The sequence below is a fragment of the Oryzias latipes genome, chromosome 18 (assembly GCF_053564925.1).
Source record: "Oryzias latipes strain Hd-rR chromosome 18, Olatipes_Hd-rR_3.1".
NCBI lineage: Eukaryota > Metazoa > Chordata > Actinopteri > Beloniformes > Adrianichthyidae > Oryzias > Oryzias latipes.
The window spans coordinates 30,254,984-30,326,164 of record NC_136254.1 but is presented as its reverse complement, the minus strand read 5'-3'; the positions used below and the strand labels follow the sequence as shown (position 1 = coordinate 30,326,164).

Sequence of the window (71,181 nt, the reverse complement as noted above, 5' to 3'; positions counted from 1 at the left end):
CATTGATACGGTAATTGCCCCAGTACCATTGTTCATTGCTCTCTGGGAATCAAACCCTGGTTTCCTGCGTGGTAGTCTCTCACCTTACCAACCGAGCTACCCAGCCACTTCTGCCTCTCAAAGTCGGTTCAACATCAATGAGCAAAACCAGAAATAATCCGTATATAAGACCACAGGTGGAGCTTGCCCCCCCCCCCCCCCCCCCATTTTTGAGTTAATATTTGTATCATAATTGTCAAAGATCAAAAAATCCTCAATACAAGCATTTTTTAGCATTAGTTATTGCATCGCAGCTCACAGAACTAGTGTTTTAATACTAAGAGCAATATTAATAATACAATTCTTAGAGAGATGTATTGGAGTTTGCATGTTCTCCTCATGAATCTGTGGGTTTTGTTCTAACTCATGTTTACTCCCACAGTCCAAAAACATGCTTCACTGGTGACTGTAAAATGCCCCTAGGTATGAGTATGTGTGTGGGTGTGTGTGTGTGTGTGTGGCACTGCAACAGACTGACAACCTGTTCAGGGTGAGCCCCTGCCGTCACCCAAAAGTAGCTGTGATAGGCTCCAGCAATCCCACCACCCAAAAAGGGAAAAGGCAATTTCAGAAAACAAATCAATGTCATAAATGTCATAAATTACAAATACTGACTGAATCTGACTGTTCATCTCATTGTTTTTGGGCCACAACCTACTAACATTTTGTGAACACAAGTGCATTTTTTCCTCAAAATAGCAAAGACTAAAACTTAAAATTTGACTGATATTGCTTCCTTCTTTCTTTTTGAAAAATGTCAACACTCCTATTTTTCTAAATGCAACTTCTGTAAAAAAACAGCAGTAAATTTTAGGAGAACCACAGTGGAAATGATGGAAACACAAACACAACGTAAACTATTCTAATTCTATACAAAGTGATTACTTTTGTGACTTGCAATCTGAAACAGGAAAAGCAATCTACACAAGGTGATTATTGCATGGAGTTTATTTTTGATAAAAATAATAAAATATTCTGAATTTTATGGATTTTTTTGCATCTTTTTATCAATTTCTTTTTAGTTTTTAATAGGTAAATCTGAAAAATCCCCTTATATTAACCACTCATGTGATAAAGAAGAGTGAGTTCAAAGTAAAAAATAACATTTTATTTACTTAAAAATGTTTATTTACAGTGATAAAAATGTCAAACATCCATCAACTATCATAAAAAAGGGTTGTTTTTTTTTTTTTTAGAAAAAAACACTTAGACTTGAGCGCATAAAAAAACTTGTATCAAAGTGAGAGGTTAAGGAACATTCAGAGCCTTTATTTAACATGTCTTTTTGTCATTAAATGACTATGATCGTTGAATTGTAAAACTCTTGTTCAGGTTGTAGGACTTTGCAGCAGGTCCACTTCTTCTGTGACTTACAGAGGAACTTGAGCTGGAGGAGGTCTCTGGGGACAGAATTTCTCTACTTTTGGACGCCCTGGTAAATGACAGATTAAAAGAGCAGAGTACAATAAACATGTCAATATACTTTATCGTTTAAGCAGACAAATAAACAAAAATTTGTAGCTGACAGGCTTTGATGGCCAGTGTTTACGCACCCTTGATCTTAATTGTACTGCAAAGACAATCTTTCATCGCCTTTTTTATGTTTTTTTTTCCAGTGATGGATCTGACAAATAGGGGGCACTGAAGTGTGCCACGGGAAATACCTGAAACAGATAAAAAAAAATAAAAAATCAAGACCGTTAAAAGCTTGAACACAGGTGCTTCAGTTCCAGTGTTGACATTTTTTGAATCACCGTGACTCTTTAACCGTTTTCCGCAATTAACAAATATATCTAATGGATTCTAAAAGCTGAAAAAAGTAGCTTTGCCTTGATATGCAACACTTTACAATGGTGAACTGCAGTAAAGCAAGTGAATCTGTTAGAATTTCGTCATTCACGAAAATAGTAAGAGTTACGAAATGTGAAGACCACCTGTTCTTCCCTGTTGCCGAAGATAGCTTCAGTTTAAAAGGTTACATTTACTCTGACAACCTTAGGCAACACAACAATAAAAGTTAGCAGTTATACGAAAAAGAACTACAAAAGTGCTCATTTCTGTTTGTTTTTGATTTTTTTAGGCTAAGTGGTCTCATTCCATTTTTGTGTTTCAAAGAACTCTCCTATCATTAAAATATCCAACCTCCCATCATCAAAAAGTGCCTCCTAAAGATAATAATCAACTGTCAATCAATCATCCACTTACTTTTGCATTTTTCTATTTCCTCTTTGGTGAATCCAACAGCAAAAGAAGGATGTTTCTGACCTGTTGATGCAAAAAAATAGAAAAAAATAAAAATGTTTGTAACTTGTACCAATGACCAACAAACCTACAAAATCCAAACTTTTTCATGGTGTATGAATCTGATTGTTAAGGTTTTAGCTCAGTTGTCGGTACGTACGCGCACCGCAGCAACAGCACTGCATCAGGACCAGGAGCAGGACGGTCGCAGTTATGATCGAGGACATGATGACTTCCCTCCGCTCGCCCTGGACCTCACTGTGCTCCACTGAGCTGCACAAACACTTTTATACCTGCAGGACGTCGCCACTGTGGTCAACCATCCGGATCGGCCTAGACATGTTTCGTTTTTCAAAATCCCTCAGTTGTGCATGGACTCACATGTAGAATCTGATTTGCAAGGAGATTACGTTTGTTCTCACACAAACACAAATGCAAGGCATGATGGAAACACTGAGCATTTATAAATAACACCGAAATATATATATTTGTATATGTGTTTGTAAGTACCGGTATTTAAAAAAGGATTCTCTTCAGTGGGCCATCATCAAACCCCTTCATTAGAAGTGAAGGAGAACATTTGCTGATGAGATGTTTTCCGTTTCCCCACTGATAGGTACGACATGCTCCATCCATCCCTAACTGATCCTGAAACGAATGAGTGTGGGCGGTGATCTACAAGACATCCTGTGGTTTCACAATAAACACTGGTAATAATCAAGGAAGCTTTTACTTTTTAATTTAACTTATTTTCGTTCAAGTAAATCTTTGATTTATACTTTTTACTACACAAATTCATCCTTTTTCCCGATAAAATGCATTAGAATTTACAAATATTTTTTCCTGATTAATAGTGGCATACTTTTAATGCACATTAGTAAAGTACTCTGGTAATGTACACACGCATTATGTATTAAATGAAAATTTCAAAGAGCTCAAAAAGCAAACGGCAAACCTGAGTCCTCAGAAAGGTTCAAACAGATGGAAGCTAATGAGAGAAGCCTTAAATGATGACTTTTGTTTGCTTATGACAAGACAGTCAGAAGTTGTCACTGTAAAAAAGATAAGGCTCCTTTTAGGATCAGAAAAATTTAATTAAAGCAGTTTTAAACTTTATACACGAGAGCTTTAGCTCCAGTGTCGGCATTCTTTGAATTACTGTAACTCTGTAAACGTTTAACTTAATTCCAATCAGCTTGGCGCTGATATGCAACACTTTGCAGAAGTGAAGTCTTTGTCCAATCAACCCAGCCGATTTTTCTGACACAGAGCACAATGGCTTTGCAATTGTAACGTAGAGTAAAACTAATGGAAACCAACGTAAATGAAAGTGTTGCAACTTTAACATAAAGTATCGTAAAGTTCACTAATGTAAACTAATACGAAGTAAAGCGTTGCAACCATAAGGTCAAGTGATGTAAAGTAACAAAGTGTTTCAATTGTAACGTAAATTAATGTAAAGTAAACAAAATGCAACTATAGCATAAAGAAACGTAAATTATACTAATATAAACTAACCTAAAAGGTCTCAAACATTAAACGTGGTACAATCCACCGGATGGAAAGTGAGACACTTTCTGATTAAGAGGAACAAATAACAACTACATTACCCCAGGTACTAAATCTGCAGCCGTGTCTTCTGGAAGATGGTGCTGGAAACTCTGGGTCACACTGCGTCGGCCGTGGTGCAGCGGTAGGGCGGTCGACCCATGATCGTAAAGTTGCAGGTTCGATTCCCGCCTTGCACGCCTATGAGTCGATGTGTCCTTGGCAAGACACTGAACCCAAACTTGCCTCTGGTGGTAGGTTGCCGCCAGTATTCAGCAGCGTAGCCGCCATCAGTGTGTGAATGTGTGTGTGACTGGGTGAATGGGTCTGTGACTGTAAAGCACTTTGGGCCTTGAAGAAGGTAGAAAAGCGCTATATAAGAATACGCCATTTACCATTAATGTCATGTTAACTAACCTAATGTAAAGTGTTGTACCAGTTACATAGAATAATTTCAACTAATTTAAACTAACATAAAGCTCTGTAACCCTAGCTTAAAGTTAAGCAAACCGATGTAAACCAACCCTATTGGAAAACTATAAAAACTAACATTAGGCTGGCAATTGTAACAAAAACTTAAACAAATGTAAACTACCGTACAGCACTGCAACTCTAACATAACATAAAATAGACTAACGTAAACAAGTGTAAAGTAACCCCAAAATAACATAAACTAACAGTAGGGTTGCAACTGTAATGTAAAGTAAACAAATATATACTAATATACTACAATGTAGCGACTTTAACATAATGTGAAGTAAACCAATGTAAACAACATGAAGAAAATCATTGCAACCTAAACGTAGTGTAAAGTAATGTTTAGTTTGCAACCGCAAGATAAAATCATGTAAACTAGGGTAAAGTGCTGCAGGTTAATGTACTGTAAACTAATATAAACCAATATAAAGTAAAAATGTATGTTAATAAATTGTAATGGAGGAAAAATCACTTTTTTCGCCTCAAAATTCTCACTGGGATTCAAATGGCGTGTCTTGTTTTGCTGTCGGTGGCTACCGCCCCGGTGTTAAAGGGTTCAGTGACTGTCCACAAGCAGATAAAGAAAAACAACCCAACATGTTTTTGTGATATTTTGTGACCTAAAAACCCTTGTAGGTAGCAAAATTACAATTGTTTTATTCAAGAATCATGTCTTGTAAGCCAAAAAAATTGTTTCTGAGAACTAGATAGGAATTTAGCAAAAACATATATTTCTGCCAGAAATGGGAACTATTTTGTGTGCTGATACCGAGAATTTAATTTTTTTAAGTAGATGAAGGCCATTTAATCTTAAAAGACCCATGAAGAATTGGTGTTGGGAGCACATGACTGTTTTTAGATCACTTAACAGCATATTTGATACTGTGTTAAACTTAAACCTCCAGCTTTCCCTTTTAATCACTGACTAACGGGTTAACCAGTAAAGTGAAAGGAGTTAGGAATTAGTGACCTCTTAACCTGTATGACTTGTAGCTTCAAATCAAGGCTAAAGTCGTTTCCCTCTGTTTGGCAGTAAACAAAACTGACTTATAAGTTAATGTTTTGGAGCTCTTTCTTAGAGCGAGTCTTTGTTTTGTCAGCAAAAACACCAGATAAGAAAAAAAGGTTGGTGCCATGCTTACAGAAACTAAGAACCAGTTTAGCATCTTATCCTTTCATCTTGACAAAAGCAGGCAAAAAAAAAAAAAAAAGGAAATTTTCCATCACTGCTAAAGTCTGTATAATGTTTAGACAAAGCCCGGAGCTGTTTTGGAAAACTACACACCTAGAAAACCGTTTACTATTATGCACTTTACAGAGCAAGTGGAGGTTTGTGCGCCAGTGCATTCATCGGTCTGATGAAACGTTTACATTTAAACACGTGGTGTTTACTGTTTACGGTGTACACAACCTGAGAAATTTAGGCTTAAATTGTTTCTGTAAAATATCAAGGGAATTTATTTTACTAACATTTGTTTGATAAAGCTACAAACGGGGATAAAAATCCATCCATCCATTTTCTTAACCCACTGTGTCCCCTTCGGGGTCACGGGGCTGCCAGAGCCTAACCCGGTTACTGCTGGGCGAAGGTGGGGCACACCCTGGACGGGTCCCCAGTCCATCGTAGGGCAACGGGAAAAACAGAAATTAAAATCTAAAAAGTGTCATGATTAGGGGTCTTTTTTGACTTATTTTTTTCCTGTTTTATTTCTGTCATGATTAGAGTTCTGCTTCCTATTTTGTGTTGAAGGTGTCCTGGTTGTTTTTGTTTTTGAGTTTTACTTTCCTGGTCCCAATCTGATCGTTTTCACCTGTGTCTCGTCAGTCCTTTCTGTATTGATGTCTTGTCTCTACCTTCCTCTGTGCTGGTCCATACCGTCTTCTTCCCGGTTTGCCTGTTTACCCCAACAGTTGATTTGGGCAGTGGTCCCCAACCCCTGGGGTGCAAAGTGGTACCAGTCCATGGGACAGTTTGTACCAGGGTGCAGTGAAAAAAAAAAAAAACGAGACCTGCTAAACTCTCCTTTTTATTTCAAATCTGATTCTGACTGAAGTTTTATTTTGAAAAACTGCTGGACTCTCCCCACCACATCCGATTATTTCTCGACGCATCAAGTCGACCGCTAGATTGAAACTTCCAAGCTAACCAAGAAAACAAATGTATTTGGAAAATTTCTTCCTGCAAAATGACTTCAAAAGGAAACACATGAAGAGTTTTTGACTTAAAACTAAAAGAAAGCTGTGCTTAACAAGCATAAACCAGGAGTTTTTACCCCAAAGACGGATTTCTCGCGACTGTTGTTTGTACACACCATCATATTATGCATAATATTCAGCAACCACCTGTCGAACAATACTAGGATGCTGCTAATCAAGTTGATCATACAGTGATTCATGATTATGATTATATTTAGAAAATACTAGTTTTTGAGACCGCTTTTGTTTTTTGTATGTATCTATTCCACCTTAAAGTCAGATGAGACAGAAGTTGACATGCAGAAATTTTTAGCTTCCACTTTGAAATTTATGGGTTAAGGGAAAGTCTGTGGTTCTGTCTGAATTCCTTCACTGGTCACTATATAGTGCACTATGTAGTGTTGTCCAAATCTACAATTCCAAAATCGAGTGCCCTAGAAATTTCCCAGAAGTCTCTGTGAAAAAACTGCGCATCGATGCTCACTAGATCGGGGAATGTACACAGCAATGAAAATGTATTTAAATGTATTTTTAAAATAAAATATTGTTTTCATCTTCAAAACATGATTGTCGCAAAACAGTCAAATCAATGAGATTTTAACTTCGTGAAATCGATGACGCCATATTCGCCATATTAGTGAGCATGGTGTCCGAATTGCTTTTAAAATCCAGGGCACTAGATAGTCCTGCACTATGTACAGCGGTGGACAAAATTGTTGGTACCCCTTAGTTAAAGAAAGAAAGTCCACAATGCTTACTAAAAATGACTTGAAACGTTCAAAAGTAACAAAAAATTAAATTTTTTGAAAATTAAACAATCAAAATCAGCCATGACTTTTGAGTTGTTGATTAATAGAATTATAAAAAAATACAAAACAAATGAAATAGGGTTGGACAAAAATGATGGTACCCGTAACTTAATATTTTGTTGCACAACCTTTTGAGGCAATCACTGCAATGAAACGGTTTCTGTATTTGTCAATGAGCCTTCTGCACCTGTCCACAGGTATTTTGGCCCACTCCTCATGAGCAAACTGCTCCAGTTGTCTCAGTTTTGACGGGTGTCTTCTCCAAATGCCATGTTTCAGCTCCTTCCACAGATGTTCAATGGGATTCAGATTTGGGCTCATAGAAGGCCACTTCAGAACAGTCCAACGCTTTTCTCTTAGCCATTCTTGGGGGTTTTGGCTGTGTGTTTTGGATCCTTGTCCTGTTGGAAGACCCATGACCTGCGACTGAGACCAAGCTTTCTGAAACTAGGCAGCACATTTCTATCCAGAATGCCTTGATAATCTGGAGATTTCATTTTACCTTACACAACTTCAAGACATCCTGTGCCAGAAGCAGCAAAGCAGCCCCAAAACAGAACTGAGCCTCCTCCATGTCTCACAGTAGGGACAGTGTTCTTTTGGTTGAATGCTTCATTTTTGAGTCTATGAACATAGAGCTGATGTGCCTTACCAAAAAGCTCCAGTTTTGTCTCCTCTGTCCAAAGGACATTTTCCCAGAAGCTTTGTGGCTTGTCAACATGCATTTTTGCAAATTCCAGTCTGGCTTTTTCATGATTTCCTTTCAACAGTGGTGTCCTCCTTGGTCGTCTCCCATGAAGTCCACTCTGGCTCAAACAACGAGGAATGGTGCGATCTGACACTGATGTAACTTGATCTAGGAGTTCACCTTTAATGTCTTTGAAGGTTGTTCTGGGCTCTTTGGATACAGTTTTAACTATCAGTCTCCTCAATTTGTCATCAATTTTCCTCTTCCGGCCACGTCCAGGGAGGTTGGCTACTGTCCCGTGGGTCTTAAACTTCTGAATAATATGTGCCACTGTTGTCACAGGAACTTCAAGCCACTTAGAGATGGTTTTATAGCCTTTACCTTTACGATGTTTGTCTATAACTTTGTTTCTAATGTCCTGGGACAATTCTCTTCTTTGCTTTCTGTTGTCGATGTTCAGTGTGGTACACACCTTTTCACCAAACAGCAACATGACTATTTGACTCCCTTTAAATAGGCAGACTGACTGATTATGGGTTTGAAAACAGCTGTGATGTCAATTAAAGGACATACCTGAGTTAATCATAACCCCCTGGGTAATTAGTTCTCAGTCTTTATTTATTTTTTAAATAATTCGGTTAATCAACAACTCAAAAGTAATGGCTGATTTTGATTATTTAATTTTCATTAAATTTTAATCTATTGTTACTTTTGAACGTTTCAAGTCATTTCAGTTAGCATTGTAGACTTTCTTTCTTTAACTGAGGATTACCAACAGTTTTGTCCACCACTGTAGTGTTTTAGTTGTTAGGGGTTATGGTGGGAATTCGGACAAAGCTAAAATCACATTTTAATGGTTCGTATACAAAGTTTACAGATACAATTTTACCGTGGATGAAGATAAAAGTTACACTCAAAAGTTGAGGAAAACCTGAGGCAAAAAAAAAAAAATTGGACATAGCCTTTGACAGAAAAAAACAAGTATTTATTAATGGGGTACAACTAAATATTGGTGTTTTTTTTGTTCAAGAATAAACTTTATTTTAAACGAATAGGTTAATCTTTAGTAAAAGGGCTTTTAAATGTACAACAGAAAAGTTGCTCTCTAAAAAATGGTCGTGGTTTCCGTAATGTCAGTCTTCTCTATTTTTGACTGGAGATGAGTCAACTAACAACCGGCAGTTAAGGAGAATCTCACAATGAGTACGTTGTTTTCCCTCCTGTTCTTAAGCTAATGATTAAACGCACGTGACCTTTCCTGCTAAGTGACAGTTCCTTTAGCCCGTCTGTGATTGGCGGGTACTCCTGTCAGTCTTCCGGATGGAGGAGGGGCGAGTCTCCTCTAAACATCCTCTGGTTCATCGAAGTGTCATCACTGTCACTTGGAGCCGCCACGCAGTGACGTGAACTTCTTCGCGCGACACCGGGAAATCCCCAAGAGCCGAGAGAGAAAAAAAAAGAGCGAGCGGAGGTCTCTTTAAATCGGGACTTCCTCTGTGTGCTGACAGAGGAAGACAGTGAGTCCAGATAAACAACAACACGGAGAAGCTGCTTACACCGGGTTCGGCGGTCTACTTCTTTTTTTTTTTTACGGCCTTGGAAAACAAGAGGTGAGCGCGTGCGAATCCACATTCAACGGTTGGTCTATTTTCAAAGCTTAAGGGGGGTTAAACGTGGGGTTTTTACCGAGTGGTGGCGTGTAACGGATACGCCGTTCGTGTTGGCAGCCAAAAGCGTCATTTGTTTGTGTCGTAAGAGCGATTTAGACTATTTCTTCTATAGAAAATTCGAGTAGTTTTTAACTGACGTGTTCACTTGACAGACCGCGTGGACTTCTCCCCTGACGCCCCCCTCCTTCCTCCCCATTTCACTCCGTTTCCATACATTCAGTTGCGGAAGTGAGAAGACCCCCCCAACACAAGGGACAAAACGCGGCCTTTGGCGACACCAAGCGGCCATCTGGGAGAACGACATGTACGGAGCTTCAGGAATCCCAGAGCTCATCCCGCCCAGCGTGCCCCCCCGTCAGCCCGGCCCGGCGGGGCAGTTCAACCCCGGACACCCGCAGGTGAACGGCCACGATGGGGGCGCTAACCCTCAGCGACTGGGGCAGAGGGCGCCCAAACTGGGGCAGATCGGCCGGTCCAAGAAAGGTAAGCATCGGATGTTGTCCCACAGGACAAATACAGTCTTTTTCCAACTGCATTTTGTCACCTGCTCCTGATTCAAATACTCAGAAATGCAAGTATAGACTTAATTTTCTTTAAGAAGCTCTGCATCATCAGAAGAATCCCACAAGAACACGTTAGAAACTACGACGGAGTATTAGGGCCACCAAAAAAAAAAAAATTAGAGCCACCAAAAAAAAAAAAAGTAAAATTACGAGATTTTATCTCGTAAATTTAGGAGATAAAAACTCGTAAATTTACGACTTTTTATCTCATACATTTACGACTTAAAATCTCATAAATTTACGAGAAAAAAGTCGTAGATTAAGGAAAAAACACCGAAGTTGTCCGTTTATCGGAACCTAGCTTGAAGATGAAGTATGTGGAGCCTTTTGTGAAGCTTCATTTCCGGATTATTATAGGTTTAAAACAAAGAGATTCTGAACCTTTTGGCGACTCAAAATCAGATTATTTTCCGTGTAGCAGTCTTTCCGGGGTTCAGTGTCAGTAAAGCGGAGTTTAATATGTAAAATAAGGAGCTCAGAGACACGTTTGGGTGTAGACAATCGCTGCAGCCTTTATTCTCCTTTTCATTCACATTTTCTGAAGTTCATTTGTCTCATTACGTCATGAACCTGTCATCCCAACACCAATGCGGAAGTAAACAGTGTTACAAACGCCCCCTCCTGCAGATGAAATGTCCCGTTTCAGCATAAAACAATAAAGAGGAATGAAAATAGTGTTTTATATTAGCTTTGGAACGTTGAAAATGCCAAAAAAGTGCTCCTCCTTTTGTGTGACGGAAGCGTCACACAGACGTAGAGTCTTGTCTTTGGTGAAGAAAGGATTCAAGCGAACAGCTGCAGGGACACCGACGACGGCTTCATCGGGCTGCAGAGATCCTGCAAACCAACCATCAATAAATAAAACTTTAATGAATTGTAAATCAAACAAATGACCTTCCAGACATTTGGAACGTTATCAATAAACATTCAGCTCACCTGTTCAACAAAGTTTAGTCGGTCTGCTCTGCTGCTGCACGGCGTTCACCTGCTTCTCTGCATGCTAACTTCCACTGTAATCTCCTAAAATTACGACTTTTTTTCTCCTAAATTTACGAGTTTTTATCTCCTAAATTTACGAGTTTTTATCTCCTAAATTTACGAGATAAAATCTCGTAATTTTACTTTTTTTTTTTTTTGGTGGCTCTAATTTTTTTTTTTTTTTGGTGGCCCTAATACTCCGTCGTAAGAAACCCCCCAAAAAACAAAATTTTTATCAAAAAGTGGGTTTTTGTCTTTCTCCTTTAGTTTTTCGAGACTAAAAATTTTGGTAGAAAACGTGTTGCGTTTGATGTAAACTCTAGAAAGCTAGTCCACCCATGGATATGAGATGTGATTGATTGACTCATTTCAATAAGGTGAGATTTCCAAGATTTTTTGTGTTACAGAAAAATGTGCATATATTTAGTCCTCTGGTTAGATGCTGTTTTGTGTCCTTGGACTGTAGGTGAATAAAGCCCAGAGCCTAGATGCTGGTGGAGGTCAGAGGTCATGCCAAAGCAACACTGCAGGTTGAGAAAGGGTGGAGGAGTGCTTCAAAAACAGCATTTCATGAATGTAAAAGAGAAAATATGATTGGGATTGGCTGAGAAGAAAAGACTGGCTACTTAGCTTTTATTTCAAAGCATTGATTGTAAACGTTGACTGTATATGAGAACTGGAGTGAGTGTGTGTGTCACCTGCAGTCTGAGTGAACATTTTTATGGCAACCACTTCCATCAATCAAGAGTAAGGTTGTTGGAAGGCCACACCCCTACCACTTGGAAAATGGTTACATGAAATCTGTCTAACATCGGACGTGAGACCACATACTTTTATAGAGGGATCTGATTGGTCCATTTATAACTTTAATAACTTGCACTAAAGAAAAAAAAAGATTTAAAAATTGTGAATTAGTAAAAATTAATCATAAAATGGGTATTAGACTAAGAATAGTTATACTGACCAAAATAATGATGAGTAACAGCTGTTTATGTCTCTGTTAGAACTCAATGGGATTTTGGCTTCTTGGAGCCACTTCCTGTTTGGAACAGGAGGGGGTCACTCAGTCCATTTCTCCTATTCAGTCAATTGTTGTACAAGTTATTGACGTGATAAACTAGCCAATCAAAAGCCTACTGCCTCCAACATTTCAAAATGTTTGATTGACAGATATTGTGTAGCCCGCTTTCAAGTGGTAGGGGTGTGTCCTTCCAACAAGCTCACTCCTGTTTGGCGAGAGTGGTTGCCGTAGAAACGCTGACTCAGACCAAATATGCCCAATCCCTGCTCACTGATGACGTCTGGCTCCAACATGGCGGTGTCTGTATCATAAAAATATGGCGACTGCATTGACGTTTCTACGGGTCAGTGAATTCCAATGCAGAGAAAAGCAGCCTTGTGTTGTTTTGCATATCGATACAAAGCAGTCAAGAACTTGTGATAGTTCGCAGAGCTTGTGGTACTCTGTTGTCGCTGACGACAGCTTCAGTGTTTAAAGGGTTAAAGTTCTTTTGTCTTCTCAGTGGACCTGGGGGATGAAGACCTGGACGACATCATGAACAACAACGGCCAGTGCGCAGTATTGCTGTCCCCCATCTCCTAGACTCCGACAGGAAGTGCCAGTAGGAGCCAGACACTCCACCCTTCCGTCAGCACTCTTGACCTCGGTCCTGTCCAGAGTCCCGCAGGAGCTCTCAAGCAGCCTGCTGACTGTACATAATTCACCTTCACTCGGACTGTGAGTGAGGTTTCCCTCGTTTTTTACCCCAGTAGACCCGCTACAGCCTGTTTTCATGGACGAACTGAACAAGGGCTACTGAGCCGGAGCTGCACTCATCTGAAGGTCGGAGCTGTGGGGTCGTCTGCTTGATGCGGACGTACTTATTTGTAGAGGAACTCTTCACACAAATCAATCTTTCTGCAATGATCCTGCTGGTGGGTTCGCAGCTAAATCTACTGCTATTATTTTTTGCTAGAAATGCACTTGGTGTATTTTTCTGACTTGGTTCTGAGCGCATGCTGCATGCTGGTTTGGTGTAGTCTGTCCCTGCAGGACAATCCTTTGCTTAAAAAAACACAAAGCTGGTGTCTTGCTTTTAAAGGGCTACAGTTTTTTTTTTTTTGGTGGACTCTGCAGAATCACTAATTTTCTCTCTCTCTCAGAGTTCATATTTGAAAATGTCCCAAACCACAAGTTTATGGAGCTTTCTGAGAAAACTCTCCAATGCCAAATGAAGGTCGATGCTTTATAATTTATACAGATGGTTGCACAAATGTTGGTATTTATTTCTAAAGCACTGAAGTACTTTGGTCGGAATCGGACGGATTGAAGGACCGTTGGGTTGGCGTGGCCATCAACCAGCAGTACCTGACGAGCCACGCCCGCCATTGGGCTTTGAAGGTGGCACGTCGTCCGTACTGCGTTTCGTGTCTTGCAGCTGTTTCTCGCTCGATCGGCCGTGTGACTCGTGGTTGCCTTTCTGCATGGAACTGGTGCCGTTTTCAGCGCGTCTCTCTGGAAATAAAACCTTTGGATCTCGCTGGAGTCTCTGTGTCTTTTTAGTAAACTCTGACAGAACTCAAAACCTTCTCAGCAAAGCAGGAAGTCGGTGTTTTTATAGCTAGGCTACAAAGTCGATGTCACAGACGTCCCCCAATAAAATAACTACTGAAAAAAATACACAAGTAATTTGATTTAATGTGGAATAATATAAAAAAATGTTGAATTAACTAAAAAGAGAATTTTCTCTTGTCTTCAAAAATAATAGTAGTTTTATTAATTTGAAACCCAAGATTGCTGCACAAAAAATAAGGACAGAGTTTAAAAGCAACAGGAAAAAAATATATATTTTAAGAGAGACCGGTGCATTTAAGTGTAAGGAGAGTATGTTATTTAGAAAAGGTGTTATAATTTAGCTATTAATGTTAGGGAGGTAACCAATGTTTCAGAGGTATGAAGGAAGGGAGTTCCAGAGCCGCCCCGTGGTGACGAGACGAGTGGTGGAACCAGCCGACTAGAGGGAGGAGGAGGAAAAATATTTGTATACTATTCCGTGTGTGATTGGGAGCCAAAGGAGCTACTGTTGCAGAAATGTTGATTTTTTTTTTTCTATATCAGGTAAACACAGCAAAGCTTTTATTTCGACAGTCCCCCTTCTATCAATGTCAAAATAAAAGCTTACTTAATATGGAAACGAAGCAAAGCTTTCACTTTGAAATCCCTTCTTCTGGAAATGTTAAAAAAAAAAAAAAAAAAAGCTTTGTTGAGTTAACCTCATATGGAAACGCAAAATAACTTATTTTGACATTTCCACTTCTGGCAATGCCAAAATAAAAGCTATGTTGTGTTCAGCTAATATAGAGACGCAACAAAGCTTTTATTTTGGCATTCCCTCTTCAGACAATTTCAAAATAAAAGCTTTGCGTTCAAATATCTGGTAAGCGGAAATAAGCTTTTATTTTGAAATTGCCAGAAGAGGGAATGTATTTTATTTTGAAAGTAAGTTAACTTATCGTCAAAAAGTTGCATTTTAAAACGAAAACTGCAGGGTAAAAGTACACTTCAGGCGCAGAGCAAACAACTAATAAACCGTTTAGGACTTTAACACCAGTTGAAAGTGGTAAAAAATATTATCTGTGTCGTTGGTTCATCAGTGAAGACTCAGCTTCATTCATCTGCCTGCTGCAAAGTGATTTGAGACAATAAAGAAAACTTTTATTCTTTATAGTATTTGGCTCCTCTGTTTATGTAAAATCATTCAAAGCACACAACCTTACTTATTTTTTAGAATTTCTATTACTATTTAAAAAAATAGTGACTGTCAAAAAACAAAATAAACCGTTTCATGGCTTCTGCAGTTTGGCCACCAGGTGTCACTATTTCTTTCTAAATCATCCGTCCGCTCACAGACAAGAGTTCAGATTGGGTTTTTTTTCAGGTCTGTCTGCAGATGCAGTAACAGTTCATGTTATTGTGAAGTATTTTTGTTGATCAGTGCTCTCATTTCTTCCTGCACACACAATTTGTTGTTGTTCATCTTTCCTTCAGACAAAAAAGAGGGACGGTGCTGTGATTAATACAAAAAAGGATGCATTCTCCAGACATTCCTCCTTCACCACTTAAAACATTTAGTTGTTCTTTGAGAAAAAAATGCAGCTATTTGTACTTTTTCTTGTGTACAGTGATCCCTTGATTATCGCGGGGGTTACGTTCCAAATAGAACCCGTGATAAGCAAAACCCGTGAAGTAGAAACCTTTATTTTTTTTACAATTATTATACAATGAAATACACTATTATACATTGAAAAGAAAGAACAAACCATTTAACAGGCTAAATCAATTGTTTTTTTAACAAATAAAAGTACTTTAGAAACGTTTTTTCAACAAATAACTTCTGTAGTGTGCTGTCAAATAATAATTTCAATCATCGATAAGAACAGAAGGCTTTAAATTGCAGAGATTAGCCCGGCCCACCGCGACCCGAGTGGATTAAACGGAAGAAAATTTAAAATGATTATGAAAAAAATAAAAAAGTACAGTGGGACAGATAGTGACTCCGGTCTTCTTTTTCACTGCTCTTCATACTGAGCCGCTGCATCCTCTGCAGCGTTTTTTCCTTTTGAAGCCCGCGGTGCAGCTGCAGGTGTGTTTGTTCGGGAGAAGAACATAGTGATAGGCAGTTGTTGTCGCTCTTTTTTCTTCTTTGCTATAAGATCCTTATACACCGACATGCCCCCATCGATTATGTTGGAGAACTGTAATGAACGGCTCATCAAAGGGTCCCATTCTTGAGCTACTCGCTGAGTGACTTTTTAGCCAATCAGAATGCGGAACACAATGCAGGATGCAAATCCGTGAAGTAGCGAAACCGTGAAAAGTAAACCGTGATATAGCAAGGGATCACTGTACATTGAAGCACATTTGTTCATAACAGTCCTGTAAAGTTCTACTCTGAATAAAGTTTTGAACATCACTTACTCCATGTCTGTTACTGAAACTGAAAAGGTACATACATTTTTGTTTTATCCTTGAACACTTGATTTATAAAAGTTAACAGGAAAAGGGGAACCAAAGAGTCCAGCCCTTGACTTCCAGATTGAAGCAGGTCGAAAAATCATCGGAGCTGCTTTTCACCATGTCGCCTCTAGGTGGTACATTAAACATGATTAAAGGCTCAACTTCATAGCAGAAACAGTGACACTTAAGAAATGTAACCCTTGTGCTATCATAGGCACTTTAATATTGGGAGTTGGGTCATCTAGACCCACTAGACAGTGCTCTGAACCTTTTGTCTTCAATGATTTGTGATCTTCACTGGTGTCCATGGATTACATGAAATCTCTCCACCTTTATCCACCTTTGTCATGGTAGGGAGAACACGTCAATGTAAGGGTGGGGTCATCTAAGATAGCACAAGGCTTAAATAATATTTTTTATGTGAGCTAACAACTTGTTTGAAATATTGACAATCAAGAAAACAAGATGGTAGAAAAACAAAGCAAAACTCCATATTCAACATTTACCATTTTTTTAGTATGTTAACAGCTTTTGACTCAAGGTGGCGGCCTTGACAAAGGTCATTGGTTGTGTCTAAAGAAAATTTTTTCTCCTTTATATTTGTGTGGGATAAAAATCTGCGATCTTTATTGTTGCTAAGACCTTCATTTAGCTGGGTTGCCATGGCAACAGACAATAAAGGGTTCCAATCTTTTGCATACCATTGGTTAAAAACCATTACTTACGATAGAATAGAATTCTTTACTAGTCTATTTATCAGGAAGGCAGGTTATTTGATTGACATGTGACAAGGTCAGCATTGCTGGGTCGGTTCCAACAACACAAGGTGTTACTTGACCCGCCCATGTTTTGAAGGGTCTGAGTTTGAAAACATGGTGACAGCAGGCTTCAAGTAACCCTTGTGCTATCCTAGGTGACCCCACCTTTACATTGACGTGTTCTCCCTACCATGACAAAGGTGGATAAAGGTGGAAAGATTTCATGTAATCCATGGACACCAGTGAAGATCACAAATCATTGAAGAAAAAAGGTTCAGCGCACTGTCTAGTGGGTCTAGATGACCCAACTCCCAATGTTAAAGTGCCTAGGATAGCACAAGGGTTACCATTGGGAGTTGGGTCATCTAGACCCACTAGACAGGTCTCTGAACCTGTTTACTTCAAGGATTTGTGATCTTCACTGGTGTCCATGGATTACATGAAATCTTTCCACCATTATCCACCTTTGTCATGGTAGGGAGAACACGTCAATGTAAGGGTGGGGTCATCTAAGATGGCACAAGGGATAAACCAATGAAACATACCCAGGAAGGTCCTCGGTCATCTCGGTCATGTTTTCACAGGATTCTGTTCTCTGGACTTCAACGTTTTGACCCAGAAGACGTTTCATTGGTCTTTGGAGAACATTTTCATTTCTAGAACAAAACGCTTTTCTAGATCTTCTAGATCAGTGTTTTCCAGCCCAGTTCTCCGTCTTTTTTTTTTTTTTACCCTACCCTGCTAAGACAAACCCTCCTTTGAGGATTGCCATAATCAGGCTTCGGCGGTGCTTGATGATGATCTGAATCAGGGGTGCTGGATAGTTTTCCCCAAGGGACCAGAGCTGGGAAACACCATTCTAGATCAACCTTAAAAGTCTTACTACCAATGGAGACCACTGAAGTAAGGGAACCGACAGCATCACCTGTACGTCATAAGTGATTCCAACTTCCAATGGCCTTACAGATACTTCATCAATAGGGGTTTAGGGACTCATTTCAACACCGATTCAATTGATATAATGATTTGTGGTTGCCCATCCGATTCATAGTCGATATTGGTTCATTTTGAACGATCTGAAATAGATCAAGGACATCTTTAGCCAAAAATGTCTGCCTCAGACAGGTCAAACTGCTTGGATCGTAAGAATAGAAATCAATTAGTCGATTAATTGATCAATTGTTGCACCCAATTCACGAAACACCTACCACCTGCATGACAATCACACGTTCCATTTTCATAACGAATGAACCTCAAGGGCTGCAAGACACATCTGTGCTCCTCTAAAGATCGATGACTGTCCAACCCAAAGACTCGCATCAGGTCAACCCCCATAGGGGTGCATGTGACTCAGGCTTTCTGCCCAGTTATGTAATCCCGTGTGAACAAGTGGTCGGTCCATCTCCTACTAACGTCTATGGCGAAAACCAACAGTTAACACTGTGTCAGTACCTTTTTATTACACATGTTCTATGTCACAGGTTAAAAATACACTTTGATACACTTCCTATAGATCCACAAACGTTTGCAAATGTCTCAGCTTAACAGCAGTATGACTATGAAACACCCTAAAAGCTGCTGCCAGATGGTACAGATGTGGGGCGGAAAACCCTCAACGAAATTAATAGAGGCCCCGTCATCTGGTAGTGACCGATGGTGACCAAATATTTCCTGTGTGAGCTGGGTTTGTAACAGCCTGGTGTGAAGACACGCAGCCCCATCTGTGAAAACTCACACTTTGCTTTTCTATTTCAGTCTCAACACTTCACATAAAACTCTGTTTCGTTGTTCCGTCGCTCTGGGCTGCAGCCGACTAAAATTGATTATCTTCAATTACATGGTAAATGCTAATAAACGTAGCTCTCTTGCATGGGGTCGCCACTGTTGGCTTCAATCCACTGTTCTGGCTACAAACCAACAGGCCACGCCCCAAGTATATGAAGCCGTGAGATTCAATTATAATGTATTTGAGCCAGACGGTGGAGATCTTTCATGAAACAAACAAACATGCCTTGAAAGAAAAAGGTAGTCCAGTTTTGGGGTTTCCTCTTGGCAAGTCTTCCCAGAAGTCTTCACTCTGATGCTGCGACGACAGGGGAACTCCTTCTTCAGCTTCTTTTAAAGTCCCGACCAGCAGGGGCATCACACATACTCCTTGGTGCTGGCCGCAGCCCCAGAGCGGGAACTGCCTATCGGTGGGTACTTGGAGACCTGCTTCTTAGTAGGGCAGGATGCCGCCAACATAGCCCCGCCCAGGACGTCCAGGAGGGAGCCGCCCCATGCGATGAAGATAGCAGCTCCAAACTCAAACCTAAATGCAAAGGAAAAAGACATTAATAAAAAATATGTCAGTATGAAAATTTTAGTATAACCTGTTTAAATCTCTTCGTTTGGGTGTTTTTAGTGTATTTTATTTGGTAGAAGTATTTACTGCATTGCAAGTCTTAGTTACACGCATTTGTACGGGAGTTGACCCGACGGTTTTTGGGTTGTCCGGAGCTGTGGACGGTTTTAAGTTTCAGTCCTTGTAAAGTTTCCCCTTTTGTACTTTGTAGGTTTTATCACTTTTTTTGTTCTTAGTATTTCCTCACTTTTACTTTTACGGGTAATTGTATTCTGTATGACAGTCTTTTATCTTTCATTATCTTTTATGTATGGTTGTGGTGTTTAGATCTGGACCTTGAGTCTTTAAATAAATATCTATTGTTTAACAGACTTGAGACTTGACTTGTTTTAACCATTAGACTTCAGACTTGACTTGGACCTTCAAAATAGACGTGTGAGCATCTCTGATAAACCGGAGGATTACAGAGTGACCAAAAGCGGCGGCTGTGTTTTCGGGACTTACTTGGTGTTGACGGGAGTGTAAGGATTATAGAAAGCTCTGATGATATTGTGAGCAAACCAGGAGCACGCCACAATGGCACACAGTCCTGCACATGAAGAAGAAGGCAACAGAAACATCAGTCAGCCCGTTACATCAAAAGCTAAAGGACTCACTTTCAGCTCTTTCTTAAGCAACACAATCAACTTTTTGTGTGTGGTTGTCCTCAGAGAGGACCTTTGACCTCTACTGTTATAATCTGGGCTGTGAAGACTGAACTCATTCAGCCGGATCATAGAGGTGGAAACCTTCTAAGTTTTGAAGGACTGGAAGGAGATCCAAGAAATAGAAATGCTTAGTTTCAACACAGAAGCTTTCATTCTTCTCCATCTTCAGTGTGCTCAGATGATTTTCTCCATTATTTTATGGCTTTTGATTTCACATATAAGATTTTTATGAATGTGATGAAATTGGGAACTTTTCTATTACTGTTTCTCACCTCAAAGCTACAATATTTTTAAAAGTGCACATCGAAAATTTGTTCAGAATGAGAAGCTAGCAGGAGATGCAGGGTTTTATGTTTATCCGCTAACACTGGCGATGTCACTGGCTAAACCTAAATAACCCTCAACCTTTGACCTACCGCAAGTCTTTAACCATCTATGCGATCAACATGAATCAGCTGATTCTGACATGGAGAAAAGCAGCTATTGTAAAGTTACGGTAGTTTAAAGAGACGGTTATTTAGACACTTTACTGACGTAACTAATGTAATAATGTAGGACACATTACTGACGTAACGTAAACCAACGTAACTAACGTAATAGTATGTGACACTTTACCAACATAAACTGTATTAAAGTATTAGTATATGACTCTTTACTAACTTAGACTGTACTAACATAATAGTATGTGACACTGTCCTGACGTAATGTATACTGACGTAACTAATGAAATAGTATGTGATCCTTTGATTACGTAATGCATACTGACATATACTAACGTAATAGTATGTGACACTTTACTGACGTGATGTATACTGACATAACTAATGTAATAATGTATGACACATTACTGACGTAACGTAAACTAACGTAACTCACGTACTAGTATGTGAAACTTTGATTATGTAACGTATACTAACGTAACCAACGTAATAGTATGTGACACTTTAGCAACATAAACTGTATTAAAATAGTAGTATATGACTCTTTACTAACTTTGATTACGTAAAGTATACTAACGTAATTAATGTAACTGTATGTGACACTTTACTGACGTGATGTATACTGACGTAACTAATGAAATATCTATCTGTATATCGTGCTTATAGTATTAATATCTGTAAATTATGTCCATAATATTTACCTGTATAGTTATTGTACATACTATAGACCTTTATTCTGTACTTACTGCTTATTGCACTTCTGGTTAGATGCTAACTGCATTTCGTTGCCTTGTACCTAAATGTGCAGTGACAATAAAGTTGAATCTAATCTAATCTAATCTAAAATAGTATGACACTTTGATTACGTAACATATACAATGTAACTAACGTAATAGTATGTGACACTATACTTACGTATCGCATATTGACTTATACTAACTTAATAGTATGTTTCACTTTACTGACGTGATGTGTAATGACGTAACTAATGTAAGGTTGTATGACACATTACTGACGTAACGTAAACTAACGTAACTAACGTAATAGGATGTGACACTTTACTAATGTAACGTATACTGATGTAAAGACATGTAACACTTTTCATTAGTAAAGCAAATGCAACACTAAGTCAAAGTGATGCATTAAGACGCTTTTCTCCACTTCAGAATTTGTTGAATTTATGTCAATTGCGTAGAAGGTTGAAGAGCTACGGTAGTTAAAAGAACGTCAAAACTGGGGCTAAAGCTCTGGTGTTGAAGGGTTAATAATCAAGTAAACAAAAAATGTAAAAAATCTTCAAACGAAACCTTTTATACTGATATTTTTTCTTAAAAATGTGTTCTACTATTAGCATACTTGCTATACAAAGTGTAGGATTTTTGCACTGGAGAAAAAAAGGAAACCACAGAAGAAGAAAATGTAACTCAACAAGAAGATTCAGAGACTATGTAAAGTTAACCATGAGATATTACAGAAATAGAACACGTCACAGAAAGCAAAGTGATGCAAAGATGAATCTCTGACGATGCTTCAGAAAAAACAGCGCCATCTGGTTGCCAGATAAAGTCACTAAAACTTGCTTCACAGTTTGAACCTTGAGCCCGTGAGCTGAAAAAAGTTCTGAAAAGACTGTAACTATTATGATTTGTTTATATTCTGTTCATTTCTACAAAAAAATGGTTTAGGATCCCCTCAAAAGCAGAACAATAAACTAACTTGTTTAAAGGATTTAGACATTTGTCGCAGCATTGATTCTTAAGTAAAAGTAAAAAGTAAGTAGAAAGTAAAAAAAAAAAAGAAAAAAGATAAAAAGATGCCTTGGCTTCCTGACCTCCTACTAGCAGGATGATTCCTCCTGTCATGGCAACCCGGGACTTGCGCAGCTTATCGCTTCCTCCACAGGTGGTGCACTTCATTCCCATGCAGGCCACGCCCAGACCTGCGATGGAGACGATGATGCCGACTATCATCAAGGCTCGGGTGGCCTGCAGTGCACCTGAGGTTGTCAGAGGGAGGAAAACAAGCAATACTGAAGTAGATACGGCAAGAGAACGTTTTTTTTTTTGTCTTTTCCACGAAGCAGAACAGAAGGGCCTTTGTGTCCTTTACTGTAAAAACAGCAAACGTTTCTGTAAACTTCATCAAACCTCTTGGCTTTCCTTAAACTTTGTAAAGTTTAAGGAAAACTCCTCCTGGAACAGAAACCCTGGAGACACCCAAGAACGCAGACACACAAAAGATCTTCCGCACACTTCATTCACTGTATGTGGAGGCCCACTCCAACTTCCCCATCTTCATCGGTCAGAGGCCCCCCCCTCCTCACCCCATCAACCTATCACGGGGTGAGGCCCCTCTCCCCCTCCCACGGCTCCCTTGTCCACCTAGAACCAGCCTGTGCCAGTTCAGACCATCTCTGCCCGGCCCAAACAAACAAACCCGTCCAGCAGGGATCCATAGACGTAGAGAGAGACGCAGAGGATATAAAACAGAAACAATACGGGGAATTGTGCAGACAAAGGAGCACGAGGATGTACAGTCCTCAGTCCTCCTCTTTGCTTTTCCACCAGCTTCAGGTGTTTGTCACTAAGAATCCATAAATGTAGGCATGAACACCTTAAAATGTCTGTTAAAAACAGATGTTTTGGGGACTTTTGAAGCCAACAATTGCTTTGGATTAATTGTACTTTGACCAATAAACCAATTCACCAAAAAAGCAAACACAAATGTGAAGTCAAGCCTTCCCTATAATCATTCTTTCTGAGCTTCTTGAAATATTCTTGTAGTTGTTTTTTTGGGCCTAGATGATTCAGTTATCCCCTTTAAGGTATTGGTGCATTTCTTTGTATGTTTTCTTTTTGGGATGGGTGAGTGGGGAAGTGTGGAGTGGAGGTCAAACATCCAGACAATCAAAAGGTTGAGTGAAGGTGGACTTCTGTAAGTGTTTTTTAAAGTTTACTTTTTTGTCCAGGGAGCAGTGGATGCAGTTTATTATTCATGGGAAGAAACGTGGTCGAGATTTTGTTAGTTTGCTCTCAAAATCTTTCCTGCCTAAAAATAAATAAATAAATTAAGATAATCATTAAAAAACAAACAAACTTGAAAACAAGGTTTCATTTGAGTTTTTTTTTTGTTTGTAAAGATGGGCATTTAAAAATCATTTCATAGCGAAGCTTTAGCTCCAGAGTTTACTTTCTTTTGACTAGCGTAACTCTTCAATTGTTTACGCAATAAACTAAAATTCTGAAAAAAAGCACTGATATGCAACACTACAATAGAGAAGGGTTTACGCAACATAAATCAGCTGATTCTGTCGCTGAGAGAAATACCTTAGGTTGGTTATATGTAGCATGTCGGTGTAAAGTTGATGAGAAAAGCCGCTTTTCTCCATTTCAGAATCCATTGGAATTACATTGATCGATCAATGTAAATCTAAGAGTTACAGTAGGTCAAAGAGCGTGTTATTTAGGCGTTTATAGCTTAAATATGGGAATCAATGGGAATTTAAAAACAGCTACGTCAGAACTGGTTGGTTTACAACGGTAGAAAAATTACGATAAGTAAAGAATGTCAAGACCAGAGCAAAAGCTAAAGCTTCTCTGATGAACCAATCAGAAAAGGAGCCCTTGTCTGCGAGACGGAGCATCCTGTCAAATATCTTGTTAGTGGCCGATTTGAAAAAATGCAATGCATCATGGTAGATGTAGTTTAAGAATAAATACAAGGTAAACTAGCGTTTTAAATATAGATAGCTTGAAGTTGTGGAGGGGGGGAGTAAAGAGGGTCTTAAGGTCGTGTCGCACAGCCACTATGTACATTTTGCAAATTTTATACGGATTGAAATTGGTCATGTTTGAATATATGTGGAAAAAGTCAAAAAGGTTGTGGTCTTTGCGTGAAATTTTCAGAAATAAGAAATTAACCACTTTAAAACCACAGAAGACGTACGAATAAACAACGCAAAGAACACGTTAATCAATGTAGAACCGTTGCATGTTTATATGCAATTCATTAGTAATCTGTGCATCTGTTATTTTATCGTGATAGGTGCGCCGTATACGCTGATGTACTTGGAACGGTTGTGGAAAGCCACAAATTTGTGTAAGGATCTCGCAAAAATCATGCACAATTGCGTAAGATTTATGTAATTATTGCGTATAAATTACGTAAAATCCGCGTAAACTGCTTAATTCTCAATAGACCAAAAATTCTGAACAGCTCAAAACCGAATTCACATAAAGACAAATGACAAATCGTTCAAATGCAGTGCATTGTGGCCTATATTTGCCAATGGAGAGAGCATTGAACTACTTTTTTACAGACTTGTGGGAAATTTTCCAATTACTGGATTTTGGAATTGCAAATTTGGGACGTGGGAGTGGTGAAGGAATTCGAAAACCACCTTAAAGTCCTATTTTTCCAGCCCTGTGGGTCGCATTTCTAGTCAGCGAATAGCAGGAATTTGCATGATTCTCTCAATTTAATTCTGGATTAAAGTTGCTTCCTTTGAAAATTTTAAGTCCAAAAAGATTCAAATATAGTAAAATATCCCTACTTTCATTTTTATTGATTTATTTTTATTAAAATCTGTATTTTACCAGGACACTTCTTGCAGAATTTTTTTTTTGTGACCTCACAACAAAACAAACATAAAAACATGAAAAACAAGCAAATTTAAAAACAGCTCAAGAATGAATTGTAATGGAATATTTTCAAAGACTTTTACTTTCTGTGCCTAGAAACATAAAAGCAAAGTTAAATTGATGTTTAAATAAAAACCATAGCATTAAATAATGTGATTTAAACTCAAATAGTTTGAAGGTGACATTTTTCTGCCCTTTTGGACATTTTTGTTTTTTCTAATTTCTGGTTTCTCTTAATTTTAAAACACTTTCTCCTATTTTTACAGACCCAACAAGTGTACACATGAAAATAAATATTCTTATATTATTCCCACAAGCTAAAATGATCTTTTCCTCCTCTTTTGCAACATTCTTGAATCATCTGAAGTGGATTTTTTTTTGAGGGGGTTAAAAATCTGGCAGATTTGCGCACATTTTTGCACAAAAGTGCAAACCTGTGGAGCAGAGAGGAAGCAGAAAGGATGCGTCCTGCTGAACTGCGAGTTTGCGGCAGACTCACTGTCCAGCTGCAGGATGGAGTCGTAGATTTTGCACTGCACCTGCCCGGTGCTCTGGAAAGCGCAGGACATCCACAGCCCCTGGTACATGGCCACTGCGGTGATGATGTTGTCCCCGATGTACGCTGACATCTTCCACTGCGGCAGGATGGTGCCGACGATCAGCCCCACGATGCCAAGCAGGGACAGGAAGAAGCCCAGCAGCTGGATGCCCGAGTTGGCCATTTTTTCCCCAAAAAGCGCACGTCTGCAAAAATTTATTAATAAATAAAAATAAAATCAAAGTGCAATTCAGACGGCTTTTGTGCGCAACGAAGCGCTGGAGGGGTCACGCCGGAGGATGGACACCCGAGAAATGTGGAATGGTGTGAAGTGGGTGTGAAATGATCGCGCGCGCTGCTGGGAAACGCTCCCTCTGGTCTAAGGAAGCAACAGGCTGTCTTTATATGGCAAGCAAAAGAAGTCAGAAATCGCCAGGTGAAGTGGAGTAAAGAACAGCGTTTTTACGCACGTTTTAAAAAGTAGTAATTTGTGATTTGTAAAAAAAAAAAAAATAATGCTCTGATTTGGTGTGTCAGACATGGGCGTGAAAGAGTCTGCAATATTGAAATAGACAGCACTTGTCTGACATTGCTTAGTGGTTAAAGCTGCTGCGATGTAGAATTTCGGGAGCTCGATTCCAGGCCATACACAGCGGATTCTTTGTGTTGGTTGTTTTTTTCTTTTGCTGACTTTTAGTGACAGTATAATATTTGATTGTAGTTAGTGTTTCTTGTTTTTGAACTTCTTTTTTTTGGTTTACATGCATGTGTATAGAAACAAATGATTCCTGTTTAGAAATTGTTAAAAATCCACAGACGAACAAATGTTTCGTGATGATCTGATGTCTACGTCCAGAACCGTGTCCTAGGTTGTCCATGTTAACGAACAAATAAAACCATTTTTCTATCACTCACAGGTGGTATAGTGGAATTACACAGCTTTAGTAGTGATTCTCCAGGGTTCAATTCCCATAGCCTCAGTTTTTTCTTTATAAATACATTCCATTAGTCATAAAAATTGATTTTTTAAACCCTTGTATCTTAGATGACACCACTACTATTGTTGAAACACATTTAAACCCATTAATTTATAGGCCTGAAATTTGAAAGTAAGTTCCTGCAATTCTGTTAGGACCTTATTTGTACATACAGTTGACTACTGTACTCGATGTAAATAGTATATGTTGTCTAATCTATCATTTGTTTTGATCTTGTTTAGGTCAGGTTTTTTTCTCTCCACACTTTCTATCCATGATTGGAACCACTTTTGATCTGCACCATTGAGCAATGGTGCATGGTGAGCTGCCCACGAACCGTCAATGAGAACGTAATCAACAAACCTATGACAAAAATGAATCTTGACAAAGACGCCATACCCAAAGAAAAAAGGAACTTTGAAAACCAAAGACTGAAAAATATCCTTGTGGACTTCTGGACACTCCATTCTCCACTGTCTCAACTTATTGTTTTCTTTGTGTTTTAATACAGTCAATTGACTACTTTATTCCTGTGCTGCGTTTTCTATCCACACAATCTGGGCTCTGTGAGTCGAACAAATCATCATCTTTAGGTCAGAGTAAGCTAAGCAAGTGTTACATAGACATTGAAAAATTTGTTCATCTATAGAGTTTTCACAATCTTTGAACAGGAATCAACTGTTTCTGTTGTGACAGCATGTTTGGTTGGTCATGTGATGCTTGCAAAAAGATTTTTGTTAGCAACAAAGAGCCTGATCATCAGTAAAACCAATATTTGTAACAAAAGAACAAAAAGAGGAAGAAAAAAAACGCTAACTATTACATTACTGTCGCTACACGTCATCTGCTGTGAATGCCCTTGAGATGAACTCACAATCCCGGCATGAGAGAAATATACAGTGCAGCTGCTTTAACCATTGGGCTATAGCGTATTCAAACATGACAGCATTTTTCACAGCCATATATGAAACCACAAAGCGGGACTTTGGATGCGCATTCTGTACGCGATACAACAGCGTTTTGGACGCATGGTTTGTAAACAAGATATCGCTGCTTTTTATGCCCATCTTGGGACAAAACTGGGGGGAAAAATACGTGCTACTTTTAAAAACATGCGTAAAAAGCGGCATTTCTTTAATAGTCAAAACGCTGTTTCTTACGCCGCTCTTCCTGCCGATTTATGACTCTTTTTGCTTGCCATATTTTTACACACAGGACTTGTGCTCAAAGCACATCAGCTAATCCCTCCAGTGTGATCTCTGCAAACGATTTGATCCTTGCAAAGATAAAAAAAATTATTTTAAAACTTAACAGATTTTATTAGGTTTTAAGTTGTTTTAACTTGTAAATTTGCTCTACATCTTTTTATGGAACCCTGGGGATGACATAAAAAGAGAAACTGTTCCCTCACATTAGCATTCTGTGTACAGAAATTACTATTTCATTGCCACAAAGTAGCCTTTTGTGTTTAAAGGTAAGAATTTTGTGCATAAAATTTAGCATTTCCTTTACACAAATGAGCATTTGTGCACACAAGTTAGATTTTGTGCGCACAAATGAGCATTTTGTGTATGAATTTAGCATTTCATTCGCACAAGTTAGCATTTTGTGCCCACAAGTTTGTTTTTTTCGTACACAAGTTTAGCATTTTACATGCATAAATTAGCTATTTTTGCGCACAATTAAGCGATTTGTTTGCACAATTTAGCATTTCAGGCACACTAGTGAGGGTTTTGTACGCACAATTGAGTATTTTGTGTACACAAGTTGGAGTGGTGTGCACGCAAGTTAGTATTTTTTGTATACCACATAGCAATTTGTGTGTACAAAACAGCATTTTTTAAGCCCAATTTTTTAACCGGACGAACATTTTATTTAGAAAGTAACTGAAGTAAAATTTGGCAACTTTGGAATTTTTAAAGATATCATAGTGTCAAAATAAATCATGGACAGGCTTAAGACTGCATCACAATTTTAAGCAACTCAAGACAGAAAAAAAAGAGACGAAAAATCAAATTTTGTGTCCTAAAAAATGTATACATGACAGTGAAAAGTTTATCTTATTCTGAGTTTTCACTGAAGTTTAAAATATTTAGATAAATTTATTTTTTTCTTTCATCTGAGAGATTTCAGCGAGACCAGCCAAAGTCCCGAGGGGGGACGAAGCAATAAAACCGTAACCTTGGAGGACGTTCTCCCCTCTGCTCACCTGCCGTTTGGATTACTCGAGGTGTAATGAGGCTTTGCCAGATTACTCATGCGACTTCATCACCTCCTCCTCCTCCTCCTCCTCCTCCTCCTCCTCTGAGGCTTTTGCCTCACACCGGTCTTTCAGTTTCTCACATTCCTGCCCTTTCCGTCCCCTCTGCCCCCCACCCCTTCTCCCACTGTAACTCCAGCTGTCAGTGATGCTGGTAAGAACCCTGGGGGGGGGGGCATTCTTTGAGTGTGCAAAGAAACTGTTTTGAGATACTGTTTGATGATGATGATGATGATGATGATGATGAAGCAGAAGGTTCTGGGGGAAAACAAGAGCAGGGGAGGGACGGGAAGAGGAGCAAGCAGAAGATCAGGGTTTACTGTGTGTCCGGTTGCTACTGGCGACCAGATTTATATGATCCCCTTGATGGCAATGACCGACCATGCCCCCCCCCCCCCCCCCACCACCCACACACACTTTGTTACTCTTTTGGTAAACACACATTCATCTGCGTGGTTTTGTCGTTGCTCAACACTCGAAAGGAGAAAAACAGCTAAATCAGCTCAAAGAAGGGACCCCCCCCCATTGCCTTCCCACCCTCTGTGTCAACCCCCCCGTGGGTCTGAAGTGAGCAAGTGTCGAGCAAATTCAAAGACTGAAGTCCACTAAGTGGCCTTGGAAGTCGCTGAGGCATCAGCCATAAAACACTGCGGGTTTTTCCCCCTACAATGGAGGGGTGGGGGGTTGGGGACGGCGCCTGCCCTCTCCATGTCCTCCGCCTTCTCCGACGGATTGTCTTCCTGGTCTTGTGGACTCTTTCTTTATGCCTGATCCTCCGTGACAATCCTGAGAGCTTTGCAGGACAAAAACAGCACAAAATCAGCAGCACATAGTGAGTTCAGCTCCACATCAACGAGTCCAGACATGAGGGACTAGGACTATGAAGGGAAGGTTTGCAGGAAATTATCCAAGTCATGCTTCCTGCAGGCTTTTTTGGATGGCGATTTTTTTTTTCTGTGCTGTTTTTTTTGCCTTCAAAAAAAAGTTTTTGTTCAGGGAGGTAAAACTAATGCTGTCAAGTTCCTGCCCTAATCCCCAACTACTAAAAAACTATCTAGTACAGGACTATGTAATGCCCTGGAGTTTAACCCTTGTGCTATCTTAGATGACCCCACCCTTACATTGACATGTTCTCCCTACCATGAGAAAGGTGGATAAAGGTGGAAAGATTTCATGTAATCCATGGACACCAGTGAAGATCACAAATCATTGAAGAAAAAAGGTTCAGAGCACTGTCTAGTGGGTCTAGATGACCCACCTCCCAAACTTAAAGTGCCTAGGATAACACAAAGGTTATAGCAATTCAATTTTCTTTCGCTCAATATGACGTCATCAATTTCACAAAGTTAAAATCTAATTGATATAAGCGTTTTGCAACAATTCTTTTATGAATCCACTGTCTTCTAAAGATAAAAACATTGATGGTTAATTAAAAAAATACAGTTAAATACATTTATTGGCAAAAATTGTTCAAACGCAATGAATTGTGGTCCATATTCGCCGATCTAGGGGGCATCTATGCACACCTTTTTTTTGCAGAGACTTCTGGGAAATTTCTAGAGCACTTGATTTGGGAATTGTAGCACCACAAAATGCCAAATGTACTATATAGTGCACTTTGTAGTGAGTAGAGAAGGAATTCGGACACAACCCATGTCTGGGTTTAGTCAACTTTCTTAAACCTTGTGCTATCCTAGGCACTTTAACATTGGGAGTTGGGTCATCTAGACCCACTAGACAGTGCTCTGAACCTTTTTTCTTCAATGATTTGTGATCTTCACTGGTGTCCATGGATTATATGAAATCTTTCCACCTTTATCCACCTTTGTCATGGTAGAGAGAACACGTCAATGTAAGGGTGGGGGTCATCTGGACCCCATAAAAGATTACAAAAATTAAAAAGTAACCACATCCAACAGAAAGTATGTGTCAAATCAAATCAAAAAAGGTCAAATTAAATAAAAATAAATTGAATCAAAACAGACTGAATTAAATCAAATCAAAGCAAAACTGATTAAAATAAATCAAATCAAATCAAACTTGTATAAAACCCTTTTTATAATAATGTAACTGAAAGTGCTGTTGGTAAACCAGTTTCAACTCTTTACCACACTTCGGGTGAAACATCCTTTTGTTTTGCCTCTTCTTCAGAATTCAACCTCATCATCCAATCAGGGATTTCCCATAATGCCTACCTTTTCCAGTTTTCTATCCTATTTCATATTTTAACCTTTTCCTTTTGATTTCTGAAATGTTTTTTTTCTCCATTTTGCTTTCTGGAATTTTGTTAGGATTTCTAAAATGCAATGTTCTTTTTTTTAAAAATTGTTTTGCATTTATAATCCTTGTTGTGATCTTTAATATCTAAAGCTGAAGCTCACCAAAGGAAACAAAAATAAAACCAAATGTGGACAAAATCTCAGATCTGTTTTCTCACCATACGTCTGACATGAAAAAATGAGGTTTTAAAACAAACATTGAAAAGGAAAAATACTGTCTAACCGATCAGAACCCCCAGAATCCCTTTGGGAGTATCGGGGTTGCTGGAGCCTATCCCAGCTGGGCGAAGGCAAGGTTCACCAGGAACAGATCTCCAGTTTGTTGCAAGGCCACACAACTACACACGCACACACACACCCAGATGCAATTTCATGACACAAATGAAGCTATGAAGCATTTTCTTAGACTTTGGGAGGAAGTTGGAGTGCCTGAAGCAAACCCAGACATGCACAAGGAGGACATGGACACAAAAAGTTAGTTTTCTGCTCTTGTAGACTCAAAAATTGTAGCATGTGACGCGTGTTCTTGAACACACTCACGGTGTTCAGACTGAACAAGCATGGAGGGAATTCTTCTTCTTTTCCCACTGCTTTCTAATCCATCTACGGTTGGAAGAGGCCTGGTTTGAAATGTCAAAGCGGTGCAGATCTGGTGGATGTTCAGCTCTATTCCGATACACGAAAGACTACACGGCTACAAGCCATGGATTATTTCTTCTCCATGATTCATTTTCAAATTGGCACCAAACGTCCTTATCAAGTCCAAGTCCCTGATCGGTCAAAGTAAGACCCGGTGTAAGTTGGAGCACGCCCCCAATGGTGGCACATTTTGTACATAGAGCTGGAAAACGTAGGAACTCGCAAAGCTACACGTGAAGCCTATATGCACATTTACATAGACCATAACCCTTGTACTATCCTAGGCACTTTACCATTGGGAGTTGGGTCATCTAGACCCACTAGACAGTGCTCTGAACCTTTTTTCTTCAATGATTTGTGATCTTCACTGGTGTCCATGGATTACATGAAATCTTTCCGCCTTTATCCACCTTTGTCATGGTAGAGAGAACACGTCAATGGATGGGTGGGGTCATCTAAGATAGCACAAGGGTTAAATTGGAAGTGGTGGCTGGATTGCGCGTTGCCAAAGGTTGTGTGAACGCAGCTTCACACCCATTGTTTACATGAGCAAACATTCACACATGAAGATCAGAGGACAAAAACACTTAATATAAAAACAAAACAAAAACAGTTCAGGGAAGGGAGAAAAAAACAAAGCAAAGAAGCCACCGATGTCCAAAGATGTGATGCTATATTCTTATGCACAACTTTTTAATAGATTTAGAAAAAAGGGATAATTTTTGAATGAATCACAGAAACTTAAAACATGATATTTGAAAAGTATTTAATAAAATAAATAAAAACCTAAATTAAAAATCACAAACTTTAATAAGAAATAATAATTTCTAAATTTAAGTTAAAGGAAGACAAAAAAAGAAAAACTAACTACATATAAATAATATTTCATTAAGAAATAAATTAAATATTATATAAAAATATGACCAAATGAAAGATAAATTTAAATGTAATGACACAATAATTGAATACACTCATCTGTCAAACAGGTCCAGATGATTTTAGACAGCAGTAGTATTTAAAAAAAACTTCAGACTCAAAGTAAAAGTAAAAAAAAGTATTTACTTTGGTTAGATACACAATAATCCGTACAGGTGCCTAAAAGTTTGTAAAAATACAATTTCTTTTAGTTTTTACGGGGAATTTAATGTCCTTTTTGCACAGAATAGTTGCTTTTTTGAACCTTTTTAGCTTCTTACTGCTCTCTAGTGTCCACATTTCGTACTGCAGTGTTGGCGACCATGTAAGTCACAGCAGATTTCAGATGAAAGAAATGAGATGTAAGAGTCCAATGATAACAAAACAAAACAAAAATTTCCTATAGAGCTAAACACCAACGGGCTGGACGGCGTGATCACAAGGAACAATCTATCAAAGCTACGAGGAATCTTCAGTCAAGGAACGTCAGGTTCAGTGATCACAGAGGAGTGACAACCGCAGTGTGTGTGTGTGTGTGTGTGGTCCTCTATGGGAATGGGTTGTCAGGTGTGTAGTTGAAGCTGGCATCCAGGAACATGGCCAGGGTCCCCAGGGTGGTGATGACGACAAACAACCACAAAAAGAGTCGGTCCACCACCAAGGCGATAAACTGCCAGTCCCCTGTCATCTGTAGGGAGGGGGGGGAGGGGGCAGAAACATGTCCATCAGTCACCAAGACTCTGACTTGGAGCCAGCGGATACTCACCGTGTCGTCTATGTCCTGCTTCCTCAGCTGCTCTGCCATGTAAGTGACGGCGGCGATGGCCGACTTCAGGTTGGGAGGCAGGACCAGGCAGTAGCTGTCAGTGTTGGGAAGCCGCTGTAGGTGGACGGCGCTCTCACATCTGCAATACAGAAAGAAAACCTTAAAAACAAGTTTTACAGCAGCAGTTTTTCATCTTTAGTTCCCCTGAAGCGACCTCGTTTTGATTTGGAACGTTTCTTCTGGAAACATCCATACATAACGTGCGATGCCAGAAAATCTGGAATGTAATGTGCTGACCCAGCCACTGGGAGGCAGTATAGCATGCACCGTACACATTTCCAAACGTGTCTGGGCGGACACTGACCGATGTCGAAAAAGTATCAGGTACAATTGAACTTTTTCTGAAAACCTTGGTGGCCAATTTCATTTGCAGGTCCTTGACAGCCACCTCCTGAATTAGCTGAAAATCATGCATTTAGGTCGCAGCGCAGAGGCATTGTGGGATATGTGACCGTGGGCAAAACAAAAATTCTGTTGACAAAAGTAGACATTGTTTGTGCTGTTTAAAGTTTTTACCACTCAAAGCCTAAAATTTATTGCATAAAATGAATCCTCTATGAATAATTAATATATTGACTGTGTATGAGAACTGGACTGAGTTAGTGTTGTGTGATGTCATCCATGGGAAATGACAAACTTTTAGCGACAACCAAATGAAGCCAGTTCCTTTGTCATTTTGAACGATACTGATGCCGCCCATGTTGGAGACAGACGTCGTCTGTAAGCAGAGATTGGTCCGTGTCGGTCTGAGTTACTGTTCTATGGCCACCATGGTGGTAGCTTTGGCGAGTGTTGAATCGTTTTCTTCCTCTCCGTAACAGTCTCTTCCTATCATTTCAATTTAATCATGTTTATTTTCATGTGTTGACGTGGGACTTATCCACAGAAACGAATCGGCTTTTATTTTGAAAAGCCTCCCTCCCTTTCGTAGATCCATAAACAGATCTCATGTCATAAACGTCACAAAACTGTCAGTGAGGCAGGATGGTGAAACACACCTGCAGTAAAAATAGACTGTGGAATCTCACATCGCTCCGGCGTGGCGAGGAGATTCTCGGACTTTGTGTCAGGGATTAGCGGGAAGCGCAGCAGCGCCCTGGACGGTGCGTCACAGGCGGAGATTCATGTCATGCATGTCATGAGTAATGACCGCAGAACTGCTGAAACATAACATCAGGGGCGTCGTCGGGACATGCATGCCGCCTGACATCCACTGCACGCCGCCTTTATGTGACACTTTTGACCGGCTCATTCTTCCACTCGTGCAGCTGCTTCGTAAAACGAAACATGTGAGCCACGCCGCCTCGCCGACAGCACGCCGTTCACGACTGACCTGGACTCGAACCACATATTGGTTTGGTGATAATCCTTCACGATGAGTCTCAAACATTTCTCCAACATACCAGGAGAGAAAATGAGCCTGTCAGAAAAGAACATTCCCATTGAAATTAACCGATATATATATAGTTTCCGTTTGAGCTGAAAGGGTCCGGGTAGCGGCGTCCAAAATGTGTGCAAAAGGGTGGGATTTTGGTGAGGTGGACATGTGTGACAGCCAATGATTTAGCCAGAAATTCTTTTAACTATTTTGGACACATCAATGTAAGGGTGGGGTCATAGGATAGCACAAGGGTTATACACAATTAACACGTAAATCTTACACAATTGTTTGTAATTTTTGGGAAATGCATTCACAAATTTGTGGCTTTCCAAGATGTATTTCTAACGGACTTTTCAAGCATGTACCACTGATGAATGACTTTTATATTGCGTATAAGGCGCACACAACACGGTCAATTGACCTTATTGACCCACGAATCACTTATGATATGTAAATAATCAGCGCCATAATCACACATGGTTCATGTTCTACATTGATATACGTAAAAGTAAATAAAATTGGTCAGGAATGAAGGATAATTGGATTCTTGTAACAGTTAAAACACAAATAGTTTTGTGAAAAAAGTACAACCATGTACCTATGTATATAAATGTACATACTTTGAAGAGATACAACTTTTTTGTAAACAATATACGCTCGTTTATAATATTTCCAATTGACAGAGGAATAGACCAATATAGGAGCATTTAAAGCTAATTTCAAGATTAAATTTAGCCATAAAGGATCAGGACATCACAATTTATTTTTTAAACCCTTCCAAGACAAATTCTGCTAGTCCTATTGGGAGACTTTTTACTTATTACAAGAAAAACATCAATAAAACATTTCATACTTTTATGTAGTTTTGATGAGGACATTTTCTTTTACAGTGTAGATGCCTTTTTGGGTCTTTCAGAAGCATCAAATCCTGTTTAGTAGTTCTTGGATAATACTACAGACGAGTTTAAAAAAAAAGATTTAAACCAGCAGCAACAGACCATAACAGGGTTGATCAAGCACTACTGTATCAGTTGGATCCAATCGCCAATCGTTCATGTTTAAAAGATGCTTATAAGATGCCATCACCTCATTCCTATAGCTTGCGTGTTTTTAGACACACAACAGTACGCCTGTCCGTGTTGGTGGTGTTCAGTTTCATCCTGTGAGATGCGTTAACAATGTGCAGAAACAAAAGGGTCCAAACAGAGACGGGGAGGGCGGGTGAACTGGCTCCTGGTGCGGTACGAGGGGATTAGCATGAAGCAAAGGCATGTGATGACACATAGACGGCGTGCTGCGGCTTAGATTCATTACTCACCAATTCACACGGAAAAAGAAACCTTAAACTGAGAGGGCGTTACACTGATTATCTTTCATTCTCACCCTTAATACTCCTAGTGTACAACTTTTTTTTTTATAGATTTGTCCATCAGGTATTGCTACATAATAAACAGGGACGACGAGAAAGTCACTTAAATGGTTGGTTTGGTTTGCAAACTACAGAACTGGAGGTGTTAAGGTAGTGTCACGCACCCACTATGTAGATTTTGCTTGGATGAAATTGTGGTCGTTATATGAAATATTCACAGGTCAGGAATATCAGGAATGAGCCGCTTTAAAACCACAGAAGAAGTAGGAATAAACCAGGCAAAGAACACAAAAATCAACGTAGAACATGAACCTTGCGTGATTATTGGGTTGTCAATTACGTCATTTTAACCCTTGTGCTATCTTAGATGACCCCCCCCTTACATTGACGTGTTCTCCCTACCATGACAAAGGTGGATAAAGGTGGAAAGATTTCATGTAATCCATGGACACCAGTGAAGATCACAAATCATTGAAGAAAAAAGGTTCAGAGCACTGTCTAGTGGGTCTAGATGACCCAACTCCCAATGTTAAAGTGCCTAGGGTAGCACAAGGGTTAACGTGATATGTGCGCCGAAGACGTGATATAAAAGTAATACATCGGTTGTACATATGTGAAAAATCCGTTACACGTACGTGGAAGGGTTGTGGAAAGCCAAAAAAATTTCCACAAAATTTGCATAATAATTGCATATAACCTACACTAAATACATGTTAACTGTCTACTTCTCAACCAACCCAATAATTTGAAAAAGCAGGAACCAAATTCACAGAAAGACGCGTCGGCTGAAACTCTTAACGGACATCTGCGCACATTGACGAATGACAAACACAAGAAACACTTCAATTATGTAGATCACACATCAATCATGATAGACCGAAGTTTCGTATGTGGAAAAGACGCACAATATAGGTAGTGGTTGTGTGACACGGCCTTTAGCTTAGGAGAGCTAAAGCTACGGACACTAACGGCATGTGACGCGCGTTCAAGAACGTGCACTAGTGCGTCACATGCCCATGGTCACACTGGACAAGCAGGGAGGTACTTCGTCTTCTATGTCGACTGTACTAGTGCACGTGTGTTACCTACAGTTGGAAGAGGCTTGGTGCAAAATGTCGAAGCGGTGTAAATCACATCAGTTTTTCTCCAGAGTTTTTACTTCCAGTCGGGCATAAATCGCAATTATTAATTTACCCTCCATGATCAATTGTCAAACGGTTGGTACTTACGTTAAATAGAGAGGACATCATTCACATCTCACTACCAAATCTGAGTTCATGATTGGTCAAAGTTTAACTTTCAACAGCAGCGGTTTTTGTACGTGGAGCCCGACAATGGTCTTAAGAGTATGCATAGCTACACCCCAAAACTGCATTAACACATTTTTACGTAGACTTTTCCTGAGAAGTGGCGACTTGATTGTGTGTAGTCGAGGACGATGTGAACATCGTGTAAAACATGGGAATTTCACATCTAATAAAGAAACCCAAAGTACAAACAAAAAACCTGAAGTGAACGAATACCTTAAATCTAAAGAAATGTGCAAAATACAATTTAAAAAAAGGAGAAAAATGAACTAAATTCAAATAAACAACACAAAAACCATAAATATAAATGTATGACCTCGTGTAACTTTTAACAAAAAAGCTACAAATATCTCTAAAATAATTGTATCCGACTAAGTTTTTCACATTTTTGGTGCTAAAAAGTGCTAGAAAATAATCAATTTCAATGGCTGTAAACTAGTATTATCACCAATGTATTTCATAGATTTTATCATAGACCCAACACATGAAAGTCACAGAGTAGCTATGGTCCAGTTTTTATTCCTGATGTCAGATGAAACTTGAACTGTAAAAGGCGTAACCTGACCATCTGCCCAGATCACTCAATAACAGCCTTCACTTCCACTTTTGTACCTCCATCCATTCTTTACCCTTCCTTCTCCTTCTGTTGGATTATCCCCCCTAATACCCAACCTAAACAGAGGCTTAGAGGCTGGCGACTGTAGATGGAGAAGCGGGGCTTAGCTGCGGCTGAATCTGATGCCTTTGGAGCCAGACGAGAGATGCCGAGAAGCCAGGTTCACCGGGCCGCTGTGATGTTTGCGATGCCTGAGCCGGGTGTCAAGGCCCGCGTCTATAATAAGATTAGCTAACATGAAGCTGGACGGACCGCAGTGCCTTTAAGAAGAAAATAAAAACAATCCCCCTCCGTTGTCTACAAGGATTTCAGGAAAAATATGGCAGGTTAAGGAATCGAACTGCATCCGAAGTGGACAGAAACTGCAACCGTAGAAATGATGCCTTAGGGTCATATTTTAATGGTGAAGATGGTTTTAATATGGATTTTTGTTTTTAAGTTAGATTATAAATAATTGCCAAATCTGTCCAAATCTCCAGTCATCTATGTTACCATGACAACCACACAACACAATTGGACAGTTTAATTTTTTACCGTTTTGTTTTGATATCTGTAAATTTCTTAGTTTTTTTTATTTCTTCTACAGAAATGGTAGGTACGATTTCAACCATTTCAACCTAAAGTTATTTGACTTGAAGCAATATCATCATACAATCAGTGATGTCCCATAGTATCTACCTTTTCAGGTTTATTATTCATTTTTTGTAGCATTTACATTTTTTCTGAAAAATAACTTTTGTTTTCAAAAAGTTTTCTTGTTTTTTATTCTTTTTAGATTTGGATTCTGGATTTTTCTTCTTCCTTAAATGCAATGCTGTTTAAAAAAATTGTTTTGCTTTTTCAACCGTTGTTAATTGTGATTTGTTGCTGTGATTTGCACTTCAGGGCCACCGTAGCTATAAAAAAAAATCTAAAATATTACTCAAATTCTATACAGCAACAATGCGAATGTGAGGAACTTCCATGAAAAAATTCATCACAAGTATTTATCACAAACATAATCTGATTGACAAGGAGTTGTTGCAATGATATATGGATATATTTTCATGCCAATGAGGACTACTATATAAGTGGGGATTTGGCAATGTTTAATAATGGTTGCTGTGGAAAGACGGCAAATTAAATTTGAGGTAAATACACAAGAATTTCTGCACATGCTCCTGAGCTCCATCCAAGAAAAAAATTGGACGGCTGCTACAGACAATTTGAAAGCGTCGTCTACTGGCACATTTTGTCACAAATGGATTCTTCATGTCCTCATATGAAGGGATGGGTACCAAAACTTGATGTACATGGTACATGGTAAAAACACATGGTACTTTATAAAAACACAGATTTCTGTGCTTTGTTTCAGACATGTCAATCACTTTTATTATCACTATTATATCCCCCTCTGCTATACAATTCTAACAAATTTTTTAGCTTTCCAGCGATTGGAAAGCTAAAAAAGTATTAGAATGATCTAAGCATTCTCAGACACATTTAAGTGCTCTCCTTCACCCTGTCATGCTGCTTCATCACACTGTTTTAGCATGTTTTTAAGCACCGGTTCGAGCATCGTTTAGGCACTGGAAGTGTTTCAAAAGTACCGGCTCGGCACCAGATAACATCCAAACGATACCCATCCCTTTGTCAGATAACGTAGTCCTACCTGCCTCTCCAGGGTAACACTAGATCTGGGTTGATCTTGCGAAAGAAGTACTCTCCTCCCGGATGTCTACCACCAAAACCCAGGGTTGTAGAGCTGTCCTCAGAGGACTCCTCCTCCAGCAGCGGATCCTCTATTTTTGGTCTCATCATACCAATATATTTAGGTAAGATGTGAATAAAGACCTGGAGAAAGTATATTTGATGAATCTGCCTCCTACCCATGTTTAGATGAAACCTAATGTTGACACTCAGTACCTTTCGGACCCAGTTTGGCATGATGTGTGTGCTGGGCGTTCGGTGGTGGAGGTTGAGGACGACCACGCTCAGGATGACAGAGAATGTGACGAGGATCATGGTGAACATGACGTAGTTGACGATGATGGGGGTGCTGAGGGACGTCTCTGGAACCTTGTCAGCCAGCAGCAACATGAAGACAGTGAGAGCGATGAGGACGGAAATGGAGAGAGTCATCTTTTCTCCTGAAGAGAGGACGGTCAAGACAACAGGGCAGAACAGATTAGCCTGCAGATTCAGATGTTATAGGACGTTCAATCTTCAATATAATTGTACAACGGACAATGACAATAAAACAAATCTAATCTAAACGTTCTTTAATGTATCTGTTGAACCTGGATTTCCACTCTTACTTATGGACATTGAGTCATGTCCGCAATAGTCAACATTTTCTAAAAAAAGTGCTCTACCACAAGGTCTAATATTGGTTTAAGTAGATGTTTGACCTCGTTAAAGCCTTCTAGCATCAGCCCTTGTGCTATCCTAGGCACTTTAACATTGGGAGTTGGGTCATCTAGACCCACTAGACAGTGCTCTGAACCTTTTTTCTTCAATGATTTGTGATCTTCACTGGTGTCCATGGATTACATGAAATCTTTCCACCTTTATCCACCTTTGTCATGGTAGGGAGAACACGTCAATGTAAGGGTGGGGTCATCTAAGATAGCACAAGGGTTACACAACTACATTCGCCTCGTGCATTTTTCTTGCTATTGATGTCAAAACATGTTGGATGTGCTGACCTGCTCCAGGAGGCAGATAGAAGACAAATATAGCCAGTACACTGGTGAGGATGCAGGGCAAAATGATGTTGATGATGTAGAACAGAGGTTTCCTCTCGATGATGAGGTAGAAGGTGATGTCCTCATACAGGCCATCCTTGACATTCTTTCTTGTAGGTTTGTGACAGATGGCCCATTCTCCGTTCTCTGAGCAGGTTAAAACAAAAACAGTTAGCAGCACGGTATGGCCCGCAGGTGAAGGCTCAGACTATGAACCGAGAAATGATGCCGGCTCATGGGTCAACCGGCCCTTTAAACCCTCCTGACATGACCTCACTGGCAGCTACACGCCCCTTATTTCCCCCACTCTGCCCCTGCCACTCTGGTCTGAGCTACATGCAACAGATTCCTGGAAAAAAAAACCACTATTTTCACATGGCGGCTCTTATGTTGGCTTTATCTCCATAGCAACCATTATATGTTAAGTTTTCTTGGGGATGATGAACAAATCTATGTAAGTTTTAGAAGAATCTGCAAAAGTAAATTTTGTGATTTCCTTAGCAACTGGGATTTTTTGCTAACCATGCCAGCATTACTATATGTTCATATGCTGCATTATATAATCTCGATCAGATTGACCCAGGGTTTCATGCATTCAATTTTCACAATATACTGATACTAAAAAATGTGCGAGCAACAGGGCAACCCCACATTTACAAGCTCAAATGCCGTACAAATGTTAAAACCAACATTTATTTCCCATGTATCCTTCCAATGATGGTTGATGAGTTATCAGTTTATACATTTAAATCCTGGTAGGAGTTTAAATTTATAGTAGGCACTTTGACGATTTTCTTTGTTGAAAGTTCAAGATGTTAGCCTTTTCCCAAGGCTCGTGTGCGAAATTCACTCAAAATTCACACAAAAAAAGTTTTCTTTTCCCATATCGTGAAAATGGCCAAATTTCAGACTTTGTTCCCAAATGGCCACCAAGCTGTGGGTCCTGAGGCCATCCCATAAAAATTTTAAAACGTCCTTTTTTATATCCCCAAAATGCCTATTTTGAATTTGTTAGTGGATAATTAAGCATTTTTAAAGCCATATAGGAGATTTTGGCGATTTTAGTGAAATCTTCACTCAAAAGCGCAGTGAGAAAAAAAAACTTGCTAAATCAATCTGGTTTTCGCACTCCAGGACTGCTGTGGGACCGAATTACAAATAGGGATTAGACTCCTAGAGGAGTCAAAAGTAAGTACTGACCAGTGAAAGCATTTTCATCTATGACGATTTCATGGATTTCTTTGCCGTCATCATCGAGAAAATACTGTAGGTCGACCTCCGAGGCATCGTAGGTGTATGAACGGAAAACCATACTGCAGTTTTGCCAGTCAAATGGAAAGTAAGCCACCTATGGATGGACAGATGAAAAAATGTAAAATACCATCAAAAAACTAAGATTCAACAAAGAGAAATATGAATAACTGAAAGTCATAGGTTGGAAGAGTACATCAATGGAGCAGGCACTGCGGTAGATGGCTGGTGGCAGCCAGTTGATGGTCCCGTCGCTGTACACCAAGACGTTGACATACAACGCCACGTCAAAATGGCCATCATTACTGTGAAGGAGGACACAAGTGTGAAGCTCAGAATACAGGCTGGCCATTTCTAGCCCATGTTCACACATACAGACACGTTAACCCCATCAAAAACATGCGAGACAAATTGATATAAGAAAAACTGTTAGATCGGTAAGACTCGGTAAGAAGAGGTAATTTGCTTTTCTAAAGTCATACAGCAACTACGCACATTTTGCGCATTTTCCACATGAAATTTCCGTCTTTGTTGACATAAATTGTGTAAATATTATGCAATTGTGCCTAAATTTTGTGAGTTCACATGCAAATTTGTCTCTTTCCACGACCGTTCCACATATTTCTGAGAGACTTTTCACGCATGTACCACCGATGCGTAACTTTTATATCGGATATAAGGCACACATATCAAGTTCAAATTACGCAATTGATGCATAAACCACCAATGAAATGCGTATGAACAGCGCAATCATCACACGTGGTTCATGTTCCACGTTGATTTAGGTGTTCTTTGTCTGGTTTATCCCTTGTGCTATCCTATGGGGTCACGATGACCCGATCCTTACATTGACGTGTTCTTCCTACCATGGCAAAGGTGGATATAAGTGGAGAGGATTTCATGTAATCCATGGACACCAGTGAAGATCACAAATCATTGAAGAAAAAAGGTTCAGCGCACTGTCTTGTGGGGTCTAGATGACCCCACTCCCAACATTAAAGCGCCTTGAATAGCACAAGGGTTAATCATAGTTTTTCCTTGGTTTTAACGTGGTTTATTCATGATATATCTGTAAAAATTTCACATAAAAACCACAACTTTTCTCACTTTTTCCACGTAAATTCATTCATTCATCCTTAGCTGGAAGTTGAGTGTATGGGTATCGGAAGATACATCAGATCCTAGAAATTAAACAAACGGTAAATAGTGTATACTTGTATGGGGCTTTTCCACCTTCCTCGAAGGTCCAAAGCGCTTTACAGTGACAGTCCCATTCACCCACACATTCACACACTGATGGGTCAACCACCCTACTGCTGCACCAGTGCGCCAAACAAGCTGTTCATAAGACAAACAGGGGTTTCAGTGTGGTGCAGGAGAACCACACAAGGCGTCAATCCTCCTACACAGCTACTTTGACACTGATATTCAAGTATTCAGCTCTTCATAGCATTTGTCCAGAGCCAGCCTGTGTGGTCTCAAGAGTCCAGCAGGGTTGAGGTCAGAACTGCTGGCAGCTCCTTTCATCCTCTCTATTCATGAAACAAACAAGTGGCCAGTGATCCATTAAAGCCTCGTTTGACCTAATTTTTTTGAAAAACAAAGTTAGTTTACTCCAGGGCCGGATTTTTCTCTCATTTACTTTGGCTCTTTTGGTTTTCACAGTGCTAACAGAGGCTCTTTAGCATCCATTAAAGACAGAGATGAAGCAAACTAAGGTACTTTGATTTGTTTATACTGTTTTTAAAAGTTAGAATTTCTGGGTTCATAGTCTGAGCCTTAAAAGAAAAGAACAATCACCTATCATAATGAGTATAAATGTCATAATATGGATTTAACATGTTTTTTCTGCAGCTGTCTGTGTTTTTCTCCTTTCTGAAGCGGTTGCAAAACAACAGGTTTTAATGGAAATATTTAAATATTTGACAATCCCATCCACTCACTTGTTGATGAGGTAGATGTCGGGACGCCACACCTTATTGGCTGGAATTCTCAAAACATCAATGTTGTCATACTCTTCTGGTTTCCATGACAACCTGTAGTCTGACCATTGCTGGGTTGAATGGAAAAATTAAGAAAAGTGGGTCAGATACATTAGTGGGGAGCGTGGGAAACTCATGAACAAACAACACAACAAAAAGGTGGCGATATCAAAAACCTTTTTTTTTTTTTTTTTTATTATTTTTTTTTACTTGTCCTGTCCAACAGCTAGGCAGGCAGATGAGAGCTGAGGGCCTCTTGTGTTGGACTTATTTTACTTTAACAAGAGGGGTTATTAATCTTCAGACAATACCAAAGGTATGACTGAATAAACCCCTTTTGTAATTGAGGCCAAACTTTATTCATTTCATCCATGATTGAAAATCTTTGGTGTTGGACCGGACGGAAAAGGAAAGAGGGGAAGAAGAGAGAGGGATGTTAGAGAGGGGGGGTAGGAGGGTGATAATAGGAGGGGAAGGGGGGTAAGACCATGAAGCAGCATAGAGCAGACAGGTTTACTGGTTGTTTATCATTACGGTACGGTTCAAATGTAGTACAAAAAGGGCGGGGCCTGTTCACACACACTCAAATATTATCAACACACCTGCTAGCTGCAAAAAATGTTCACATGTCAACATGCACACAAAACAGATAGTGTTCACGAACGCATACCTATGCCTTAAAACCAACTAGTGTGAAATCTTTCAGTCATTCAGTCATGCAAACTATTAGTGCAAAGGTGAGCTAACACCTGTGCTCAGGTGAGTGTTTATGTTCTTCTAAAATGGATGGTGGAATGTGAAAAGAAGGAGGAGGAGCGCCCAGCCATCCCCACCCCAAGACCCCCGCCGCAGCAGCAGCGGCAGCCGGAATTCCCCCAACGCCATACGGGAACCGGCAGGGAACAACCGCCCCCCGGGCGACCAAGACCGCCACCCAGGCCAGGGCCAGCAGGACCGCCGTGAGGCCCCCAGAGCCAGAGAGCAGGGAGGCGCGGAGGGAAAGAGAGCGCCGCCCCAGCCCAGCCAGGAAAGCACCAAAAACCTTTTAAAAGACCCACTCAGATGGAAATTGTGTTTTTGGCATGTTTAACGTGTTTATGTCACATTTATTTAATGATGGAGGACATTTATAACAGAAAATTAGGCTTAAAATTGAGTATTTCTTTATTGAAATTGTGAATCAGGAGCAGACAGCAAAATGAATTGTAGTGGTGACATCACAAATACACTGGGAGGGCCACAAACTCCCAGCTCTTCGATCCATAAACGTCTTTGTTTTCCTCGTCCGAGCTGGTGCTATATGGCTGGATAGCTCCGACATAGCTTGCCATTTTTGTTGCACCAGTAATGTTAGGTTGAGGCTGTGAGAGGTTGTAAGCTAGTGGTAGAGAGTGTAAAAAGGCAAATTTTTAATGAACTACTGCCGCTCTGCAGAAACCATGTCGTAGACACAAAGTTTTTTTTATCTTCGCTAATAATCATAATCACAAGACAACTTTAAAAATTGATTATAAGACCATCAGAGTGGGACTTTAAAGAAGGAAAGAAAGGCTCAGTTTTTACGTTTGTACCATGTTCATGTAGACGTTTGTTGTCATCTCACCATTCTTCTCGTTCTGCAGCGAAACAAACACAGCAGGGTAAAGTTTTGTGGCTCTCTAAACGTGTCCACACCCACTGAATAACACCCACATCAGCATGTGATTGTATTTACCAAGCTGACAAGCTGGGAAAGAGTCATCCCCACCCGCACCATCACCTTCTCCTCCCAGTAGCGAGCTGGTCTGACTTTCAAGTTGTAGTTCTGGAATAATTTCTGATGGAGATTTCTTTCTGTCTCAGAGGCTCCTGGATGAATCGACAAAGCAGAAGAGCAAGAAATGACAGCAACAGGAGCTCGTTTTGGTCAAAGAACATGGAACCCACAGGCTTGACAACATTGGGGGTCACATTGGCCCCACCACTCCTCCAGCTGACCGGTCAAATGGAAAAAACAAAGTTTACACTGTCAGGAGGGGTGCAACTTATTGGACTTTGACTTAAATGCACAGTAACCACCAGGATAAATCAGGACTTTTTGGCCAAAATAAAAAAATCCTTTAAGTTCTCATTAAGTATTGACACAACAGCTAATGAACCATGCGTCCTTTGGTTTGGGATTCCTACCATGAGCAAAAAGGGTGTAAAGGAGATATTGTTCTATCACAGTCATGTCAAATCATCTGGAAAAACTGTATTTGTTTACAATTACACTTTTAATAAATGGCAGAAACTTGCAAATACAAAAAGGGTTTATACAAATATACTCATCCTGTGTCCAAAGATTCCCAACCCCCAATTACAATGTAACACCTGTCTATCAGCGCTGATCTATTTAGCTGCTGGATAGGGCAAGTCAAAAAAGGCAGAATTGTCCAGGTTGACATGCTTGGGACACTATTTACATTCAGGAGACCAAAATGTTGGAGGTCAAGGGCAGGCCGGACACCCAGAGGCAGCAGGCAGGTGCTGTTCGCAGGCGCACAAAGGTGACTGCTGATGCAATTGATATGCAGCAGGGGAGCAGGGATCAGAGGGATTTCTGAGATAGCTGCTTTATCAATCACAAAAATAGATCCTGATTAACAAACAATGACTTACTGATGCAGTTCATAAGGCATTCCAGGAAAAATAACAGTCCTAGATGATCTTATGGGTTTATTTTTGTGCAAAGGTGGGACTTGACACACAGAACAGATTATTTAAAGAGATTCTTTTACACCCGTTTGCAGCTAAATATTGATAAAATTGCAAAGATTATTGTTTTTTTTTAAATTATTAGAGATAAAAAAAAAATCAACAAATCCATGTAACCATAAAAAAAGCAAATAGGAGATCCATAAACCATTTCTCAGAAGCAATCAAAAGCCAGAAGCCTATTTTACTGACCACATTTGGTGTCAACAAAAAACAAACAAAAAAAACCCCAAAGTTAATAAACGCATTTGAAATATCAAAACCAAAGTCTATGCCCACTGGAAATAACACTGATCGATCCATTTTTGATCATTATGACCAAAAAGGAAGCATAGACGGTTGTTTTTCTGACCTCACGTCCTTACCAGTAAAAGCCAGACAAAAGGAGATGCACACAAAGACGATGAAACTCGTCCTCACGCTGAACTTCATCTTCATTTGGCCCATGATGTCCGTCATGACATCCTCTTTACTCCAAAAGCCTCAGTCAGCCACTTCCTGTCTTCCAGCTTAATCCAGACAGACAAATGCTTCCTAAAGCAAAGGCAAGTGTGCTGCTGTCCATGCAACACGCCTTCCGCCCGCCCCCCTCACCTTTTTGGGGGGTACATTCCTGGGAAAAACCACTGCCTGATTGGGTGGTGTGTTCGTGTTGGTGAGCACCAATCTGAGAAGGAGGATGGGGTGGATGGGAGTAAAGCAAGAACAACAATACGTTTATTTCGGGTAGAGGGGACGGCAGCTGGGTTGACATGAGATCATGTCATAGTTTGGAGATGAAAAGGACTAAAACTTTTCCCTTTCTTTTAATATATATATATATTTTTGGATGTCTCAGCTGCCTTGGATCCTGTTTTATGCTACAGTCACAAACACGACAGCCATGAAGTGATAGGGAGGCCATCGGCAGAATCTTCAAGAGTTCACGCCGCCTCCCGATTTTTTGAAAATCGTTGGCGTGAATGAAGACGGCGGGTCTGGTAAGAAAGATGCCACTACAAAATGGCGCGACAGCTGGGCGGCCACAGGGCGGGCGGTGGCAGCCGGATCGCCAGCCGGCAGTGGCTCTGATTGGATGATGTGTAAATGTCTTTGGAGGCCATCAGCCGCCCAGCAGCCCACTGGTTGTTGGCATCTCAGATACTTCTTCGTTCTGATTGTGTGTGTTGCTCTTCTACTATGATTATTGCAGCAGCTCAATGTTCTGTCTTCTTTGTGTTCCTCTCAGCATCAACCACAATTTGTCAATACGGTCTGGGAGTAATTGTGGTGCCATAAACGGGCGTGAATGCCAGGTTGAAGACTGGTCTTGGGCATGTGGGCCTGGGGCAGGATCCACTGCCCTAGAGTTTAGTTAGGTTAACTGACATTATATATATTTCTTGTTTTGTTGTTTCACTTACAGAAAACATTTTTACATTTTACACATATTTCTCTTTGTTGGAGCCGCTTTAGCTCGTTCTGGTTTGCGGCGCCTTCCGTCCGTGAAACCAGGGTTCGACTCCAGGCTGCTCCCTGTTCCCTTCTCTACTTCTGTGCCGGTCCCAAGCCCGGTTGCTTTGAGAGGGTTGCGTCAGGAAGGGCATCCGGCGTAAAACATTGCCAAGTTTACCATGCGACTCGTTCGCTGTGGCGACCCCTGATGGGTAAAAGCCGAAAGGGAAACAACAACACATATTTCTTTTTGTTGCAACATCAACGATTTGTGCAAAAATTCAGTTAATCTTTCTCTGATTCTTTTCTTTTTGGCTCTTTTTGTCCCTGTTTTTTTCTGATTTTCTGTTGGCCGGATGGAGACGTGGCATGGGGAGGAGCAGGACAAGATAGTTCCAGTACTTTGTTGTGAATCTGTGATGGGCTCTGAATTTCAGCTCCTTCTCCTGTCAGGTTGAAACTTGGAGTCCAAATAAGTTTGTGAAAAAAGTCTGTGGTCTTTATCAGGGGGGAAATAAAGGTAACTGGGGGGGGGGGCATGTGGCGATAATGCAGCTCAGCTGCAGGGCTATCAGCAGTTCAACAGAGCTGATGCATTTCCACAAAGGCATGTCAAAGGGAGCCCCGACAGCAGCGTCCAACCATCAGGGGCTATTCTTAGAGAAGTGAGCAGGTGATGCACCAGGGTGGGGGGGTCACAGTGCTCATTCTGACAACACATCTGACCACCTTCACTCGAATGATAAAAAACAAGAGGAATTTAAAGAGCCGGCACTTTATGTCTCGACTACAAAGAGGGGCGAAAGCACAAGAATAGCTTCAACATGAAAGCACCAAAACAAGCGCGACAGAAATATCTACTGAGCATGTGTGGCAGGCGGCATTCTGACACCAGGAGGAGAAAGGCATTCAGTGCGCTCCGTCCAGCATCCAGTTTGTGTTCCACTAGTCTTCAATCAGAAATATTACATTTAGTAAGACGGGGAAGCCATTAGCTTGATTTAAGAACTTAAAACATTGATTGTTTCACGGTTCAAATAATTCAATCTGTGTAACATCTAGTCATAAAATTCTAGATGAAAACCGGTGTTAATGAGCGACCTTGGTCGCCTTTCAGGCAGATTACTCAGCAGTGTTTTACTTGGTTACTCCCCTTGGGCGGTTCAGTTCATCAACTCACCTGTTCAGCATCCTATTTAATTCCAGGTCTTTTTTACCGCAGCGCTGCGTTCTTCGTCCCACCCTCCTCCCCGGCTTCCACCTGTGAGCTCCGTTAGGGGTAGTTATTACCCAAAAGTTTTATGGAAATCTTATCTCATGGAATTGTACGGGGCCTTTTGTCAAACTAAAACACTGTGAAAATAAAGAATTTTACTGCATGAGTTGTCAGACTGAAACAGGTTTTAAAGCCCAGATCACCGAAAGCCGAGCCCCAGACAGCGAGCGTGGCCCGAATCATTGACGGATCCTAACATACAGCCACCTGGTACGCCGCTACATCGATCGTGACCCATTGACATTGGGCCAAAGGACGGCGACCAGCCGTGTCTGCACGGAGGACATGGCAGGTGGAAAAGCTGCTGAAGGGGTTTTAAGCTGTTCACGATTTTCGGTTGGCTGACAATTTTGCAGTTTACGTCTATTTTACATATTTATATGCAATTATTACATAAATCTTACGAGCTTTGTGTGAAATAAATGCGTTTTTCATTTGTGTTTTTCCCCGACCGCTTCACGTATACCTAACAGACTTTTCACGCATGTACCAAAGATGTATAACTTTAATTTCATGTATACGGCGCACTTATCACAGTCGAATTACGTAATTATCCCACGAACCACCAATGAATTTCATATAAACAACACAATAATCACCAAGGTTCGTTTTCTACGTTAATTCACGTGGTCTTTGCGTGGCTTATTTGTACTATTGACGTGGTTCATTTGTGATACATCTGTGAATATTTCACGTAAATAACCAACCGTTTTTGTCCCACCTTTTCCACGCATGTTCACGTATGACCAGTTTTCATCCGTGCAATGTGTGCAAAATGCATGTAGTGACTGTGTGACACGGCCTTGTGGCTGCATTTACGCTCTTCATCCAATGAAGACTCCTGCCGTGGTTGGACCTCTTGAGCTTCTTGGGCGCTGTGGCTTTGCTGGGTTTTCTTGGCAGGCATAATGTCAAACAATTGGTAAATTTGTAAATTGACAAGATTATAATGTGTGCTCAAAATCTGTGTTTGAAATGACTAGCGGTGCAGAATGGCCCGTTTTACATTTAATAAATACTTCATTTGGAAGGCCGCCGTCTGGAGACGGTTACACATCGTCCAATCAGAGCTGCTGCCGGCTGGCAAATGCGGCCGCCCCCGCCCAGCTGTCGCCTGACTTTGTTATGAAGTCATCCCTGCCTGACTGCTACCATCTACATTCATGACCTCGTCTTGATTTTTTAAAATTAATCGGCAGCGGCATAAAATCTTTCAGATTCTGCCTACGCTTCCTCATTGTGTGACGCCAGTTGTATTCGTGACCGTAGAATAGAGAGAAAGTCAGCAGGAAAGATGGGCAGAGGCTCTTAAACCTGTAAGACTACCGTTTAATACTTTTAAAAAAAGCTCCTTTACAACAATTTGCAAACCATTGTACCTACAAAGTAAAACAAAAGATTCAGAGAAACAGGAGAAATGTTTGTAATTAGACACAAAAAGAGCACATTTACTTCCACAAACCCTTGTTGGTGAATTCAATCCTCTGGTAGCTAAAGCGGGTCAAACATAAACTAATGTTTCAAAGTTTTAAATGGTTCTGTGGTCAGACAACTTTAAATGGGAAGTGTTTGTTGGTAATCAGGAAAGAAAAACAACAGACTTAGGCATAAAAACAGCTAAGCTTTGTTGTAGTAGAGTTTGGGCCGTCAAAGGATCTGCTCATAGTTCAAACCTTTCAGGGTTACTAAAGGGAATATTTTTTGCACAAAATCAAACACATTTATTGTCTAAAGGCTCCCATTATACCTTGTGCTGTCTTAGATGACACCCCCTTACGTTGACTTGTTCTCCTTACCATGACAAAGGTGGATAAAGGTGGAAAGATTTCATGTAATCCATGGACACCAGTGAAGATCACAAATCATTGAAGAAAAAAGGTTCAGAGCACTGTCTAGTGGGTCTAGATGACCCCACTCCCAACGTTAAAGTACCTAGGATAGCACAAGGGTTAACTGTGTACTGATAGTTCCTGTTGTTGAATTGTGTTCAGATTTCAAATCAAAGAAAGGTTCCAGCTTTTCTAGAGCTCTGGTTGGGAGCTAAAAAGAGCCCCACGGGGACTTGAAGGGGTCTTTGGGCGTATGGTTGAAGCTAGCGTCGATGAAGATGGCCAAAGTGCCCAGAGTGGTGAACACCACGAAGATCCAGAGGAACATGCGGTCCACCACCATGGCCACGAACTGCCAGTCCTCCTTTAGCTGCGGCCAGGAACACATCAGTGATGAAAAACAGTAAAAGAAAATGAGGGAAACAGATCAGGGCGGGGCTTTACTTACGGCTTCGTAGTCCTTCTCGGCCTGCAGAGCCTCTGCGATGTATGTGATGGCATCGATGGCCGTCTTTAGCTCATCAGGAAGAGCGAGGTAGGTGCTCGGACCATCGATGAACTTTCTCAGATCTGTGTACATCCCGTCTGAATGGAACCTGGAGTAACACACACACAGACCAATAACAGACAATCTTCAGAGCCCTGTGACCTTTAACCCCTCAATATCAGAGCTGTCGTGGCGAAACAATTGATACTTTATTGATCCCACAATGGGGAATTCTTCTCCGCATTTGACCCATGCTCACCATTGATATGGTAATTGTACCATTGTTTATCCCCCTCCGGGAATTGAACCCTGGATTCCTGCATGGTAGCCTCTCACCTTTCCAACGGAGCTACCCAGCCAACAAATGCTCTTTGATCTATTGTTAACTCTTCAACTGTTAACCCAATTATTGTAATTCCAATGGATTCAGATGCAGAAAAAAATATGTTTTTTCTGTTGTCTGATTTATGATGATGATGTAAACTACTGTAAAGTGCAGCATATCGAAGCAAAGCTGCTTTTCTGCCATTCAGAACCTGTTGAAATTACAGTAACGGCTACAGAGTTACGATAGTTTAAAGAAAGTCAACACTGCAACTCAAGCTCCAGTACTTATTTAGTAAAGCTCCAACGAAAAGTAAAATTAAGTCATGAAAGGGTTTGAATGAATGCTGTGAAGAGGATTTCATGTAATCCATGGACACCAGTGAAGATCACAAATCTTTGAAGAAAAAAGGTTTTGCGCACTGTCTTGTGGGGTCTAGATGACCCAACTCCCAATGTTAAAGTGCCTAGGATAGCACAAAGGTTAAATGAACTTTTTACATTTCTTTTGGGTTGGGTTGGGTAGTTGGAATTTATGTAAATCTCGCTATAGTTCGGATCGGCCTCCCAGGGGGTCTGATTCTTCCCCTAAAACCGTCTGTCGGGGCGTTGTGGTCCCACATCTGCTGACCCGCCCGCTGCGGTGAGGAAGCTGCCAGTGTGGACGTGTGAGTGTTTCTGTGTTGACTGGTTTCCTTGGTTACCGGCTCTGGCGGTGCCAGCAGCTGCGGACAGAAGTGCTACTGGCACCCTCATAACTCTGCTGTCACTCAGAAATGTTCACAGGACGGTTACAAAACTATAGGTCAACATGGGACACAATTTGATTCATTGTTGCTTTGACACAAAAACTGTTGGAATATAAACAGAAACAACATCAGTGGCATTTGTGTTGGGAACAAATAGCCATAGACGTACATACAGCAGACGGAGAACTCCTGGCATCAATCCTATGGATTCTGAATGGAGCAAAAATGAAATGGGACAAGCCAAAAATGATTCGAATATGAATATGGGAGACTAAGAAATAACTTTCTTCAGACACCAGCCTCCAGTGGTTGTTTGATGAACTGCAGCATTTGATACTTTTGCCTCAAATTTGGGAAATTTTGCAGCCCGAGATGTTAAAGTTATAATACAAGTTAAAGCCACAGGCGATGTTGAGTGGCCCACAAGCACTAACCGCCCCATCGCCCCCTTTCGACCTGCTCTCATTGGCTGAAAAATAAAACTAATCTATAACTGATTTGATTTTTTTAAGATATATTTTTATTTAAAATGAAAAAGAAAATTTTTGTTAAATATTTTTGAGAATTTTACAGTATAAAAAGCTCTATTTGAATGTGATGTTAGGTCGAGCTAAATAACAAAAATATCTCTGTAACCCTTGTGCTATCCTATGGGGTCCAGATGACCCCACCCTTACATTGACGTGTTATCCCTAATGTGACAAAGGTGGATAAAGGTGGAAAGGATTTCATGTAATCCATGGACACCAGTGAAGATCACAAATCATTGAAGAAAAAAGTTCAGCGAACTCTCTAGTGGGGTCTATATGACCCAACTCCCAACGTTAAAGTACCTAGGATAGCACAAGGGATAAAACAATATAAGTGAGGTATTTTGGAGCAATATACAGCCAAACAAGGTTAGATGAACAGATTTCAGTATAAATAAAATACAGTAAACTCAAAAAAACAATAAATTAAACACCAAAGAATTATACAGTTGAACGTTTAACATCAATTTAGAAGAACTGCATGCTTAAAGTTAACCAGCAGAGGGCGGTGTAGTGTGTGTGACTTTCCAGCAGCTGCTTGGTATTCATAGCATGAAGCAGCTGCTTTCTCTGCTGCTCCAGCGAGTGTGGCAGGTGAAAAGACCATGACCTGAAATACGTGCGCTTGCTTCAGGGAAGAAACTATTCAGCCTCACACAAACCTTCTTCTTCCTTCTGTTGTTTGGACCATCTCTTCATCAGAGGGCAGAAATAGACTTTTCGGGAGGTTGAGACTTAACCTGCGTCCGATCCAAGGAGACACGCTACTCATCAAATTGGTTGATCAAAGCATCCCCCCTTCTGCCTACAATCCAGGTAGTTAAGTGTGAGACTGGGAAAAACGTTCTTATTTCAGCAAAAAAATCCCTCTGTCCAGATGTTCTGTGCTGGTTTTCACATAGAAAACAATGAAAAAGCGGTTTAACACTGACACATTTTTGATCAAAATCAAGAGGCAGACACAAGTTTGAAACTTTTCATGTGGCAGGGGCGGAGCTACTGGGGGGCATGTGGGGAAGCTGTGTCATTATTGACAAAGATCAGATCTTTAAGCTTCTTTGAGCGTTAGTACTTTCACCTTCAGCTGAAAAAACTGCCTTTTTAATATAAGTCGCAATAATAAAACTATTAGAAATCTGTATTTTCGATCCTTTCATTTGTTATGGCTGTCCACTCTGCTGTTCTCATTAGTCAAAAGTCCTTTGCCCCCCCCTTCGGCCCCGCCCCATATAAAATCTTCTAGGTCCGCCCCAAGATTAGCTAGTTTAAATGACAAAAACTGAGGATTGACGCTAAATATAAAATTTTCTAGATTAGAGATTTACAAAGCCATTTGGCTTGATTTCTCATTGACCACAATCCAGCAAGAGCCATAAAATCTGAATACAACCTTTACAAAAAGTATGGTATTGTTACTGTTGATCGTGTCAACTGTTACTATGGTAAATGTATTTTTCTGTTGGTGCATCTAAACCCTAAATTTCAAATCTTGCCAACTAAGATGAAATCAGAACAAATTAAGGGGCCCATACAGTATGTTTTAAACAATAAGGTAGACTTAAAATGCTTTAATTTGTTCAAAAATAGATTGTTTGTTTTTGTTTTTACAATCTAATGCACCTTCAATGGCCTATATCATGCAAATTGAACATTTTGAGCTTTTAGGTGTAATATAATGTTAATTCCTCATAAAAACAACCCCAACGCGGTATTTTGATCCATTCATGCATTTCTGAGCAATCCTCTAAAACAGTGGTCCCCAACCACCGGGCCGCGGACCGGTACCGGGCCGCGGGACACTTGGCACCGGGACGCACAGAAGGAAAAAATAATTTCCATTTTATTGTTTTTTTCGAAAAAAAAATTTATTTTGAAAATTGACCGGATTCTCTCTGTTACATCCGTCACACTTAACGCACGTCAAAGTCGCGACACCAAACATCACGTGATACACCCCGCTAAAATTAAACCCAAACAACCAAAATGAGCAAAAAACAAACTTCTTTAGAAAGTTGCTTTGACAAGGGGAAACGGTCCAATGAAGGGACAGAAGAGGAACCTGGACCCGTTAAAAAAAGGGAAATCTGTCTTTAACAGGCAGCGGTAAACGTGCCAGCAACGGAAAAGCTCCAAAGCAGCAAAAAACAGAGACCCGCTCACCTGTTCGGTTTGGGGAACAAGATGGAGGAGTCGGGTTTGCGGATGAAGTATTCGTCTGCAGCTTTGCTGATGGCCATGACTTTCATCTCCCGGCGTGGAACACTCTCCAGGTACTGAAGGTTCTCTTGTTTTGGACGCCGCATGAACAGATATGGTGGCAGCATGTGGAGGAAGATCTGAGTGAAGAGAGGAGGTAAAACAGACAAGAGGGAACATTTTTATGATGAACTACTACTACATCATGAAACACATTGCCTAAATTGCTGCGTTAGATTTGATCAAGGATTAGATTGCGTCGATTCACGTTAATCCCGTCAACGGTCAAAGAGTTATGGAAGGTCAACAAGCGTGTATTATTTCATCTCTGATGATAAAGGGTTAACTAATACTAATGTACTGCATCTTTTCTGAAGGACAAGCTTAACTTTTGTTCTTAAAACTTCTTCTTTCTGCGCCTGTTCCTCAGAACTTTGACCTTTGGCGCCATCGTAGAGTTGCTTCACAAAAGTGTTTTTAAACAGAATACCCTAATAAATGTCGTCTTCACTAAAGGTCCTCTTTTTAACCGGAGCTATTGCAAGGGACACAAAATAACACACTCTTCGAACTACCAGAAATCTTCGACCGTTTGCGCAAATAACTTAGTTCCAAGAGATATTAAAGTTTAATCGGTACAAAGCTGCTTTTCTCTGCGTCCAAATCCATTGGCTTGCAAATGGATAAACACTTGTAAAGTATTGCACAACAGTGCATAGCTGCTTTTCTTACCTTAAGAATTCGTTGGAATTTTGTCAATTGCATAAACAGTTGTAGAGGAATAAGCTAAAGCTCCGGTGTTAAAGGATTAGTTTTGGCCTCCATTTGTTTGAATGAACAATGAACTGAAGACAAACTAAAAGTACTATGAAGTTTAACCAATGTCTTTCAATTTTCCACCTATACTACAATCGTAATGCTAATTCTTTTTAATGCAAACCTTCAGGCATGTTCATCCAGTTTTTAACGCAATACAAAGACAACTATTGTATCAGGGACAGTTTTCCATCTACCTCCTGCACTGAACCAAAGTACCGAAGGGGTAAACGTTCTTCCGCCTGCAAAGCACTGATTTATAGGACAGATGAAATATTATTGTTCTGTATTCGGTCATAACGGCTGAAAAAAACGAGTCCAAAGGTCAAATTTATCACTGAGATAACCTCTGAGAACAAACGACATGGGTGGAGAAACCTGGTCGGATGTCCTTGAACACCGCAAGCAACTCTGAGTAAAGAGAAAGAAGACGGAGATGAACTGGAACACCTCCAAGTCTGGCTGAGTGAAGCACAGAAATTCTGTTTGATACGTCCCAATAGGAATGAAATGATTGCTTTTTATGAATCTGTCAGACGGGATTTCTGCTGTTTCAGCGGCAGCTCCTTTTCAAAGGAATATCAAAGGATTGAGTGCACATGCCTGGGTCAAATATGACAGTAGATCAATATGATAACTGCTGTAAATGGCTACTTTATTTGTCCTTTGAAGTACATTACATTTTTCTCTACCTTGCAGGCAATAAAGATGTGGTGACAAATTTTACAATCCAAAAACAGATAGGATTATTTGTAGATAAGATTGGTTTTCTTTAAAAAAAGGTTTTTTTTTACTTAAAAGATCTGCACCTTTTTTAGTATTTTACTGTTCCAACTCCCTCAATGTGTTTTTATATTGCCACTATGTACATTTGCACATACAGCACAGATGAAAATTGGTCAGACTTGAATAAACGTATAAAATTTTCACAGATGTATTAAGAATGAACCACGTTTAAACCACAGAAGAAATAAACCACGCAAAGAACATCAACATAGGACATGAACCGTGTGTGATTATTGCGCTGTTTCTATGCAATTCTATAGTAATTCGTGCATCTATTACATAATTTTAATGTGCACCGTATACGCGACATAAAAGGTATACACCACACATGCATGAGAAGTTGTTAGACATATGTGTAAATGTTTTAAATATTAAGCTATCCATACATCACCACCAGTTGAATCTGGTTTAACTTTCAACACGTGTCAACGTGAGTAAACCAATGGTCTAAAAAACGTCCATAGCGAACGCGTGAATGGCAGAGTTTTATATGGGGAGGCCGAAACGTGCGTTTACAGTACATTTTCATTGAAAGTCGCTGCTTGAACATGTGTTGCAGAGGTCAATGTGAACGTAGCATCTGATGCAACTTGTCCTCTCTACAACCCTCCATGGACCCAGACAACCAAAGCCTGCAGAAGAGTGAGGGTGCATGTGACTAAGACTTTAGCTATGTCAAACTTAACAAATAACTAATCCATCAAACTACATCCGCTAACAATAAAGACAGAAAGATCGGGTTTATTTACATTAGGGTCATTTGTCTTTCATCTGAAAGCAATTTTCGCAACAATTTTTGCGAAGACATTGATTAAAAATGTATCTTTATTGATCCTATGTGGCATTCTGTGGATTCCCCACAGCATTGACTCATGATTGGCTGAAGATAACAGAGAGGAAACTGGCCCCCAGAGAGCCTCATTTCATTTACCAAGACATTGCTTCTTGACTGCAGCTGATATTGTGTTTTCATGTCACTGAGCTCCTCTCTGTTTGCTCAAGACTGAAAAACTCGCATCTCTTCGGATCAGTAGCTCTTTTAGCTGAACTGGCAAAAAATAAAAAAAAGGAGCACAAGGGGAAGCAGAAGGACGGAGACGGGGGAAGCAGCCGAGCGATAAGAGCTGAAAAATGTGTCTGTTGTGAAGCTGATATATTCTTTGATTTAATTTCAAATGAAAAAAATGTGAGTGCAGAAGTAAGTCTGTCCTGGTTTTGTCAATACTGCTTTTGCAAATGTAGGTGGCGGTTAAACGTAAATAGGATGCTGTGGATTTGGGGATGAACTTTTCTACTTTTACATCATCAGAATCAGATTATTTAAAATCCCTGTAATTTTACCTCTAAAAAAAGAAAATCTCAGATTCTACAAGTTCACTGTCAAACCAGGCGGTGACAGCAAACATCCTTTTGGTTTGTTTGTTCTAAAAACAACCTCCATCTAGTTTTTTTGTAGAACTGTTTTTGTATCCAGATTGACATTTTATTAGAACACATAATGTTATTTTTATTTATATCTGACGCAGCTTGTTGATATTGTGATCCTGTCCAATACACATTCACTCCGTTTCATCGCCACTTTGGCTTTCGGTAATTGTAGCTTGTATGATATTATAAAAGCAAGTGAGAAAAAAAAAAAAAAGTGTTTTCTTCATCTTCTCTTTAGGTCAAGCATGTCCAAAGTCCGGCCTCTGAGCCAAATGCTTTCAAAATTCTCCTAGCTCTGTTTTGTGTGAATTAGTCCACATATTACAGATATAAACAGCTATTTAATTAGAAGAAAAATCCATTTTGATCAGGTTTTAAAAATAACAATAACCTTCAAAGGCTAAACAGGATAAAGAGAAGATGCAGATGAGCTAAAAGCTGATGGGATGTGTGCAAAATATGCTAAAATTTTATAATGTTTCACTTTGTGGCTGTGCGATGAACTGGCAACCATTCCAGGGTGAACCCCCCCTTTGGTCAACAGTAGATAGGATAGGCTCCAGCAACCCCGTGACCCCAAAAGGGATACAGTTGGTGATATTTTGAAGGAAGCTTTGGAACAATCAATAAACCTGTGTGGAAAAGTTAAAGCACAGTGGTGAAGGGATCATGATGGGGGCTGGCTATGCAACCACAGGACCTGAACTACTGATTGTAGGGATTTTTTTGTTTTTATTTACAGATTTCTATGTTTGTGCCTATGTTTGTGATTTTTATGTTTTATGTTGTGCCTAAAGCGGTACAACTTTCGTGCTACACACTTCAACCTACAGTCACTTCACACTGTGGAGGCTGACCTTACGGATCCACATGGGCATCATGTGGGTGTTGGGCGAGCGGTGGTGCAGGTTGAGGACAACCACACTCAGGATGACAGAGCACGTGACCAGGATCATTGTGAACATGATGTACTTGACGATGATGGGAACGCCCAGTGAGGTCTCTGGGATTTTGTCCGCCAGCAGAAGCAGGAACACAGTAAGGGTGAGCAGGACATTAATGGAGAGACCCATCTTCTCACCTGCAGGAGGGAAACCACATCAAGTGACTTTGACTTCAAAACCAACAAGCAGTTTCTAAAACAAAGAAGTCACAAAATAACAAGTACAAAAGTAAATAGATAGATCGATAGATTGATAGATAGATAGATTGACAGACGGATGGACGTACTGTAAGTGGTAGTTTTATCTATTAATCTTTTATTCAAATTTCCTATTTAGCAGACCTTTTGGCAAATTTCATACCAAAACAATGCTAGAAAACCTGAAATAACATCTGTTAATATTTCTGTAAAGTGTGTACCTGCATCAGGAGGAAGGTAGAAGTTAAAGATGGCTATAATGGTGATGAGGATGCATGGGATGATGATGTTGATGATGTAGTACAGAGGCTTCCTCTCAATGATCAAGTAGAAGGTCATCTCCTCATAGAGGTCGTCTTTCATGATCTTTCTGCTCGGTTTGTGTCTGATGTGCCACTCTCCGCTTTCTTTAGAAACATTTGAAAGAATTGGAAAACCATTTAAAAAGTTGGTAACTGTCAACTGAAGGTTGGTGGTTGTGTCCCACAGCCCCATACATACGTTTTGTGCGAGATGAAAATTGGTCACACATGAATGTTCATGAAAAAATAAGAAAAGTTGTGGTTTGTACGTGAAATTTTCCCCAATGTATCAGAAACTAACCAAGTCAAAACCATGGAAGAAGTACAAATAAAAGTAGGGCATGAACGTGTATCAATTACAATCTTAATGTGATATGTGTAAAGTGTACGCAATATAAAAGTTAAACTTATGTGGTACATCCGTGGAAAGTCCATTCGACATACGTGGAGCGGTTGTGGATAGCCCCAAATTTACCCACAATTGCGTAAGATTTATGTAATAATTATGAATAAACTACGTAAATACACACAAATTCTGAAGAGACCAAAAATTTGAACGGCCGAAACCCTCTACATACCTCTACGCATGTTGACAGATGACGATCAAAAGTAACACGTGTGAATTACGTAAATCACGCATGTATAACCAAAGACAGAAATTTCAGTCATGGAAAATGCGTAAAATCTGTGTAGAGGCTGTGTGAGACAGTCTTAATACTCTATGAAAGTAGACATATATGGCATTTTAGGACACAGGAAGCAGAAAAGCTAGAGCTATCAATACCTACCGCTGAAGCCTTCATCCAATTGGATCTCCCGGATCTCCTTGCCCTTAGAGTCTAAAGCGTACTGTAGGTCGATCTCCGTAGAGTCGTAGGTGTATGAGCGGAACTGCATGGTGCAGTTCTGCCAGTCAAAGGGGAAGTATGTTACCTGGAAACAAAAGAGTCAGGCGTTAGCAAAACATAAAAATTCAACCACCTGCAGGATGCATGCCCACCTTGACTCCACAGGAGCTGAGGTACAGAGCAGGAGGCGTCCAGGTTATCCTGCCATCACTGTAGACCAGAACGTGGACGCGCAGCGCCACATCAAATACGCCGTCGTTACTGTACATAGAAGGCGGATTATCCATAGGTTCTTTAAGCTACTATAAAAAGCAAAAAGAAAATTCTAAATTTTGAGAAAATTCTCATTTGTCTTTATATTTCTGGGCTAATGTAAGTTGCATGCACTTTTTACGTACCGGGGATGTGCTCATTCGGTGTCCTTACACTACAATCTAGTCATGAGCAATGTGCATATACTAGTCCCTTACTGACCACGTGCAAACATCAAAAGCAAGCAAGTACACATGTAACCCTCGGTTAGCCACACAAGCTATACACTCTGAATGTCTAATTTCCTCATTTCTACCAGTCAAGTTGAAAGAAGTGAACACGCATTTATCACATGAACAGCACTCCCTACACGGTCCGCAGAAAAAACCTGTACGACGCGCTTGCTTCTAACCTACTTCACGCTTACATACCCTTGCGTGTTGCATACGTTTTCACAACAACGTGTTGAGTCCACCTGTAAGGACCGTTGTGACAAAGTCTAATCCATTTTCCCAATTCACTTCAATGCAAAATGCCCCAACTTCTCAGCATAGTTAAACAGTCTTAAACATTGGTTCAAACCATTTTTGAAAATGTAGATACATTCAACATCTAAAATATCTTCACTAGCGATACATTTGATAAAACAGAGGAATAGGAGCCTTGCCTTTTGATTGACAGGTGACTGTGGGCGTGTTCCTAGGACTGACAGATGTGTTTTGTGTCTAGTTGGTCGTTGTTTGGAAACAATATAAAGTCAATGAGCCTTTAGGTCACACAACCACAGGATTTGACATTTTTATTTATATGTCAAATTACATCTGTCCAATTCCGTACATTCTTTGGACCGTTCCCTACTACCAGATGTTTTTGTGAGTAATAGCCTTGACCACAGGTAATAAAAGCCCCAATGTTTGGCCCTTAATCGGTCGGTCTTTAGTTATAAAGACGTTATGATTATCATGGTCGCGTAAGTTTTACTTTATTTTAACTGGTTACTTTTGAACCGGTCCAGTCTATCTTTAAGGATGCCTTTGATACTTACAAATTCTTAAATACTTGACATTGTTGGACTATTTGTAGTCCAAACAGATGTCGTAATAGTGAGATTAGGACAAAGCAGTTAATCTGAGGAGCAAAGTATGGCAAAGAAACAAACAAACATACGGGCAGAAAACAGACCTGAATACAGATGTCATTCGCTGCTGCTTACTTATTAATGAGGACAATATCAGGAAGCCACACCTTCCCAGAGGGGACTCGCAACATCTTAATCCCATCATGCTGCTTGGGATTCCATGTCAGGCGGTAATCTGTCCATTCCTGTTTGAGATTAAAAAAAAGGAATTTTTAACGTTATGTCAAACGAAATGTAAACTGAAACAGCAAGACGGCGCTGATGAAAATAGATACATTTATTTCCTAGACAACAGCAGCGGCTGGATTATTTTAAAGTCAACCTACCAGGTTCATGACGACTGTTGTGCTCATTTCTTCATTTTTCATGTTCTGGAAAGAAACAAAAAGCTCAAATATTAAAAAAAAAACATTTAAATGTGTGTTTTTATTAACACATAATAATTAAGACTCAAATTACATCAGGATTACAGGATTCTTTGTGGAATGGATATTTAGAGGCAGAAAGTCTCATTTGTTGGTCATGTGTTACCACAATGCATTCTGGGATATTAACTGCTTGTGTCAGGAGGTGAGTCTTAGTATCCAAGGTTGTGTTCATACTAGGCCTGCACAGTATATCGCAAATTTATCGTTATCACGACATTTGTGCAATATGCATATCGCAAAAGACGGCGCAAATTGCAATAAATGATTACCTTAAATATGCTAAAAGAATCTTATGGCAGCTTAAAGTATTTAACGAATCAAATAAATCTATCTATGCATTGACCAATCAGATGGACGCCTTCACGTGTTGACCAATCAGATGGAGCCCTTTTATCTTAGATGCTCGTCTTCTATGGCAACGAGTGTCATTTAGGGTATAATTTTTAAACTGTTGCAATGAAAGGGGAATGATGTTTTTGGTTGTTTTTCTATTTGTTCACATACCAAGTTCTATCGTTATCGCAACCCGGATCATTAATATATATATCGCAAGTTTTCCTCATATCGACAGGCCTAGTTCATGCTAAAAGTTATTTTTGGGGGAATTACTTGTGTGGTCGTCTGTGCCCCTCGACGAATGACGAACGCAAAAAACACGTATGAATTACGTATTTCACTCATGTAAGACCAAAGTGTAATGCGTGGAAAATGTATGAAGTGGCTGTGTGTCATGGCCTTAAAGTCCTTTTTTCAGGAAACAAGAATTTTTTTTTACATTTTCCAGTCAAGGTTCTGCAGGAAAAAACACTCAGACTTTGGTTACCTCTAAAGGCATTATCCCGCTTATACCACGGTCACTTATGAAAGAAAGAAATATTAAATCAATAGTTAGTACTTTAGTCTTGTTATGGTTAAAATTGTGTTTAACAAAAAGCGGACTATTTAATACGTGGTGTGACGCATTGTCATGGTAACGGCTGTTTTGCCCACTCTGACCTCTTCTTAACATCAAAATAGTTCACCACTTCCTGCTTGATTTTGTCCATATAATGAAGCAAAACTATATTTCAATAAAACAAAGTCACGATAGCCACTTTTTTAAAGTTACATTTTAATCTTTTTCTTGTGCCATAATTTCACAAATTTAACAGAAAAATGCCTCAAAATCAGCCTTTTCGCAGCAATTTTTTACGTTAGAGTAAAAATGTATTAATATGATTATTCGTTACAGGTTATATTTATTTAATCGCATGAGAGCACTAGTTTATTACGTACTTAAATTATTTTTTATCAGACACTGGTTTGTTTTGTTTTGTAAAACGTACCGACATGTTTCGTCGACGACCCTGACGAAGGCGGAAGGTATTCCACCGAAACATGTCGGTTCGTTTTACAAAACAAAACAGACCAGTGTCAGATAAAAAATAATTTAAGTACGTATTTTAATTCATAGACACAATGAACCTCATTGAATCAGCACTAGTTTATGTATCAAAAAGAAAGAAGGAGGATAAAGTTGTTAAGTTAATGCTAAGTTTAGACCCTAACAGTAAATTTTAAGATTTACAGACAGACTCAACAAAGGCACAGGCTTGTTTTACGGCTTTGCCTGTGCGTTTGTGTTGAAGTTGAAACACATCCATATTGAATCGACTGCATCAGCAGACCTGAAGACGAACGAGGTAAACATCAAAAAAGCTGCACTCACTGGAGTTCTCATGATTGCAGACCTTGACGCGTCAGAAAGCAAGAGGCTGACTAGCAGATTTCTCCGCAGAGGCTGAGATGGAGGACCTGGAAGGCGTCTTTATCGCTGAAGTGTTGGAAACAAATTCCAAACGACACTCACAGGTGACATTTTGTGAACATTTTAGTGGGGGTTCCCCTTTTCCAACAGGGGAGAGTCACAAGGCCTGATTATTCTGCTCTGAATAGTGACAAACGTAACACCTTTAACACTGGAGCTGCCACCAAGTAAAACACTTTGGACTGCTGTACGTCTTCAACCGTTTACGCAACTAATGTAATTCCAACAGATTTGGCATTGTCTGACAGATGGACACAAGAACACCGTAAACAACCATAAAAAAAATGCGTTTGGCATCATCACCAGTCCAACAAACGAGGAGAGGATCATTCCCACGCGAACCACAACCCTCGATTCGGGAACATGAGCCGGACGGACCTTCAGGTTGTAGTCTGAGAAGAGACTCTTCATCAGAGCCTGTTCCACCTGAGCAGCACCTAAGAGACGAGACCAAACATAAAAAAATTTTCATGGTAAGAAAAAAAACTTGGTTGGTTTGCTACTTTTGGTTTGTTATTTTTGCCTTAAGCCTTCGTCACTTCTGTCTATACAGGTGAAAATGGGCTGTCTGTCTGAGAGCAAACCTGTATGGGACACCCAGGTGGCCCACAGGAAATAGCAAGGTCATAGACCGCTATAGGTGAGCATGTGGAGTAAAAATGTTCATGCACATTTTTGTCTACAGGCATGCTGCGGGAGACAGGTCGTAGCGAACACTGTTACAACACGCAAGGGTAAGTTAGCGTAAGGTAGGCGCGACACAGGTGGATTGTACGGACTTCTCATTTGCTGTGCATCCGGACTGAGTAAAGAAAACAGAGAATCAGTGCATTGTTTCTGTGGACATCCTATCGACACTTAGGTGTCACCTGCTCACCTGTGCGTCCGTGACTCGCAAGTAGTCAGTAAGAGGCTACCTTACTATTGACTATGCACCATTGACCTTTTCAGCAGTACGTCAGTGCGTACAACTTCTATTACAAATACTTCACGATACACTTACCCCACACTCAACAATGGTACGTCCCAATTTATGACGTCTTATGAGATGGGAAGTTTTAACCCTTGTGCTATCTTAGATGACCCCACCCTTACATTGACGTGTTCTCCCTACCATGACAAAGGTGGATAAAGGTGGAAAGATTTCATGTAATCCATGGACACCAGTGAAGATCACAAATCATTGAAGAAAAAAGGTGCAGTGCACTGTCTAGTGGGGTCTAGATGATCAACTCCCAATGTTAAAGTGCCTAGGATAGCACAAGGGTTACAACACAACTGTTCTCACCTTAAGATGCGGCCTGACCTGTCTACAACCCTCCAACCCAAACACCCACAGCAACCTCTACAAATCAACTCCTAGATATACATAGATATGTAACTAAAGGTCGTGTCACTCAGCCACTTAGTACATTTTGCGTATTTTCCACAAATTAAATTATGGTCTTTCGTATTACATGCCAGATACGTAATCCATAAGTATTTCTTGGGTTCGTCATTCGTCGATGTGCGCAGGTGTCCGTCGAGGGTTTTGGCCGACGGGTCTTTACGTACTTTATATGGAATTATTACTTAAATCTTACGAAATTGTGCGTAATTTTTGCAAGATGCCTATGCAAATTTGTGGCTTTCCATGACCGTACCACGTATGTCAAACAAACCTTTCATTCATGAACCGTCGATGTAAAACCTTGATATATACCGCGTATGCGGTGAACATATTAAAATGATGCATGTAAACAGCACAATAATCCAGCATGGTCCATGTGTTACGTTGATTTATGTGTTCTTCTTTTTATTTATTCGTGTGTCTTCCATTGTTTTAACGTAGTTCATTCGTGATGCATCTGTGGAAATGTCCACGAACAGACGTCAACTTCCACGTATGTTCACGTCTTACCAATTTTCCTCCATGCAATATGGCACAAAACATGCGTAGTGGCTGTGTGACACGGTCTTAAGGCCATACGGATAATTTTTGCCTTACCTCCTAAAGTGCTCAGGCCGTGAAGGCAACATGCCAACAAGAACACGTCCAGGTTCTTCATGTCAGCGTCCTGTTCTTCACTCGTATGCGGCCAACAGGAACAGAACACCGGTTTGTTTGGGTCCTTTTGTTGCCTGTCAGTCAAGACAGCCTGAACAACTGGTGCAAGCGCTCCAATTACCTCCAAGAGGGAGGGGGGCGTTGGGAGTTAACCTAAGTTTGGCCACGGTGGTTAATCACACTGACACAATATGAACAAACCAGAAATGTTCTTACAGTTTTTCTGGCTCACATGACCTTCTGTGGACAAAAACCCATTTGGGTTAATCTAGGTCAAACTTCTGTTTATGTATTGGATGTGTTGATGTCACCGTATCAGTCTAAGACATTGGATTGTTCATAAAGTCAACGATGTAAAAACATTTTGAGTCTCTTTAAGTCTTACATTTTAGTGAACCGATGAAATGGAAGTTTTTTCCCCTAATTTCTGGGATGAACATTTACTAACATTTATGTGAACAGATTTCTCAATAAGTGAAAAAACTCAAACTTTTGCCCGCATTCTGGTATTTTATCAGTTTTATCTTATGACTGTAATTGTTGTTACAACAATTATATTCAAAATAAGCCCACTTACTGGTAATTAGATGTCCTGAAGGAGATAAAAGGACAGTTGGAGAGACATAAATAAAAATGAACAGGTGGGGGCGGGACAGACGTAGAGAAGAGCGTATGGAGTGGCTTAGGTGTGAAAAAGAAGAGAGGGAAGAGGAGAAGGAATGAATAAAGAAGAAAATATTAAGATGAACTCTTATGTTACATTCACACCAGGCAGTGACGCAGGTTCAAGAAAACGTGTTTAGCATATGGGCTGTCGTTACCTGAGACTAGCGAATGATCGCTGTGCTGCCCCCTTCAGGAAAGCTGGCAGAGCATTGTTGTCCTGTCAGACTTACTGCAGAATCTCGCAGCACCAACGTACCTGCAGATCAGTTGTGTTGTTTGTCATCTTCTTTTTTAAACATTTTTTCTTCTTTCTTCTTCATGATCAATTTTTTAATGGTTGATATTTCCGTGGTTTGAAAAGGACGCCATTCATACCCCAATACCAAATCTGAGTCCCTGATTGGTCAAGGTTTGACCTGGTTTAACTTCCAATGTGTTTTGAATGGCTGTGATTTTACACGTAGAGCCCGGAAAAGGTCTTGAAAATGTGCTACTCAAGAATTTTGGACGCGGAAGCATTTTTATAGAGTTTTTATCCGAAGTGGTCGCTTGAACGCGCGTTGCCGAGGCGGTGTGTAGGTAGCCTAAAGGTTGATTTCCACTGGTCCATCTGCGATACGTCTCTGTTGACACAAAAAATTAAAATGTTTATTGATCAGTCGTACTGTTTACACCACCTCCATCATGTCTGCGTCTCAAGTCCTGTCCTCCATGACGCAACGCAAGCTTCACGCAGGAGTTCTATTTCCAGTCCTTCAATGTGTTAATATCTGAACTGTTAAAAGCTAGAGGAACAGGAAACAGGTGTGGGTTTCAAAATAAATGTTGAAGACACGGGCTGTGTCCGAATTACTCCCCTAACCACTAACTACTAAAACCCTATATAGTGCGGCACTATATAGTTCTCTATATAGTTCTCTGAATTTTCAAAGCAATTCGGACACCCGTGCTCACTAGTTTTCTCTTTCGGGTGTTTTCGAATGGCGCTTGGCACGAAAACAAAGTGGCGCATTACCGCCACCACCTGGTCTGGAGGGGAACTACTTCTATTTGACGCCGAGAATGACACCCATTTGTCAAAGTAAAAATATAATAAATATGAACATTTTATGAAGACTATTTATGAATCTGCTGTTTTCTGATCATGGAAAACGTGGCTGATTTATAAATAATAAGATTACAAACACATTGGTGTAGATTTTATGTATTTGCTGATAAATAAACCCTCATGTCATTAGTCCATGGCAATATTTATTTTTGTGCCGCTGAACGATTTACGGGCTCTTGCGAGGAGGCATTTTTTTTCTGTAGTTTTATCTTCTACCTTACTGAAAATAGCTTTATATATGAATCTGTCCGTGTTCCTGGCAATAATTCAACCGTTTTTCATGGGATCAAACCAAAAACGAGCAGATATGCAGCATCACAGGACAGCAAGGAGGAACAGACGTCTCAGAAGATTTCCTCTGGATGCCCCTGACCAGACATGAACAACCTGTGAGTTAAACTTAAAGTTTTTTTATTAGTTAAATTTAAGCATTTGTTACTAATTGTGCTCAAGGTTACACAGTCAGCTGGGTAAGACTTTTTAACATTATTTTTCAACACTGGATTATGAGTTGTATAGTCTAACTACATGAAACACTTGTGAGATCAAAGTTTAGTATTTTTTATTCAGAGTCAAACCATATCACTTGTTTTAAACAAAAATACTTTAATTTTTAAATATTTATATAAAAATCCAAAAACCCAGCCAAAAATAAACCCACGAGATTTTCCAGCATTTATAAATACGTCATAAACTAAAATTTAAGACATCAGAATAAAACGAAACATTAAAAAAAAATCAGATTTAATTTTCTCAATGAAATAATTATTTTTCTATTTTACAGGGTCTTCCACATCTCTACTGCTTTGCCAACATAAAGGTGTCTGTCGTGGCCCTTCACGCTGATGGTCAGTCCGACACAAGACCAGACCGGCAGACCCGCAGATCGGTTGACCCGCAGGACCATTGAGCATCTGGTGGAGCAGCTTCGGGTTCCTCACACTCTGGGGGGGTGTACAGGAGACTGAGGTCCTGGTGTTTCTTTTCTGGCTGGCGTGTGGCGCATCTTACGGCGTGGTAACCAGGGCCTTTGACATGCCACGGTGAGCGGCAGACCGCATCCTCCAGCTGACGAGCAGGGTCACCCAGCATCCAGTGGGAATGAACTGCCATTAGTCACCTCTGGTTTTTTAGCAGCTCGCTTGTTCTTGCACCTTCCAAAAGGTCGTGGGGAACACTGATGGCTGCCACATAAGAATAAAGGCCCTAAAAGAAAATGCAGCTTGTTATTTTAACAAGAAACTTTTTATTCCATTCAACTGCAGGCTGTATGTGACTCTAATACCAAATTTATAGATATTTTTGTTGGGAATCAAGGATCAGTCCACAGTTCACAGGTTCTACGTAAAAGCCCAATTTATGTAAATCAAACATTACCCACCTGAAGGATCCTTTTGGGTGATGGTGGGTATCCCTGCATTGCTCATCCCATCACGCTGCTGACACCCTATGGGAACCCATGAGGAATGCGGTTCAGGCCCGTTACAACCAGCACCACGCCAAGGAACACTCTGTGGTGGAGAGAGCATTTGGCATTATGAAGATGAGGAGGAGAGCAATACTTCTGGGGGAACTGGAAGTAAAACCAACCTTTGCAATGAAAATCATTGCCTGCAGTTCAGTTCTGCACAATCTGTGCATCAGCGAAGGGGACTGCTTGGAGCCACAGATGTTGAACCAGTAGGACCAGGAACCAGTAGGACGGGTAAAGTGGCGTTCGTCTGCGAGGACAAATCTCTGCTTTCCTTTTAGCTCCAACTGTGACACACATGACTCTAGAAGACCAGGATTATTGTTAAGATGTATAAAAATAAATGTTAACATATAAAACGAAAATGTAAATATGTACATTTGATATTTATATGAAAATTCTTTTGAGATTGTTAAAAATGGCTCAGATTTAAATAATGCATGTAAATAATTCATTTTTGTTCCTGCATTTATTAAACAAATTGCAAAAACAACGACGACGTTACATTTTGTGAACAATATTTTAAACTCAGGTAACCTTAACAGACTCTCCTGTCACTCTTTGTCCCTTCGTGCTCTTTCCTCCTCTCCTCTTTCAACAACAACCTTTACCCCAACATGACAACGATTACAGTTTAATGATAAATAAATACAAATCTGATCAAGTGTCTCTTACTCCCATCCGGCACGAGCTTGCCTGATAACAAACAGGCTATCTTTCTCCATCCACAGATGGATCAGATTTTCCTTATCCTCGTCAGTCCCTACATATATAAACACATTTAAAAAATGTGTTAATAACTTATTACTACGGTTAGAACTCACTCATTTTTTATATAATATCAACAGCGTTTGTTTTTAGCATTCGGCGCTAATTCGCGCTAGCGTTAGTTTTAGCATTACCGAAATTGATGAGCTTCAAAACAATATAGATAGTCGATTGAGGAATATAACACATTAAACACATCATCTTACGTATTTACAAATATATTTTACAACAGATACTTGATACTTTTAAATATACTTACATTTTTAAGTCCTCTTTCTTGCGCAACCGTCCGCCATCTTCGAATAATTCAAGCGCAGTGTATTGTGGGTCACACGCAATGCATTCTGGTATGAATGCAGTGCATTCTGGGCAATATTCGCCGATCGAGTGAGCATCGATCCACACTGGTTTTTCGTAGAGAATTCTGGGAAAT

The 71,181-nt window shown here is 40.1% G+C and overlaps 3 protein-coding genes and 4 long non-coding RNA genes across 10 annotated transcripts; 2 read left to right on the top strand and 5 right to left on the bottom strand.

Annotated features, from left to right (window-relative positions):
- Positions 1–1,287: 1,287 nt before the first annotated feature.
- LOC105356362 (uncharacterized) lies at positions 1,288–2,556 on the bottom strand. Its single transcript, XR_910533.4, has 4 exons — positions 2,441–2,556; positions 2,245–2,304; positions 1,593–1,703; positions 1,288–1,471 (listed from the first exon to the last, which is right to left on the bottom strand). It is a non-coding gene; the product is annotated as an uncharacterized LOC105356362 (long non-coding RNA).
- A 6,726-nt stretch (positions 2,557–9,282) lies between these two features.
- LOC105356364 (uncharacterized) lies at positions 9,283–13,749 on the top strand. Of its 4 annotated transcripts, none has more exons than XR_910536.4 (3): positions 9,283–9,636; positions 9,889–10,151; positions 12,733–13,749. It is a non-coding gene; the product is annotated as an uncharacterized LOC105356364 (long non-coding RNA). The 4 variants fall into 4 exon arrangements; XR_910537.3 differs by having other exon boundaries at positions 9,284–9,608; XR_910534.3 differs by having other exon boundaries at positions 9,285–9,608; positions 9,821–10,151.
- On the bottom strand, positions 10,724–11,220 carry LOC144987239 (uncharacterized). Its single transcript, XR_013651110.1, has 2 exons — positions 11,168–11,220; positions 10,724–11,068 (listed from the first exon to the last, which is right to left on the bottom strand). It is a non-coding gene; the product is annotated as an uncharacterized LOC144987239 (long non-coding RNA).
- Positions 13,750–18,418: 4,669 nt separating the features above from the next.
- Positions 18,419–26,041, bottom strand: cldn7a (claudin 7a). Its single transcript, XM_004079650.5, has 4 exons — positions 25,615–26,041; positions 22,307–22,471; positions 19,833–19,917; positions 18,419–19,295 (listed from the first exon to the last, which is right to left on the bottom strand). The coding sequence occupies exons 1-4, from the start codon at positions 25,835–25,837 to the stop codon at positions 19,127–19,129; spliced, it is 642 nt and encodes a 213-aa protein (XP_004079698.2). The 5' UTR covers positions 25,838–26,041; the 3' UTR covers positions 18,419–19,126.
- Positions 26,042–32,484: 6,443 nt separating this feature from the next.
- On the bottom strand, positions 32,485–47,648 carry chrnb1l (cholinergic receptor, nicotinic, beta 1 (muscle) like). Its single transcript, XM_023948868.2, has 11 exons — positions 47,283–47,648; positions 45,896–46,029; positions 45,753–45,797; positions 44,143–44,252; positions 42,396–42,504; positions 42,149–42,296; positions 40,910–41,095; positions 40,128–40,351; positions 39,874–40,055; positions 33,490–33,628; positions 32,485–33,411 (listed from the first exon to the last, which is right to left on the bottom strand). The coding sequence occupies exons 1-11, from the start codon at positions 47,374–47,376 to the stop codon at positions 33,271–33,273; spliced, it is 1,512 nt and encodes a 503-aa protein (XP_023804636.1). The 5' UTR covers positions 47,377–47,648; the 3' UTR covers positions 32,485–33,270.
- Positions 47,649–50,935: 3,287 nt separating this feature from the next.
- On the bottom strand, positions 50,936–66,890 carry chrnb1 (cholinergic receptor, nicotinic, beta 1 (muscle)). The gene is made up of 11 exons (XM_004079715.5): positions 66,676–66,890; positions 64,992–65,125; positions 62,780–62,824; positions 62,529–62,638; positions 61,216–61,324; positions 61,004–61,148; positions 60,135–60,320; positions 59,630–59,853; positions 55,707–55,882; positions 51,905–52,052; positions 50,936–51,826 (listed from the first exon to the last, which is right to left on the bottom strand). The coding sequence occupies exons 1-11, from the start codon at positions 66,734–66,736 to the stop codon at positions 51,668–51,670; spliced, it is 1,497 nt and encodes a 498-aa protein (XP_004079763.1). The 5' UTR covers positions 66,737–66,890; the 3' UTR covers positions 50,936–51,667.
- A 421-nt stretch (positions 66,891–67,311) lies between these two features.
- On the top strand, positions 67,312–70,473 carry LOC144987240 (uncharacterized). Its single transcript, XR_013651111.1, has 2 exons — positions 67,312–68,898; positions 69,294–70,473. It is a non-coding gene; the product is annotated as an uncharacterized LOC144987240 (long non-coding RNA).
- The last annotated feature ends 708 nt before the right edge of the window (positions 70,474–71,181 follow it).

What these genes read in the sequence shown, in the direction of transcription:
- cldn7a (XM_004079650.5), bottom strand. Translation starts at nt 25,837, where the DNA reads ATGGCCAACTCGGGCATCCAGCTGCTGGGCTTCTTCCTGTCCCTGCTT. An exon ending in CTCCATCCTGCAGCTGGACA is followed by an intron (nt 22,472 to 25,614) that starts GTGAGTCTGCCG and finishes TGACAACCTCAG; the next exon opens with GTGCACTGCAGGCCACCCGA. An exon ending in AATCATCCTGCTAGTAGGAG is followed by an intron (nt 19,918 to 22,306) that starts GTCAGGAAGCCA and finishes CTTCATGTGCAG; the next exon opens with GACTGTGTGCCATTGTGGCG.
- chrnb1l (XM_023948868.2), bottom strand. Translation starts at nt 47,376, where the DNA reads ATGACGGACATCATGGGCCAAATGAAGATGAAGTTCAGCGTGAGGACG. An exon ending in CAAACGTCTACATGAACATG is followed by an intron (nt 44,253 to 45,752) that starts GTACAAACGTAA and finishes CATTCAACCCAG; the next exon opens with CAATGGTCAGACTACAGGTT. An exon ending in AGATGAAAATGCTTTCACTG is followed by an intron (nt 41,096 to 42,148) that starts GTCAGTACTTAC and finishes TAACCTGCTCAG; the next exon opens with AGAACGGAGAATGGGCCATC.
- chrnb1 (XM_004079715.5), bottom strand. Translation starts at nt 66,736, where the DNA reads ATGAAGAACCTGGACGTGTTCTTGTTGGCATGTTGCCTTCACGGCCTG. An exon ending in CAACAGTCGTCATGAACCTG is followed by an intron (nt 62,639 to 62,779) that starts GTAGGTTGACTT and finishes AATCTCAAACAG; the next exon opens with GAATGGACAGATTACCGCCT. An exon ending in CTACCTTCCTCCTGATGCAG is followed by an intron (nt 59,854 to 60,134) that starts GTACACACTTTA and finishes TCCCTCCTGCAG; the next exon opens with GTGAGAAGATGGGTCTCTCC.